At 35.4% G+C, this 72,089-nt stretch overlaps 1 protein-coding gene and 1 long non-coding RNA gene across 2 annotated transcripts; one reads left to right on the top strand and one right to left on the bottom strand.

The window, feature by feature from the left end:
* Positions 1 to 18,108: 18,108 nt before the first annotated feature.
* Positions 18,109 to 19,231, bottom strand: LOC128291849 (uncharacterized). The gene is made up of 2 exons (XR_008281785.1): positions 18,918 to 19,231; positions 18,109 to 18,457 (listed from the first exon to the last, which is right to left on the bottom strand). It is a non-coding gene; the product is annotated as an uncharacterized LOC128291849 (long non-coding RNA).
* A 23,621-nt stretch (positions 19,232 to 42,852) lies between these two features.
* LOC108458621 (uncharacterized) lies at positions 42,853 to 43,368 on the top strand. Its single transcript, XM_017758030.1, has one exon. It carries the CDS (start codon positions 42,853 to 42,855, stop codon positions 43,366 to 43,368), a length of 516 nt encoding a protein of 171 aa, XP_017613519.1.
* The last annotated feature ends 28,721 nt before the right edge of the window (positions 43,369 to 72,089 follow it).

The raw sequence follows: 72,089 nt of genomic DNA, 5'->3' as shown, positions 1-72,089 counted from the left end.
CGCTGGTTAAAAATTGGTTAATGACTTAACTAGGCTACTCTAATAGGATTAGAAACCTAGAGGCAAGTAATTTGGATAAATCATAAGATGATTAGAACAAGAGTTGTTCACCAAATTGTAGAAGTTACATATGATGTAATTAGCAAGTGTTGCTTACCTAAATAACCATAATCTTGAGAGTAAAGCCAAAGCTGACTTAAGAGGAGGTGAAATATGGATCCATAACCCACTAGAAATACTTTCAAGAAAGTCTTTCCGAAATTAATATATGAGGGTTATTAATTTTGAAATAAAATAGTGGGAACATCAAATAATAAAGTCCTTTTAATGATTGATGTAAACTTGGTAAATTTATTCACACGCATATTTTATTGTTATAGATATATTATGGCTGGAAACAATAATACACTCCCATTGCGATCAGTCCTTGAGAAGGACAAATTGAATGGTTTGAACTTTCTTGACTGGTTCTGTAACTTGAGGATTGTCCTCAAACAAGAACGGAAATTATATGTCATTGAACAACCACTTCCTAATGAACCACCCGCTAATGCTTGAGGGCTAATAGAGATGCTTACAAGAAACATCTCAATGACATGGTAGATGTTGGATGTCTTATGCTTGCTACTATGAATCCTGAGCTTTAGAAGCAATATGAAGACATGGTTGCTTATGATATGATCGAGCACCTGAAAGAACTTTATCAAGGGCAAGCACGGCAAGAGAGGTTCGATATCTCTAAGGCCCTATTCCAATGTAAGCTGGCTGAAGGAAGCCCAATAGGACCTCATGTCCTTAAGATGATTGGTTATATTGAAAGCCTGTCTAAGCTTGGGTTTCCATTGAGCCAAAAGTTGGCCACTGATGTTATTCTACAATCGTTTGCGGATAGCTACTGACCGATTTGTCTTGATTTCAATATGAATGAAATTGACAAGACTACGCCACGCTTGCTCAAGATATGTTGTGAAGCTACTGAAGGCAACATGAAAAAGGTTAGACCAAGCCCATACTGATGGTCCGTAACAACAAGGGTAAGGGAAAGGCCAAAGTTCAGACAAAGCCCAAGGGCAAAGGTAGGCCCAGTCCTGGAAAAGGATAGGCTACACTGAAACCTAAAGGTGGGGTGTCTAAGGAAGGAAACTATTTTCGTTATGGTGTGACTGGACATTGGAAGCGGAACTGCCCTGTCTATCTTGAGGAAATCAAGAAGGCCTGGAACGTCTGCTTCAGGTATTTATGTTATTGATATTAATTTATCAACTACTACTTCTTGGGTATTAGATACTGGTTGTGGTTCTCATATTTGTACTTCTGTACAGGGACTACAAAGGAGTAGGACTTTGGCTAGAGGAGATGTAGACCTGCGAGTTGGAAATGGAGCAAGAGTTACTGCATTAGCTGTGGGAACATATACTTTATGTTTGCCTATTGGACTTGATTTATGTTTAGAGGATTGTTATTTTGTGCCCAGTTTGACTAAAAACATTATTTCAATTTCTTGTTTAGACAAAATTGGTTTTGAGATAATTATTAAGAATATTTCTTGTTCCTTTTATCTCAATAATGTTTTCTATGGTTTGGCACAATTGATTAATGGCCTCTATATTTTAGATCAAATGAATCCCATTTACAACATAAATACTAAAAGATCTAAAATAAATGACTCAAATCAAACATATCTTGAGCATTGTCGTTTGGGCCACATAAGTGAGAAACGCATATCCAAAATCCATAAAGATGGTCTCTTGGATTCATTTGTTTTTTAACAATTTGAAGTATGTAAATCTTGCTTATTGGAAAAAATGACTAAATCTCCTTTTATTGGTAAAAGTGAACGAGCTAGTGATTTATTGGGCTTAATACATTTTGATGTATGTGGACGAATAAATACACAGGCCAGAGGTGGACTTCACTACTTCATTAATTTTACTGATGATTTCAGTAGATATGGGTATGTTTGTCTCATGCGCCATAAGTCTGAGGCCCTTGAAAAGTTCAAGGAATTCAAAAATGAAGTACAAAATCAACTAGGCAAAACTATCAACACACTTATATCTGATCGAGGTGGAGAGTATTTGAGCCTAGAGTTTGATGATCTTTTGAAGGAATGTGAGATTGTCTCACAACTTACTCCATCTGGTACTCCTCAATGGAATGGAGTTTCTGAGAGAAGAAATCAAACTCTGTTAGACATGGTTCGATCCATGATGAGTCATGCTGATCTACCGACTTGTTTTTGGGGACATGCACTTGAAACAGCTGCTTTCACACTAAATCATCTTCCATCTAAATAGGTTCAAAATATGCCATATGTGATGTGGACTGGGAAACATCCCAGTATGTCTTTTATGAAAATTTGGGGTTGCGAAGCTTATTTTAAATGTCAGACGTCTACTAAGCTTGAACCTAAATCTGAAAGGTGTATTTTTGTAGGGTATCCGAAAGAAACCAAAGGATATTATTTCTTTAATCCCACTGAGAACAAAATGTTTGTTGCTCGAACTAGCGTATTCCTAGAGAGAGAATTTGTTTCTAGAAAAGGAAGTGGGAGAAAGATTGAACTTGAAGAAATTCGAGAATCACAAGATACCACTGAAACAGAGATAGAACAATAGCAAATTCCACAAGAAATTGAGGAACAAGTAACTGCTGTAGAAACACAACCACCACGCAGATCTTTAAGAGAACGCCATACACCTGAGAGATATGGATTTCTCATTACAACGCATGGTAACGTTTTTCTTATAGATCAAGATGAGCCTAGAACTTATCAAGAAGCGGTGACAGACCCAGATTCTGATAAATGGCTTGAGGCCATGAGATCTGAGATGGATTCCATGTATGAAAACCAAGTATGGACTTTGATTGACCCGCCCGAAGGGGTTAAACCCATAGGGTGCAAATGGGTTTTCAAAAAGAAAACCGACATGGATGGTAATGTACAAACATACAAAGGGCGATTAGTCACTAAAGGTTTTTGACAAATTCATGGTGTTGACTATTATGAAACTTTTTCTCCTGTAGCTATGTTTAAATCCATTAGGATCTTGCTCGTGATAGCTGTATTTCATGATCATGAAATTTGGCAGATGGATGTCAAAACAGCTTTCCTTAATGGGAAACTTAAAGAGGTTGTGTACATGACACAACCTAAAGGTTTTGTCAATCCAAAGGATGCTAGAAAGATATGTAAGCTACAAAGCTCCATTTATGAATTAAAGTAAGCTTCTCGAAGTTGGATTCTTCGTTTTAACGATGCAATCAAAAAGTTTGGTTTTATCAAAAATGAAGATGAGCCATGTGTTTACAAGAAAGTTAGTGGGAGCATTATCACATTCTTGGTACTGTATATGGATGACATACTTATCACGGGAAATGACATACCTACCTTGCAGTCTATTAAGACTTGGTTAGGAAGTTGTTTTTCTATGAAGGACTTGGGCGAAGCCACTTACATATTAGGAGTCAAGATCTATAGAGATAGATCAAGACGACTACTAGGTCTAAGCCAAAGTACATACATAGATAAAGTATTGAAAAGGTTCAACATGGAAGAATCTAAGAGAGGATTCCTACCTATGAGACATGGTATTTCACTCTCGAAGGAAATGTGTCCTTCAACTCCACAAGAGAACGCATGAGTAAAATTCCATATGCTTCTGCTATTGGATCTATCATGTATGCTAGTTATCTACCCGTCTAGATGTCTCATATGCCTTAAGTATGATGATCAGGTACCAACTAGATCCCGGTGAAGGTCACTGGACCACAGTCAAGAATATCCTTAAGTACTTGAGATGAACTAAGGATACGTTCCTAATATATGGAGGTGTGGAAGAGTTAAGTGTAAAAGGTTACACTGATGCCAACTTTCAAACTGACAAGGATGATTCTCGATCGCAATCAAGTTTTGTGTTTTACCTTAATGGTGGTGCTGTGAGCTGGAAGAGTTCAAAGCAAAATCGATGTCGATTCTACAAATAGAGGTCGAGTATATTCTTGACAAGTGAGGCAAAGAAAGAAGCGGTTTGGATCAAAAATTTCATCACTGGACTAAGGTTTGTGCCTAGCATATTAGATGCTATAGAACTTCGATGTGATAACAATAGAGCCATTGCACAAGCTAAAGAACCCAGATCTCACCAGCAATCCAAACATATACTTAGGCGCTACCATCTTATCTGAGAGATTATCGATCAAGGGGATGTAGAGATATGCAGAGTACCTACAGATGATAACATTGCTGATCCCCTGACCAAGCCTCTGACATAGTAAAGCATGATCATCACACTAAGTCACTTGGTATTAGATATATGAATGATTGGTCTTAGTGTTAGTGGGAGATTGTAAGAGTATGCCCAAAGATCAATCATGAAATGGTTGTAATAACATACTTGATTTACAATGTTTATTAATATAAGGCATTGCCATTATTATTTCAGTTTCTTTTCTGTGTGTATAAATAAACTGTTTTATAATAATGTCCTGAGAGTAATATGATTATTCTTAAAAGGTCCTTAGTCAAGTATTATTTTTGACTAGGACAACAATAATGCATTAAGACTAACATGTAGTTGATTGATGATAAAGAGTTGTCAATGATATGGAGTGTCAAAATCAATGCATGAATATGTGTGTTAGAGAACAACATATTGGACTGACCCGCTATGAGTATGTTTCTTGGATTATTATGTAATTGTCGCAACATTACTCATAGTGATTAATATGTATATGATCCTCAGACTTGAGATCATCATTATCCCAACATCGTGAGTTGTATATTTTGATACAGTCAAACGTACACCATAACTAGTTGATTTATAAAGGTTGATGTTGGATATACCACAATCTATGTAGAGGGATATGGTTGGTCAATATAGGATAAGTCCCTCCTACATAATAGGAGTAATATCTTAGGCCACTTGATTGAGTGAGACTAGAAATGTATGGTCATGCTCAAATAAGTTGATATGAGATGTCATACTTATTTGTGTATCATAGTCTACTCAAGGTATCAAGAAACATGGGATGGACTATGCAAGTGTGACTATTCCATTACTTGTGTCCATTCCAGAAATAAAAGACTTAAGGATTAATGCATAAAAGATTAATCACAAAAGGTTATGTCAAATCATGACTTCTTGTAACTTAGGTAGCAATGATGCATTGCTAGATGCCACTAATTATTTGTAACATTAGAATCGTTCCAGTATTACTGCTAACGTTACAAGAACCTACAGGTTCACACCCTATTGTTGAAATGAACGGAATAAAACATAGTTGGTATTGTGTTTGGTTGTCACATGAATTAAATTAATTATAGAATTAATTTAATTGGGCAATCAAATATCGAACATATTATATGTACAAGGATGTTGTACACATAAGGAGAACATAATTCTATTAATATATGAATTTGGTTCAGTATATAAATTTAAATAAATATAGTTTATCAAATCTTTATTATAATTAATGTAATTATAATTTTCGGTTAAAACATTATTATATTTAATTATTTTAATTATGATTATTATGTTCGGATTAAAATTTAATTCGTTATATACATACCAATTATAAAGGGAGTTATATATGGAAAGAGAGAAAAACCCTAAAAAGTGAATATATATATATACAAACCCGAAGCTTTGCTATTAGGTCTAGCAGCCGTCAAGCAAAATATCTCTGAAAATAATTTTTGGGCATTTCTTTCGTTCATTGTCAACTGGGTGGATTGCGTAGAGGTCGGGATCATAAGGATTGCGGCTTGGATTCGAAATCAAAATAGTATTCTCATTGCTGAGGCTTCAGTGTCTACTCAGATTGAAATTTTGGTAATTTCGAAACTTCTTCACCCCGATTCGTTCCTTGCACATGGATCCATGGTTTGGATTGTCGGAATGTATATATATATTTTTCCGCTGTGCCATGGGGGTACTGGCGTTCCTACAGTGTCCTTCACACGGTTCTGTCTCTGCCCGTGTGGACAAAATAAGGCTATTTACCAAGCCATTTTGTCACCTTTACTTGCACCAACCTACACAACAACATGCAACACCAATCCAAGCATGTACATACAACCAAATTAGCCACAATAAAGATATCAATACATCATTTGCACATACTAAGATCTATCATTCATAAACATCACATACTTTCTTTTCTATTCATGCCAATTTCATCCTCATGATAAGCATCATCACATAAACATACCAATGGCCAATAAGATTAATATTAGCCAACTTCGAATGGCCATATACAAAATGAATCATTAACTATTGGCTAAACCAATATGACACATAACAAATGACCAAGTCCCTATACATGTCATACTCAAAATATTGAAGCCAAGTATACCCAAAGCAATCGTTTGATAGTATGAATTGAGCTTACTCATTAGCATTCTTACCAAGAGTTCATCTCATACCAAATTTCATACTCATGGGTTTTACATACATACATGTACCAACTCATAACATAGTCACATACTTTGTCATCTTTGACATACTTTTCAGATTACCCGTTAAACACTTGGAGTACTATTGGATACACGGAAAGTCTTGCACGTAAGTGCCATATACTTAGTCAATGCTACCTCATATCTTATAACACATAGGGCTCGCACACGAGCTAATCAAGGGCCTGCTCACACAAGCTGTCAGTCAAGATGTAGCTACACAGGCTCCTCACACAAGCTGTCAGGTATCCGCAACATATGTCGGACTACCTAGACACCGGTAGGACGTACATGACCAGCACCTGGATTCAAATAGATCACGTAACACATGGTTTCCTAGTGACATGTCACTAGTATCCTAAACTATTCCTAAGGTTTAACTGGGATTTTCTCATTTTCAAAACTTCATTGAATAGTTTCATAGAAACAATAGTACAATTTATGCAATATTAAGCATTAAATATGTAACAGTCTGGTTTAGACCTTAGTAGGAATAGTGGTTTTGGAATCACAAATTCAAGTCAAAAAATACTTTTATATTATTTTTTGTGCTTATTATATGTGAATTAGCATGTGTGAAAGTTTCGTATAAAAATTCGATCATATGTGTGCTTAATTTATGAAAAGGAATTAATCGCGTAAAATGTAAAAGTGGCCTTCTATTTGTTAAAGTGCTTATTCGATATGACTTCTTAATTTTGAGACCCTTATAATGTTAATAGACCTTTGGAAGAGTAAATGGACCATTATAGCCATTTATTTTATGTTTATAAATGAAATTCATTAAGGATATAATAGTAATTAGTATAATTATTATGTATGAAAGATAACAAAATCAAAAAATTGGCTTCATTATCATATCGTTGGCCGAATATTAAGAAAGAAAAGAAAGCTTCCCTGGTGTTTTAGGGTTCGGCTACTTCCAAGTTCGATTAAAGGTTCGTTTTTGTTCAGTTTTTAATAATTTCTTTGTTTCTGTAATCGTTGCTCTATATACTATCAAGCCCATGTCTCAATTTTTGATTTTGTTAAAGGTTTTAAGTTATGCCATTGATGAAACTATGAGCTTTACGAAGTTTGATGTTAGTAAATGAAAGATATTGGGTAGATTACTAAGTTTTGTCTTTGAATTTTTAATTAAATTGAGTAATTTGGGCTAAATTGTGAAAATGATATTTTGAGGGACTAAAATGTGAAATAAATGAAATATATCAGCTTATATGAAGTGTAGGAATATTTGGCCAAGCATTGATTGAACTGAATTATGAATATTTTGTGATTTTGTGAAATTTGGACTAAATTGCGAAAAATATGAAATGTCAGCGGCAAAAGTGTAATTAGCCCATTTATGTGTGTTTAGATGAATTTGATTAAATATATGATTAAATAAGTTGAATTTGTATTGAATTAGATCAAGAAATGAGAAAATTAGATTTGGATCGGGGAAAGTTGAAAATTATCGAATAATCGTTCTGGTCCGTTCGTGTTAGCACGAGGTAAGTTCAAAAGTAAATAAACGTCGTTAAATCCGATTGTATATATATTAATAGTGTCGAATTGAATTATTACTTATGTATATTATATGTTGAATTGAATTAAGCATGGGAGCAATATTCATGACCTTGAATCAATCGAGTTATGATGTTCGAAAGCCCCGTACGAACCTTACGAATAGTTAGGATACATATGTCATGACATAGGATTCCGATATGTGTTATTGTGTAAGACCGCATCTGGGACGTTGGCATCAATTTGTGATTTACGTGTTAGAACATGTCTGAGACATTGGCATCATATATGATTTCGTGTAAGACTCTATCTGGGACAGTGGCATCGATATTTGATTACATGTAAAACCATGTCTAGGACGTTGGCATTGTACGAGCTTATGAGCTATCTGAGTATCCTTATTGATTTCGAAAGGTTCAACGGGCATTTTGAGAAATAAATGAGTATATGAATGTGCATCCAAATCAGGTATGTTACGATGTATATGAAATTAAGCAATGAAAGTGAGTATGATTATGATAAGTTGATATATGATCTATGTGAAAATGAGATGTGAATACTAGCTAGTGAACTATGATTAAACGAATTATATGAAAAATGTGGTATTCTAATTGTGTTTTTCCATATATGATTCAAGTACATGTGATTTTTATATGAAATTCTGATATGAAAAGTGAGTATGATTCAAATGACGATATGTGAAATATATGATAATGAACAATATGTTATATATGCTCGTTATACGAAATTGTGGTCTTATGTTTTGAACATGAGAATTATGGAAAAATGGAACATAGTTTGGATGTGTGATTTGTTATGGTTATTCGGGTTTTGAACTGCATATAAAGAAATTGATATATTTCTATGCATGAAATGTAATAAATGACCATGTTTCGGTTGGTTATGTAATGAAATTGTGCAAGCTTAATTTATATGAATGATCTAATGGTCGTTGTTTGAAATTAAAATGATGTTTTATATGTTCACCGATAAATAAGCCTAATGAAGTTATTTAATGTGGTGATGTTGGAATATATAAGATAAGTGATTGAATATGTGTATGAATTTAAGTAAATTTGGCTTATTCAAGTTGAAATATATACATGATTTTGTGAAGATTTATTTGCTTATGGCTTACTAAGCTATCAAAGCTTATTCTGTGTGTTTTGCCTATGTTCATAGATTTTCAGAGATCTACTTGGGTTAGAAGTCGATGGAGATGTTATCACACTATCTGGTTATCATTTTGGTAAATAATGTTTTAAGATTTGGTTATGTGGCATGTATAGTCTATAGGTATGTGAATATGTTTTGAGATGTAAATATATGTTTTGCCAAGTGATATGGCTTGCTAATGGATGTGAATATGGTTTGGTTTTGTTATGGGTTATGTGGTAAGAAAATAGTATAATTTGATGCATATGAATGATTAAATGAAATGGTCAATTTGGTATGTGCTTAATTGTTAAATTTGGAATAAGCTTGGCATGAAGATGGATAAGAAATTGAGATGTTGGTAACATATGATTTAATATAACTTTGGCATATGATTTGATATGGTTTAGTATAGATTATAAGCTTGAATTTGGTTGATAATAATGTAACACCCCTCACTCGTATCCAACATCGGGATAGGGTTCAAGGCGTTAACGGACTTAAACATTCACAACAACACATAACATATTACCAACCATGCATGGCAAACAAGCATATGCACATCACCAATATCAAACATAACATAAATAGCTATATTTATAAGTCAGAATCATTAGCTCACTAAAGACCAATATATTTGGCCAAATTATAATAACACATGTTATAAAACTAGGTCTCTATACATGCCACTCACTTGATAATTCTAGCATATGTATTTATACTGTCAAGGTGTTGGATTGATAGTGTGATGCTGCCTCCGACAATCTCCAACCCTGAGCTAACCTGACAACACTAAAAGAAATGGAAAGGAGGGGGTAAGGTTTACGCTTAGTAAGCTCGCATGAAATAATAATAAGCAATTTACTAACATGCTTTCCATAGTAAAATTAACCCAATTGTACATTTACACATGTTTTGGTTAAGTTGCTTTCTTGAGTCACAGTCATTAAATCATTTATATCTAGAGTTATAGAACTCCAAATTAAGATCCATAAATTTTCCCAGAAACTAGACTCATATATATTTCCACCATAAAATTTTTAGAATTTTTAGTCCAGCCAATAATTACATTTTATTATTCAAATTCTCCCCTATTTCACTATTTGACAGCTTCAACCTTTCTTCACTAAAATTTATTTATCTCATAGTACGAGACTTGAATAATGTTTCTATTTGTTTTATTAAAATTATACTCACTAAATATTCTAAGCATATAAATTATAACCCATAATTAGTTTTATACAATTTTTAATGATTTTTACAAGTCAAAACAGGGGATCTCAAATTCATTTTGACACTGTCTCAAAACAATTAGAATATCACATAATCTACAATTCTTTCTCTCCTATTGTTTCCTTTATATGAAAATAGACTCATTAAGATTTAATTCCATAATTTATTTGAAATTTAGTTCAACTTACACATTTTTTGGTGAATTTTCAGATTCACACAACTGCTGCTGTCCAACACTGTTTTAGTACTAAAATTCACTCTTACATAATTTCACTTAATCCATTGTGTCTTATCGAAGTTCACTCAAATATCGAGCATATTGCTCAAAATTTTCTTAAACATATACCTGCACTTATTCATCATATAATCATGTTCACATGTATTTTTACTTAATCAATTTTCCTGTTGAACTCTTCGGAATAATAACTGATACTCAGTTGCCTGCACATATTTTCACACTTGTAGCCAAAGCTATCTGGTACGCATAGTAGCTTGCACTTAGTACTACACATGCGACCAATTATCCAGTACACGTAGTAGCCTGCACTTAGTACTACACACGTGACCTCACAATAGATCATTCATATTGTTTCTATTCCAAAGGCTCAACCGGGAAATTCCTCACTTTCCAACATGTTACAATTTATTCATAGTCCTTTTTCAATTTGCAATTTACAACAAATAATCATTCTATAGGAAGCCACATTTCATATGATAATAAGATATAATAAAATAAAAAGAATCGATAAATTATTTACGTACAAACCTACCTCAGATCTAGAAATGGCAATTTACCATTCTAGGCCATAACCTTGTATGTTCCCAATTTAAGCCCAAATCTCAATTTCCTTGATCTATAATATCACATTTAGCCTACTAATTAGTCACACTATTCATATTGGTCTAAAAATCATATTTTTACAAATTTTCATTTTGACCCCTAAACTTTTGCATATTTTCACTTTTGCCCCAAGGTTCAGAAATTAAACTTCTTCCTATTTTCTTATGTTTTATGACATGATGGTCATTTTTCCCTTCTATGGAAACATCAAATTCTCACTCTAACATGTACTTATGAACATTAGGTATTTTTACTGAATATACCGTTTTACTCGTTTTCACGTAAAATCACTTAGCAAAAGTTTTTTAACACAATTTCAAGCTTCATATTCTACCATTAAACATCAAAATACATTCATATCATTCATGGGTAAATTTTTAAACATAAATCCTAGCTCAAAATAATGGTAGAAATGAGCAGATCATGTTACCGGGATTTCAAAAATACATAGAACATTAAAAACGGAGCTCAAAATCACTTACTATTAAGCTTGGAAGCTTGGCCAAACCCTAACCATGGCTGCTTTTGGTACATTCTGCTGTAGCAAGAAGAAAGGGACACATTTGGAGTTTAAAATTTGTCTTTTAATTCATTTTACCCCTAAATGACCAAAATGCACTTTTTACTATTCTTTCAAATTTTACCCAATCAATGCCATTTTTGTCCAACAAGTTATACAATGGTTTAATTATCATTTAAGGACCTCCCATTTAAAATTTCATAACAATTTGGTACCTCTGACATGTAGAACTCAACTTTTGGACTTTTTACAATTTAGTCCTTTTTACTAAATTGAGTGCCCAAACGTCAAAATTTTCGAACGAAATTTTCACAAAATTATTTCGTGAAATCGTAGACCATAAAAATATAATAAAAATGAAATTTTCCTCATCGAATTTATGGTCCCGAAACCACTATTCCAACTAAGCCCAAAATCAGGATGTTACAAATAATATGGCATGAATGATGTAAGTTTTGGTATTGAAATTGGCTGAAATTATAGTGCAAATGTTCTTGGTTTGATGCTTGTAGGTTTGACCCAAATTGGGTGGCAAATTGGCATTTCAAATGGCCTACTTTGTCCACACGGGCAGAGACACGGGCGTGTGTCTCAGCTGTGTGTGACACACGGTCATGTTGCACGGCCATGTGTCCTTTGGGGTACCCTACGATTTTAAGTCAGTCTTGAGCACAGCCAAGGCACACGGGCGTGTGGCTAGCCGTGTGACCCAAGTCAGTTTCGACCACGACCAAGGCACATGGGCATGTCTTGTGGCTGTATTATTAAGTTAGTATGAATGCCCTGATTTGACACAGTCTAGACACACGGACGTGTTTAATGCTGTGTGAGGCACACGACCTGTTCATACGGGCGTGTGACCTCTGTAACTTAAAAAATTTATTTAAGTTTCGAAAATTTTTTTATGTGTTCAGTTTGGTCCCCAACCTTCTCCAAAGCATGTTTAAGGTTTCATAAACCTTCTAAAGGGACTATTTGTGTATGAATTGCTATGATATGATGATGTATGATTATGATTTTGTAATGTTCCGATATATCCGGTATACCTCTTAACCATAGTCCAGCGATGGATACGGGTTAAGGGTGTTACATTTGGTTGGTATCAGAGCTATGGTTTAGTCAGTTCTAGGACTACCATAGCGTATGTGAGTCTAGCTATACATACCACATTTAACCTAGGATAGTCTGATATCTCTCAACTCTAACGAAAATTGTTTTGATGAGACAGATAAGTTTTCCAACCGAGCTAATTCTGATAGTACGGAATGTGTACTCAAATGTTTGAATGGAAATATGTTGATTATGAGTTGAAACTCATAAGGTATGGGTCAAATTATATGACATGTCGTTATTGATAAATGTAGTACAATATTTCATGAGATTTTGTATGAAACTTGAATCTATTAATGAGAAAGGAAGTATATCTTTTTACTACTCTATTCGAACCTTGGGAAATCCATTTAACTTCGTCATTGACATCCTTTGCACTCTAAACCTATTGAATCGAAAGTAAATTGATTAATTATAAATGTTATAGAAAAATATTATTTTTCTTCAATGAAAGCTTTAGTTGCATATCGTTTGCCCTAACCATTCATGAAAAGATTCTGTGAATAACTTATGAATCTCTCGATGTTGTAATCTTCGAGAGCGTGAATGAGATATCAAGACTTGTTTTTCTCACTAAGTTAAAAAGTGGATTACTTGTTTAGAAGATAAACAAATTAAAAAAATGAATATTTATTAAATTCTAAAACTTACTTGCATAATGGTTTAATTGAATCGTGGTGAAAAAAAACATATCAATGTACTTGTACCCAAGATCTATCATCTAAGTGTGCAATTTCAACTTTATTAATTAGTTCTCCATAACTTTGAAATAGATAAGTTTCGGCTAAGTTATGATTGCGAGCCCAATATTTCTACTTGATCTATTTACTCTTGTTTCAACATCTTCTAAATATCTAAAGTAGAAAGTAATACACTCCTCTGCCAAATAACATTCAGCAATTGATCCTTTTAGATAACGTTTATTACGATAATAAGACTTCAATTTGCATAGGAACCTAAACACGATATACAACATTATCAAAAGTTGTAACTAAAGGTATATTCATGAATAAATGAAAACTTTACAAATAAATTTGCACCTCTCTATAGGATACATCTACCGATAGAAAATTAGTCCACCAAGTTTTGCTTCATGAGGGAGATGGATTAGCAAGTGCACCATAATAGTGAAGAACGACTTCTCCAAATTGCATAAAGTCAAGGTAGATTGATCTTGTACTTTCTCAAGTTCTTTAACAATCAAAACTTTTCCACAAAAAGGTTTCATTATATTGGATAGTTCAATTATACAAGACGTCACCTTTTTTGACATACAACACCGTAAAGTGACTGGCAGTAAATCTTGCATCAAGATATGATAATCATGTGATTTTAAGGAATACAGTCTTCGATCTTTAAGACTCACACATCGAGATATATTTGATGCATACGTATCTGGGACCTTTATATCCTTCAAAATCGTGCAAAACACTTCTTTTTCTTTATTCAGCATTGCAAAAATAGAAGGTGACAACCGAGATTTTCTACTTGAAAGTAATTAGGGATGAAGATCACGTCGAATTCTCAAGTCAACTAGATCAAGTCGACTCTAAAGATCGGCATTCAGAATTGTTCCAATGATGTTCTTGCAAACATTCTTTTCAATATGCACGACATCAAGATTGTGTAACAAAATGTGATGCTCCCAATAAGGCAATTAAAAAAATACTTATTTTTTTCCACAAGTCTGCCTCATTAGGATCATCTTTTTCATCAGATTCATCATCAATCTATCAGTCAACATCACTAACATATGCCTCTCTCGGTCTTCTCTTTGTTTGTGTGTTAGGTGGTTGATTCATCTTCCCATAACTGAAATTGATATCATTTAACATGAACAAGATTTTAGATCCAATGGTCTGCTCAGGAGCTTCTCTAAACTCTTTAATACAATAAAATAGAGTCTTTTGAAATCTAAATCTATGATTTCCATCTAACCACTAATGATGCCCCATATAAGAGAACTTCTTCTCATTATATAACCACTTCGAACCTGTTTACACCGCACAAAAAGGACAAGCATAACGTCATTTGGTACTCTAACTAGATAAATTTGCATAAGCCAGTAAATCATTTATAGTCCACAACAAAGCTACTTGTAAATAAAGGTTCTCCTTTCTCAAGACATCATATGTTTCAACACTCGCCCATAACTGTTTGAACTCTTCAATAAGTGGTTGTATATAAATGTTAATATCATTCTGGGACCTTTCTCTCCAGGGATAATCATAGATAAGATAAAAGAATATTGCTTCATGCAAATCCACTAAGGCAAATTGTAAGAAACAAGCAGTACAGGCCAAGTACTGTACGAAGTACTCATGATTTTAAAAGGATTAAATCCATCAGATGCTAGCCCAAGCCTCACATTCTGAGGATCACTTACAAATCTTGGAAATTTATTGTTAAATGATTTCCAAGCTAAAAAATTTGCAGGATGCCTTAATAATCCATCATCGGTTTGTTGATCATGATGCCAACTCATAGACTCGATTGTCTTTGACAACATAAAAAGCCTTTAAAGATTTGGTATTAGTGGAAAATATAGTAAAATTTTTATTGGCTTCTTTCTTGACTGTGCCTTACCTTCATCCTCATTCACATTTTTTGTATTCCTATTCATCCAACGAGATTTGGTACAAACATGACAAGACTGTTGGTTTTTTCAATCACCCTAATACAATATTCAGTCATTTGGGCAACTATGAATTTTGTCGTACCCAAGGCCTAAATCTTTTATAAGTTTCTTCATATCTTTTCATAAATGATGGATTTTTGCAAACGGAAACATATCTCTCAAATACTCTAACAGCAGTGTCAAAGAGTTTCCAGTCCACCCTCCCAAACATTTTAAGTGAAAAGACGAATGCAGAAGGACAATTTTGAAAATTTTGATCCCTCATAAAGTTCTTCATTCATTTCATTAAGTAACTTGTAGAACTTTTTCGCTTCTCCATTTGGCTCTTCATCAGGTAGACTTCTTCCCATTTCGGTAAAAGGATTTCCACCAATATCACAATCATCGGATGCAATAAATTCAGGTGGAAACAATTGCAAACCATGACTGTGCATATTAAATGCATCCCACAACATACCTTCCATGTCATCTTCTCTAATAGACTAATGGTAAACATTATGAGAAAAAAACCAGATTAATCATTGAAGAGGTTCTATGAGGTGTACACTCTCCATGGAAAATCTATTTTTTATACCCTGAATAAAGCCATAATAATTAGATTACAACTTCACAAACTCGAGAAAAGAATCATATTCTCTTGGCTTGCATTTTGAAATGCAAAATTTAAAAAAGTTTGTACTCTATTTCGATAGCCGTTGCTTACCGTTGACAAATTCCTCCAACTCTTATCCATTTCGTAGTTCTTAAAGTCTAAAGTTGACAATAAATTATGGTTACATATGTATTCTAAATTGATTTAAATCATGTCATTGTACTAAAATAGATAATACATATCAAGTATCAAGTATCTAATGAGTGTAAACTAATTCGAGTAAGTTGTTTGTAACACCCCTCGCCCGCATCCGACGCCGGGACGGGGTTCGAGGTGCTACCTGACTTTTACTAACACTTCCATACTAAACAGGGCCATGAAATCTCAAATAATTAAAAACTTTTCTTTTCACATGCAATTTGTCCCTTATGCGAGCTTATGAGGCCCAATACATGCATTCAGGTGTTCGGGACCCAATCGAGAACTCATGAAAAACTTAGAAAAATCTCTTGCGTTAAGGCTTCACACGCCCATGTGCTCAGGCCGTGTGGCAGAAATAGTCTAATTATCAAGCCTTTTGTCACTCTCACACCACATGCATAGATACATACTTATCCAATAACATACAACGTGGCATAAATGAGCTCTTAAACATCTACAAACATGATATGCTCAAGTTATTTTCTTATGTAATAAATATTATAGAATTTGCCCATATCATTACCACATACTAGACATAACTATCATTACATCACAAACCATTCATGAAGCATTATTAACTATTTACCAATCACTTAATCCTGCATTAGTTACTAGCTCATCAATGAATCTCAATTCAATCTCTAGGCATACATGTTGTAAGCCACATCACAAGAAATAATAACATAAATGCATAAGAATAATCATATGGGCCCATAACATCATTAGCGACATAGGCCAATTTACATGACTAATACTACCTTAATAACAAGCCAATGCCTTTGGCTAAATCATAATATTACATACTCACATTAAAACCCTATACATGCCATAGACTCAATCACTTGAGTTTACTTACTCCGATAACGTTAACTCGATAGGGTGATAATATCTCGACGACCTCCAACCCGAGCTAACCTGGAACTCTAGAAAACATGGGAAAGAAGGGGTAAGCCGCTTAGTAAGTTCATATGAAAACAATAAGCAACTCATTAACTTGTTTTATCAATGTTTACAACATATTTTCAAGTTCACTACAAGCTGTCTTTCTGAGCAACGGTCACTAAATTATTTATATCTGGAGCTACGAAACTCCGAATTAAGTTCCATTAATTTTCCTGAAACTAGACTTATTTTATTTTTTCCATAAAATTTCCAGAATTTTTGGTTAAGCCAAATAGTACAGTTTATTAGTTAAAGTCTCCCTGTTTCAGGGTATGACCACTTTGACCCTGTACACTACAAACCGAATTTCTCCTGTAAAAATTCCAACGACCATGCCGTTTATTCCCCATAAAATAGACTCAATAAGGAATCCATTCATGTAAGGTATAACTCTTAATAATTTTTTACAATTTTGGTGAATTTCTAAAGTTAGAACAGGGATCTCGAATTCATTCAGACCCTGTTTCACAAGAATTCAAATATCAAACAATATGGAATTCGTTTTCTTCCTCTGTTTCTTTCATGTGAAAATAGACTCATTAAGCTTTAATCCCATATTTTATTCTGCCTCTAACTCATTTTCCACTATTTTTAGTGTATTTTCAAAGTTACACTACTGCAGTAACTCAAATCTGTCAAGGCTAAATTACTCATTCATGATCATTGTTCATAATATTAATACAACACCATTTTATCCATCATGGTAAGAATACATATTATGCATCATAGATCATCACATATCAAGGCATTCTCATAGGATTAGTATACATACTTGCACAACTCGTAACATAACTCGAGTGCATACTTACCAATGACTTACCTCATTGAGACCATCATTAACTCTTTCCTTGGATTGCCCGTTGAACACTTGGAATACTAATTAGATACTCGAAAAGCCTTTGCACATAAGTGCTTCAATTGTAGCTAAAGCTACCTCATATCTCATGACATTTCAATGCTCACTCTCGAGCTAGTCATCTAGACTCATAATTCCTAGTGACATGTCACTCGTATCCTATTCTATTCCTAAGGTTCAAACGGGATTTTTCCTCGTCTATTAAGGCTTTGTCTTATCATATTTCTATTAATTACATACACATTAATATCTGTACAATTCATGTAATGATAACATTTAAATACATGTATAGCATGGTATTGTTTACATCTGAACTTACCTCGATACCACAAATGTGAAAAGGACATACTCGTCCATAAATCGATTTCTTTCCGTTCTAGGTCCAAGTCTCAATTTTCATCATCTATAACATCACATTTAGCCTACCAATCAGTCACAATATTCATATGGGTCTAAAATCATATTTTACAAATTTTCATTTTGACCCTAAACTTTTGCATATTTGCACTTTTGCCCCAATGCTCGTAAATTAATTTTATTCAATTTCTATAAGGTTTAAGACATGCTGAACATTTTCTCTTCTATGGCAACTCCAAATTTTCACTAATTCACACACTTATGACCAATTTGTAACTTTCACAATTTAACCCTTTTGACATTTTTACCGAAATTCATTGAATAAAACTCATATTTAACACATCAAACATTCATTATCCACTATAAATCATCAAAGCACAACCATATCATGAATGGGTAAATTTTTAAACTCTAATTTCTCTTCAATCAATTGGTAGAAATAGAAAATTTAAGCTTCGGGGATCTCAAAAATACGAAAATCATTAAAAACGGGACAAAAACCATACCTATATAAGCCATAAAAGCTTGGCCGAATGGAGCTCATCCATGGCTGCTATTTTCTGTTCTTTCCCACGGTTGAAGAAGAAAGAATGAAAAAAAAAATGATAGCTTTTATCATTTGTCTTATTAGATTATTTTAATTAATTTACAAAATTACCCTTTTTATTTCAACCAAATTTCAAAAATACCAAACAAATATCCATTCACTAACTTATTAAAGGAATAATTGTCACATAAGGACTTTCAATTTAAAACTCATAACAATTAGGCACCTCATATATAAAGAACTCAACTTTTGCACTTTTTACAATTTAGTCCTTTTGACTAAATTGAGTGCTCAAACGTCAAAATTTTGAATAAAATTTTTACAAAATATTTTCATAAATTTATAGACTATAAAAATATAATAAAATAAATTTTTTTTTTCTTCGTCGGGTTTGTGGTCCCGAAACCACTGTTCCGACTAGACCCAAAATCGGGCTATTACATTGTTTATTTATAAGTATAATTAAGTGTAGGGAAAAACAATAGTGTTGCCCAAATTTTTGTGATTTTTATATATTTTGATCCAAAGTTTTATGTAAGTTATGATATGATATATATTTATGTATTATGTAAGTTATGTAAGTTATGTTGCAACACCCTAACTTATTTATTTTTGTTTCTATAAATATTTGACATAAATGGGTAACTACTTTAGTGGTTAAGTATTCTAGGTGAGTGTATGAGGTCTTGGGTTCAAGTCCCACTTCTGCCAAATTTTGTTATTTTTGATCCAAGCCCTACCTTTGTAGAGTGGGCTTCTATTAAATTACTTCCAGATCCATATCTGAATGAAACTGCTGGTTCGAGTGGTAAGGGAGTTAGTGTGCTAGAGGTCCTTTGTTCGAATCTCTACACGAGCATGAATATTAATATTTTTGCTCAGTTCACTTGTAGAGTCTCTGTAACAGCCCGATTTTAGGCTTAGTCAGAACAATAGTTTCGAAACCACTAACTCGAGGTCGACAAAATTATTTTTAATATTATTTTATGTGTGATGGCATGTTTATAAAGGTGCATGAAAAAAATTTGGTAGTTTAATTTTAGCGTTTGTGAGATTAATTGCAAAAAAAGGACTAAATCGCGTAAAGTCCAAAAGTCCTATTTTGATAGCTAAGGGTGTCAAATAGCTAGAGAACCTAATTTAGAGGTCTTTAAAAGGCAATTAGACCCTTTAAGAGGCATGACCGGCCATAGGAGACAAAGATGGTCAACAAGTCAAAGTTTGGTGGGTTTGGTGACTATATTGACTAAAATAAAATAAAACAAAGAGAGAATTATATCATATTTTCTCTCATCTTCTTCCCACAGAAAATATTAGCCATAAGAGGGGTCTTGAAGCTTGAAAAATTTCAGCCACTTAGTCTCTCTACAAGTAAGTGATCTTGATGGTTTTTCTTGATGATTTTTTTACTTTTAGAACCCTTGTAGCATGAGCTTTCAAATAAGGGGACTATTTTGCAAAATGGTTGAAAGTATAAGGTTTTACCATGAGAGTGTTCATGTTGTTTTCTAAAATTTTATGGAAAAATATGAGTTATGGTTGTGTAACAAACAACTTTTGTGAAGTAGTTTTCATAGAAACCCTAACTAGGGACCATTTTGCATAAGTTAAAAATTTTGGGTTGCTATAATAGTAAAAAGTGCTCGGTTAGGCTTAAGATATGAAGAGGTTCGATAAAAATTGATTTTTGGACCTAGGGGTAAAGTGGTCATTTTGCCCAATTTTTAAATGGTTGAGTACCTAGATCAATAAAATGATTAAATGTGTGAATTTTCATCATTATAGATCAAGAATTACAAAATCCGGGCCTAGACCGGGGAAAAAGCAAAACAAGTAGACTAAGCCTAACTAGTCGTCTACATTTTGTAATTCGAGTAAGTTGTATGTGAATAATACAACTATATTGTTATTATATGTGTTTGAATTGATATAGCATAAATTGCTTGTTTGTGGAAATGATTATGTATAATGAATATTGAGATAGTAGAACTTTCATTTGAACCTTAGGAAATAAATTGAATATTCATACCATGACATTCGGGTTATTTGTGTACTAGTGTAAGACATGTCTAGGACATGCATCGGCCACATTATGAGAGCCAGTGTAAGACCATGTTTGAGACATGGCATTGGAATTGAGACGAGAGCTAGTGTAAGACATGCATCGGCCTCGAGATGTAAGCTAGTGTAAGACCATGTTTGGGACATGGTATCGATACGTATAGATGTGTCAGTGTAAGACTATGTCTGGGACATGGCATCGGTACGGATATACGAGAGCTAGTGTAAGACCATGTCTGGTACATGGCGTTGGCCTTGATTTCAAAAGTCAGTGTAAGACGATGTCTGGGATATGTCATCAGCATTATACCCTATGTTTGATGCTTAATGAATATTTGATAGCATTCCAAATGGTTCAACGGTGAGAGTTACAGTTTAAGTTAAAGGAGAAAAGTATAACCATGTTGTAAGTGGTACAGGTACCTGTTTGAAATGTATAAGATGTGAGCTCAATATATGCTATGTGAATTGTATTGGATAGTGATGAGTAAGTTGTGCTTATGCCTACTTTTGTATTATGAACATGATGACGAATGGTAAAGTTGTTGTTATATTATTTGCATGCAACTTACTAAGCTTTATGCTTACTCCTTCTCCTTTCCATTTTCTTTTAGTGCCGCCTAATTAGCTTGAGGATCATCGAACGTCGGAGGCATCGATCACATTATCAACCAAAACACTTGGTATAGTTAGATCTTTTATTTTGATTATGACATGTATTGGACCCTGACTTTTGAGTTGTGTGTCATTGTTAATTGGCCAAATGTGTTGGCTTACTTTAGCATTTGATTCATTTTGTATAAGGCTATGGAAAATGGCTAATATTGAAAGTTGTTGTATGAATGCAAGCTAGTCTTTCATGAATGCAAAATTGTTGGAATGGTTGAATATATGTAATGCATATAGGTCTTAACTATGGTTGTTTGGTTTTGAAATCATATTAAGATAAACTTTGATATGTCGATTGATGTTAGATTGTGTTTCAGGGTGGCAAACGCTTGGTAGATAGCCTTACATTGTCCACACGAATAGACACATAGGCGTGTGTCTAGGCCGTGTGTAACACACGGTCAGCCCCATGGGCATGTTGTTCGGCCGTGTGTCCCTTGTACATAAAATTTGCAAGTCAGAATGCATGGTAGTAAAAACACGGACAAAGACATAGCCGTGTGTCCCAGCCGTGTATATGACACGGCCTCTGGCCTGAGCATATGCCTTGGCTATGTGCCCCTTACTGGATGCTAACGTCAGAAATAGAATGTCAAGTTTTTTAGACATGGGCTAGGATACGGGAGTGTCATGGCTATGTGAGGGACACAGACATGTGTCAGGCCATGCGAAAACCCCTATAGGTTCGAATTTAGAATTTAAATCACACGGGTATTATCCATGGGCGTGTCCCTAGATGCTTAGGTCGTGTGTGTCACACGGGCCATCAGCCAGGCTATGTTATAATGACCAGACGGGCCTGTTACCCTTCTATACAGGCGTGTGCCCTGTTTCAAGCATTATTTTTCTAAAGTTAGTTAGAGGGCCCATGTTGGTCCCGAAAGGTTTCCAATAGATGTTTGGGGCCTCATAGGTCCATATTAAGGAGCTTAAAAAAATTTTGAAAGATTTTTAAATTTGATCAAGTCTTGGTGACTCAAAAACGTTTGAATGCATATGTTTAAGTTTAGTAAAGCCTCATATTCCATCCCGGCATACGGCATGGGTGTGGGGTGTTACAGTCTCTATTGAACTAAAAGTTTGAGAAGGTTATCAGTTAGTGGATTAGTGGGAGAAAATCAAGAGATATGTAGCATATCTTTGTTTTTTTTTTCAAAATTTCCAACTAGTTTCTCTTTATTCCAAAAATATCTGACGTTAGTTCTCTGCTTCTCTGCCATTTTCCTTTTTCCTATTCTCCCATTCAGTTTTAGTTCCTTTTTGTCGATCATCACACTTTTGTTCTCATTATTTTTGTTTTCGTCGCACGATTTTGATAAGTAAGGCTTTGTTATTGTGTAATCTGTGTCTTTCCAAAACACTGATTGGGGTTATACTGTTGTTTTGGCAGTAGCCAATCAAGATGATCGTGACTCTACTCTTGTGAAATCGTAGTCAATCATTCGCAGTGTTGGGGTAAGTGATGAACGCTTGTTTTGAGCTATTGTTAGTTTTGAGTTTTCGGTTTAATCATGTTTTAAGGTTGATTTTGACCATTGGTATGTCGACTCTTAGATTCTAGAGGGCTCATGGTTGTTGTAGCATCTAAAATAAACCAGGTGTGTTCCCAAAACTTAAAAATCTGAGTTTCGTTGAAAGTCAAAAATGGCCACTGTCGACGCCACATAGGCGTGTGGTTGGCCGTGTGTGAGACACGGTCGTATGGTCAACAAATGCATTGTTGTGCGCATGACATGTAACACCCCAAACCCGGCCCAGATGTTATGGCCAAATCCGACGTGTCACATTAAAGTTAAAAATCCACGTTTCATTTTAGTGTTTTAAAAACTGTCTTTTGTTAAGTTAACAAAGTGAATGGAAGTTGTACACCAGGTAGGTATCCGAAACAGAGGAGGTGAGCCATGAAGGCTGCTTAAGTACCAAGCTCTTCGATTGGATCCAATCCTAGACATGCCCACAACCATTGCCACACTTTGATATAATGAGTTTGAAATTCATTTGGGTGGATATCCTTGATAACCGATTAATCGTGTCGTTATGTTAATTTGAAAACGAGTATCATCTTGAAAACGCGCCCTAAGTCTAACCCATTTTATTTATTATCAGAAAAATTTAGAGTTATTGAAAATAAAATAATCCTAGAAAAAAAATAGTTAAAATGGCCTTATTACAACCCGAAAATAAACAATATTTAAGATAAACTAAAGAAAATCGGTTACTTATTTTAAAGTCAAAAACGATCACCGAGGCCACTTTGAATCCCTTCCGGCTCCAAGTCTCCATATCAAGGCTCACCTGCAAGGTTAAGGAAGAGGGGTGAGTTTGAAAACTCAGTGTGCAACAAGCCCTTTCAGAGCCCAAACCAAGATCGATATCTTGGGCCTAAGCCCAAATTCGATCTCAATAAATCTTGGGCGAAGCCTTTCGCTTCTGATTCATTGGGTCAAGCCTTTTCATAATTCACATCACTGGCCGAAGCCTTTACTGTATATGGCATGGCCTATAGGCCCATTTTAATATCATATATAACATCAAAGAATGTATGCAAGCCGATTTGGGGAGACTACTCAACCCACCGTCCGCTACTCTCTACCCGTAGCAACCAACACACCAGGTGGGGAATGATTCAACCCACCCAACCAACACACCACTGGCAGCATAGCTGCTTTATCATATAACTGAAGGCCTAGCCTCTTTAAATAACTGGGGCAAAGCACTTTTTCACTTCCTCCATTCATATAAAACCCAACCCATGCATATATGAATATAACATGTGCATATCATACGTATCATGTGCATATCATGTCAAATCATGTATATTAAAATCTCATGCATCAAAGTCATAATTAAACCCTAGGGGTATAATGGTCATTTTTACCTAGGGGCAAAACAGTCGATTTTCATATTATAAGGGTAATTTCATAATTTTACCAAATATCAGGGTTTTCTATGTTCATTAACAATTATCAATAGCTCCAAGTGTTTAAACAATTATTTTAACGCACTTTATCAAATTCGGGCTTTTGGGCCCAAAACCCCTAATGGGCCCTATGAATGCCGATTTAGCCCTTTAAGCCCTCATAATCCAAATTTTTCATCAGATCTACTCGTTCAACAAGCAATATATCCAAGTTCCATTTTCTATCAAATTTACCCAAATGGGCCCGGAAGCCCATTGGGCCCAATTTTAGCCCATTGAGGCCCAACTTACCAACGTGCACAGAATTACACTCTTATCCAAACACCGATTGTATCGCTTCAATCGTATCTAAAACCACATGCAAACTCTCAAGTTCCCGAAATGCCGAAATTTAGGCATTTCGGCTTTTCAGCGAATATTAGTCTAAGATCTTACGGGGGTTATTACACACCTGTTTTGTGACGTTCACCAACGAAGTCTCCCACGGCAACCTACAATTATCCATCATCATTCTTAGTCTACAGTTCATGCTAGTCAAACCCAAATCTTACCTTACCAAAGTCGGCCAAAGACCCCTAATGGCCATAGTTCACTTACCTTCACAGGGTCTGACAATATGATCCAAGCTTATTCAAATCGATACCCCACACCATGCTGCTCCTCCAAAGTATCTACCCCACTATACAAACCATAAGAAAATCAAATGAAAAATCCCAATAAGGCCTACATCTCAAATTGACAACCTCCCTAAACTATAGGGGTTTCGGCTTTTGTCAACAGTTATGCTACTGAATCAATTTAGAGTACGAATACTTACCACCGTCTCCCTTTAAACCAATTAAATCTTAGCAGATGAAAGAATTGGCCACCAAAAAGTGAGGGGAAAAGAAGGTTGCTGGTCTACAATGGAATCGGCACCACCAAACTTCATAGGTTTCGGCTTTTGTGGGTTTTCGGCAAAAGTAATGATGGGAAAGGGAGTAGTAGATGGAAAGAAAAGAATAGTGAACTGGTTTTGGAGAAGAAAAGAAGGAAAGCTAATTGAGAATGGTGATTTCGGTTTAGAGAAGGAAAAGGAAGGAAAAAGGAATCACTCTCTGAAGTTTACTCAAGGAAAACGACACAAGCTAAGTCTCTAATGACGAAATACTAACCTAATACCCCTCTGTCGAAATTCCCTCTCTAATCCCCTCTATTCGGCCAACTCTATCCCTCTCTCAAATCCCTAAAATCTCTCCCCTTATCACTCCTTAATCCATGCATTTGACTGATTCAAACTCCCTCCAACAGAGTTCCATTCGGCTTCCAACTTCTGCATGCAAAAGGCATAAAAATAACATCACATTTACCATCACAGAGAATCGAACCCAGTTTCCCCCAACCACTTACACGCCACCTTTTAAGCTCCTCAATGGCGTCACTTAGCCACTTCGCTAGGGGCTCCTTTGTATTACATTTTACCCTCAACTTTTAATAAAGCCATCTACCCAAAGCCCCTAACTCCTTAAGTCCAAAGTTCAAAAATTCTTCTAGGTTTTGGTTATCACATGGGCCTTCCATAAGCCCATTTACATAATCCAACTATGAATTTCACTACCAATATACCAAATTTTAAAAACTTTACCAAAATCTCGAGAATCACAAAAAACCCGAAAATCAGGATATTACAACTCTACCCTCCTTAAAGAATTTTCGACCTTGAAATTTACCTGATCCAAACAGTTGACGGTACTGTTGACTCATCGCCTCTCCGTCTCCCAAGTAGCTTCTTCTTTGCCATGGTTCCTCCATAGTACCTTCACCAATAAGACTGACTTCCTTCTCAACACCTTGACGTCATGATCTAGTATCTGCACAGGTTCTTCTTTAAAGGTCAAATCCGACTGTACTTCAATTTCTGCAACTGGCACGATATGAGTTGGGTCAGAACGATATCGCCTTAGCATGGAAACATGAAAAATACCGTGAATACAATCCAGCTCTGGAGGTAACTCTAGCTTATAAGCTACCGACCCTATCCGCTTAATAATTCGATAAGGGCCAATGAACCGTGGACTCAACTTGCCATTCTTACCAAACCTCAAAATCTTCTTCCAATGCGATACCTTCAAAAAGACCCTGTCCCCTACAGCATATTCAATAACCTTACGCTTTAGATCAACATAAGACTTTTGTTGATCCGTTACCTCCTTTAACCAATTCCGAATCACCTTAACCTTGTCTTCAGTATCTGCTACCAACTCTAGACCAAGTACTTGCCTTTCCCCCAACTCTGCCCAACAAGTAGGCGAAGGACACCTTTGCCCATATAGTGCCTCGTAAGGAACCATCTGGATACTTGCTTGGTAACTGTTGTTATACGCGAACTCCGCTAATGGCAAGTAATTCTCCCAAATGCCCCTAAATTCGATAACACAACCCCTCAACATATCTTCTAGAATCTGAATGACCCTCTCTGACTGCCCATCCGACTGAAGGTGAAAAGCCGTACTAAAATCCAATCGCGTTCCCAACACCTCGTGCAACTTCTGCCAAAACCGAGATATAAACCTTGGGTCTCGGTCAAAGATTATTGATACTGGCACTCCATGCAACCGCACTATCTCTGCCACATACAACTTGGCCAATTTCTGAAGTGAGTAATCGGTTCGGACAAGTATGAAATGGGCAGATTTCGTCAGCCTATCCACAATTACCCAAACTGAGTCCTTCTTGGAAGGTGTCAATGGCAAACCACTTACAAAATCCATAATTATCCTTTCCCACTTCCAAAGTGGTATCTTTACTGCCTGTAACAATCCTGAAGGCAGTTGATGCTCGGCCTTTACTTGTTGACACGTCAAACATTTCCCCACAAATTTGGCCACTTCCCGTTTAAGCCCAGGCCACCAATATAGCTCCCGCAAGTCTTGATACAACTTACTCCCTCTTGGATGCATAGCACAAGGTCCACTATATGCCTCCCTTAAAATCATCAATCTCAAGTCAGAGTCCTTCGGCACACAAATTCTTCCTCGAAAACAAAGAACCCCAACATTATTAAATCCAAAGTCTGGATTCTCCCCCTACTCAGCTTGCTGAAACCGAGAAACCAACGACTCATCCTTCTACTGTTGCTTCTTAATCTTCTCCACCCAAGTCAGTCTCACTTGTAATTCTGCCAATAAGCTTCCATCGTCATACAAGCTTAAACGAGCAAACATTGCCTTCAACTCCGCCACAGTCCTTTGACTTAACGCATCAGACACGACATTTGCCTTACTCGGATGGTACTCAATCGAATAGTCATAGTCCTTTAACAATTCTATCCACCTTCGTTGTCTAAGATTCAGCTCCTTTTGAGTCAGCAAGTACTTAAGACTCTTGTGATCCGTATAGATAATGCATCTCTCCCCACACAAGTAGTGCCTCCATATCTTAAGCGGAAAAATCACCGCTGCCAACTCCAAGTCATGAGTAGGATAGTTTACCTCATGAGGCTTAAGCTGTCGAGAAGCATAAGCGACCACTTTACCCTTCGGTATTAACACGCAGCCCAAACCTATATGTGACGTGTCACTGTAAACAGTGAAATCTTTACCAGACTCTGGCTGAATCAACACTGGCGCTTCTGTCAGAACCTTCTTTAACTTTTCAAATTCCTCTTGCTGCTTACTTGTCCAAACAAACGGTGCGCCCTTCCTTATAAGTTTTGTTAACGGTGCTGCCAACACAGAAAATCCCTCCACAAATCTTCGATAATAACCTGCCAACCCCAGAAAACTCCAGATTTCTGTTACTGACCTCGGTGGCTCCCACTCCAGAATCGCCTCAATTTTCTGAGGGTCTACCTTGATCCCCTAAGAAAGTTACTTCATTCAGCCAAAACTCACACTAACTAAACTTTGCATAAAGTTGCTTTTCCCTTAGCACTTGCAGTACAATAAGAAGATGTTCATCATGCTTCTCTTCTGTTTCCGAGTACACTAAGATATCATCGATAAAAATGACTACGAATTGATCCCAGTATGGTTGAAACACCCAATTCATTAAATCCATGAATGCTGCCGGTGCATTAGTCAAACCAAAGGGCATAACCAGAAACTCGTAATGACCATATCGATTCCTGAATGTCGTCTTATGAATATCCACTTCTTTGACTCTCAACTGATGATATCCTGACCGAAGGTTGATCTTAGAAAATATCGAGGCTCCTCTCAGTTGGTCGAACAGATCGTCGATTCTTGGCAAAGGATACTTGTTCTTGATCGTTAGTTTGTTCAATTACCGATAGTCAATGCACATCTGCATGGTCCCGTCTTTCTTCTTTACAAACAACACCGGTGCGTCCCACGGAGAAACACTTGGTCTTATAAACCCTCTATCCAACAGTTCCTGAAGCTGGGCTTTCAGTTCCACCAACTCCTTTGGTGCCATCCTATAAGGTGCAATGGACACTAAAGCTGTCCCAGGTAACAAGTTGATTCTGAACTCGACTTCTTTGTTCGGAGTTAGTCAAGGAAGTTCCTCTGGAAATATATCTTGAAATTATTTGATGGTCCTAACCGACTCCACAATTATCCCTTCGGGTTCAGCTTGACTCACAAATGCTAAGAACGCCTCACAACCTTTCCGAATCAACTTCTCAGCCCTTAAAGCCGAGACAACATTGGATAAATAGTTCCTTCACTCCCCTATGACCAATATCTCCTCATCCTTGGCAGTTCTTAGCATCATTCTTTAGCAGCACAATCCAACATCGCCCTATGCTTAGATAGTCAGTCCATTCCCAAAATAAGGTCAAAATCCCCAAATGGTAGCTCCATCAAATCTCCTACAAATATCTTATCTTGTGTCTCCAAAGGCACCGCCCTAAAGAGTTTATCTATCTTAACCGAGTGTCCTAAAGGGCTTATCACCGATACCCACTCACAGTCTCCTTAGGAAGCACACCCAATGCCCTAGATACATCACAAGCAACATACGAGTGAGTGGAACCCACATCAATCAAAATAGTGTAAGGCATGCTATGAATGAAAAACGTACCGGTTATAACACCAGGAGCGTCCCCCTCCTCACGATGCCATGCAGCATAAACCAATGCCGACTGTCGAGCTTCAGCATGCCCAGCACCCCTGCCAGGTGCCCCACGTCCACGTCCATTACCATTACCACCCCTACCTTGCCCACGGCCTCTCTGTGGTGATGGTCCTCCTCGCTGCGGTTGGACACCTCTTTACTCCGCAGCTAGATCCTGAGCTGCTCTCCGAGGACACTCTCTGAACTGATGTTCCTTTGACCCACATAAAAAACAAGCTCTAGTTCGTCTCCAGCACTCCCCCATATGTACTCTGCCACAGTCTCTGCAAGCCTGCGGTCTAAAAGTATTCATCGGAACTGTTCGAACCGGTTCTTCCATTCTAGTTCATTTAGCATTCCTATTTGCAACACCTGTTTCCAGAATCCCTCCTAAATCTGGGTCGATCCTTCTCACGATTCTGTCGTTCAGTTCATTTCACTTCCTCGGCTATCTTAACCTTCTCTACCAACGCAGCGAAGTCGTGCTCCCTCTGTGGAGCTATCAGCACCCTAAGCTCATCGTGGAGGCCATCCTCAAATCGAACACTGCGCTCATATTCAGTCACAACTATCCCACTAGCGTATCGACTCAGCCTCAAGAATTCCGCCTCATACTCCGCAACAGTCTTATTACCCTGAGCCAGATTCAAGAATTCCTTTCGACGGGAATCTACATAACTAGCTCCAACATACCTCCCCTTAAAAGTAGTCTTGAACAGTTTCCAGGTTACTCGTTCACTCGGGGTACTCTCCCTTACAGTGATCCACCACCGATATGCCTCGTCTCACAGCAATGACGGCCCCTTTCAGCTTTTGCTCTACAGAGCAATCTAGGTCGTCCATAATCTGCTCCGTCACCTCCAGCCAATATTCAGCCACATTTGGGGCTACTCCGGATATGCCCCTAAAAACCTCTACTCCGTTAGCCCGAAGTCGCTCAGAGATGGATCCCCTATTTACTGTCCCAGTGCTAGCTCCAGCAACCCTTTCTAAAACCCTTAACATTGCTTGGGACAAAGCATCATCCCCCGCAGCCCGATCATATGACCCCGTCTCAGTTGCATTTGGCACGAATGCCTCCTCAGCTGGCCTATGCCCTGAGGATGAAGATTCAGCTTGCACACTTCCGCGACCACGTTCGCGGCCTCGTCCACGAGTTCCTCTTGTACTCATATCGAATTATCTGATTACGAATTTTATGACATTAGTTTAATGTTCAATTGTTCATTACGAGATGTCTTATAGAAATTTAGCAGTTTAAGGATTATTTTCGCAATGTCGTAGCCTAACTACAGTCTCATTCCTATCGTTTTACAGTTCTACCCTATCTAAAGTATCATAGTAGGGTCTCAGTTCTATCTAGAGCATTATATCAATAGTACAGAACAAAAAAGAGAGTAAACTTACAAACTTGCTACCGGGGGTTCAGTGTGTCACTTCTTTCTCCAACCCATTTAAAACAAAAACCATGCATTTGTTCACAGAAAATATAAATTCTTAAATTTTGATTTAAAACAACTTTGTTTTGAAACACTTGATTTTAAACCCGTTTAGAAACCCACAAACGAGTTGTTGCAACCTGGCTCTGATACCACTAAATTTAACACCCCAAACCTGGCCCAGACATTATGGCCAAATCTGACGTGTCACATTGAAGTTAAAAATCCACGTTTTGTTTGTGTTTTAAAAACCGTCTTTTGTTAAGTTAACAAAGTGAATGGAAGCTGTACACTAGGTAGGTATCCGAAACAGAGGAGGTGAGCCATGAAGGCTGCTTAAGTACCAAGCTCTTCGATTGGATCCAATCCTAGACATGCCCACAACCATTACCACACTTTGATATAATGAGTTTGAAATTCATTTGAGTGGATATATTTGATAACCGATTAATCGTGTCGTTACGTTAATTTGAAAACGAGTATCATTCTGAAAACGCGCCCTAAGTCTAGTCCACTTTATTTATTATCAGAAAAATTTAGAGTAATTGAAAATAAAATAATCCTAGAAAAATAAAACAGTTAAAATGGCCTTATTACAACCCAAAAATAAATAGTATTTAAGATAAACTAAAGAAAACCGGTTACTTATTTTAAAGTCCAAAAACGATCACCGAGGCCACTCTGAATCCTTTTCTGCTCTAAGTCCCCATATCCAGGCTCACCTGCAAGGTTAAGGAAGGGGGGTGAGTTTGAAAACTCAGTGTGCAACAAGCCCCTTTCAGAGCCCAAACCAAGATCAGCATATTGGGCCTAAGCCCAAATTCAGTCTCACTAAATCGGGTCAAGCCTTTCGTTTACCGATTCATCGGGTGAAGCCTTTTCATAATTCACATCATCGGGTCAAGCCTTTATCAGATACTGGCATGGCCTATAGGCCCATTTTAATATCATATGTAACATCAAAGAATGTATGCAAGCCCATTTGGGGAGACTACTCAACCCACCATCCGCTACTCTCCACCCGTACCAACCAACACACCATGTGGGGAATGATTCAACCCACCCAACCAACACACCACTGGCAGCATAGCTGCTTTATCATATAACTGAAGGCCTAGCCTCTTTAAATAACTGGGGCAAAACCCTTTTCGGTAAACTAGGGCAAAGGGATTTTTCACTTCCTCCATTCATATAAAACCCATCCCATGCATATATGAATATAACATGTGCATATCATACGTATCATGTGCATATCATGTCAAATCATGTATATCAAAATCTCATGCATCAAATTCATAATTAAAACCTAGGGGTATAATGGTCATTTTTACCTAGGGGCAAATAGTCATTTTTCATATTATAAGGGTAATTTCGTAATTTTACCAAATACCAGGGTTTTTTTTGTTCATTAACAATTATCAATAACTCTAAGTGTTTAAACAATGATTTTAACGCACTTTATCAAATTTGGGCTTTTGGGCCCAAAACCCCTAATGGGCCCTATGAATGCCGATTTAGCCCCACAAGCCCTCATAATCCAAATTTTTCATCAGATCTACTCGTTCAACAAGCAATATATCCAAGTTCCATTTTCTATCAAATTTACCCAAATGGGCCCGGAAGCCCATTAGGCCCAATTTCAGCCCATTGAGGCCCAACATACCAATGTGCACAGAATTACGCTCTTACCTATTCCATCAATTGTATAGCTTCAATCGTATCTAAAACCACATGCAAACTCTCAAGTTCCCGAAATGCCAAAATTTAGGCATTTTGGCTTTTCAGCGAATATTAGTTTAAGATCTTACGGGGGTTATTACACACCTATTTTGTGACGTTCACCAACGAAGTCTCCCACGGCAACCTACAATTATCCATCATCATTCTTAGTCTACAGTTCATGCTAATCAAACCCAAATCTTACCTTACCAAAATCGGCCAAAGACCCCTAATGGCCATAGTTTACTTACCTTCACAGGGTCTGACAATATGATCCAAGCTTATTCCAATCGATACCCCACGCCTTGCTGCTCCTTCAAAGTATCTAGCCCACTATACAAACCAGAAGAAAATCAAATGAAAAACCCCAATAAGGCCTACATCTCAAATCGACAACCTCCCTAAACTATAGGGGTTTCGTCTTTTGTCAATAGTTATGCTACTGAAACAATTTAGAGTACAAATACTTACCACCGTCTCCCTTTTTGAACCGATTAAAGCTTAGCAGATGAAATAATTGGCCACTAAAAAGTGAGGGGAAAAGAAGGTTGCTGGTCTACAATGGAATCGGCACCACCAAACTTCACAGGTTTCGGCTTTTGTGGTTTTTCGGCAAAAGTAATGTTGGGAAATGGAGTAGTAGATGGAAAGAAAAGAATAGTGAACTGGTTTTGGAGAAGAAAAGAAGGAAAGCTAATGGAGAATGGTGATTTCGGTTTAGAGAAGGAAAAGAAAGGAAAAAGCAATCACTCTCTGAAGTTTACTCAAGGAAAATGGCATAACCTAAGTCCCTAATGCCGAAATACTAGCCTAATACCCCTCTGCCAAAATCCCCTCTCTAATCCCCTCTATTCGGCCAACTTTATCCCTCTCTCAAATCCCTAAAATCTCTCCCCTTATCACTCCTTAATCCACGCATTTGACTGATTCAAACTCCCTCCAACAGAGTTCCATTCGGCTTCAAACTTCTGTCTGTTCAAGGCATAAAAATAATATCACATTTGCCATCACAAAGAATCGAACCAAGTTTCCCCCAACCACTTACGCCCACCTTTTAAGCTCTTCAGTGGCGTCACTTAGCCACTTCGCTAGGGGCTTCTTTGTGTTACATTTTACCCTCAACTTTTAATAAAGCCATCTACCCAAAGCCCCTAACTCCTTCAGTCCAAAGTTCAAAAATTCTTCTGCGTTTTGGTTATGACGTAGGCCTTCTATAAGCCCATTTACATAATCAAACTATGAATTTCACTACCAATATACCAAATTTTAAAAACTTTACCAAAATCTCGAGAATCACAAAAAACTCAAAAATCAGGATATTACATGACATGACCGTATGATGGTTGGAGTGTGGCCGTGTGAGCCACACGAACTAGGCCAAGTTGGACGTATGGGCCCAACATGGGCAAGCCACATAGGCATGTGAGCCTATATTTCTAAAATTTTCCCTAGGGTTGCACGAGTCGTTCCAGTCAACTGTGGGCCTACCGTAGGGTCAGTGAGGCTAACCAAACCCTAAAACTGTAGATCTAATAGTTTGATATTCTGTTCTGTATACAATAATGCTATGCATGTCTGATTATTCTATTATCTGTACATAAGCATGTTAAGCATGTCTAGTATGTTATTCTGCATATGATTGTGGGGTGGGATTTGTATATGAGAAGGAAGTATTCTGTACGATGATCCTTGCTTATATTTTGGTAGCTTGGCTACACATTATCTGACGTGTCGTATTGGCACGATATGGTGTGTAGGGAAGGTAGGTGTTTTTAACCCCACATGGTGTGATAGGATGGTCAGAGTTGGTGTGTAGAGGACAAGGGTAGGATTCTATGTTTTTGATCTATATATCTGATTCTGTGTACTGTATCTGAAAAGACAATGAGCCTGAGTCGTATCTGTATGTTTGCCTGCTTATTTTTGTTGGGTTACACACTGAGTTTATGAAAACTCACATCTGTTTGTCTGTTATGCCCAGGTAATCCCTAGACTTAGGCGAATTGGTGCGGCGAAGACTCAACCGTGAGCACTCGACCGTAAACTATGTAAATTTATTAACTTATGGTTTTATTTACTATTTTGGTTTTATTCTGAGAGCTTGTAATCTCTGGGATCCTTACGACCTTATGGTTTTTAACTGGTGATTTTTGGTTTGTTAATAATTTGTATGCCTTGATAAATTATTTTATGAATTCGACGATTTTTACGCAAAAAAGGTTCTTTCTAAAAATAGAAATCGGGATTCTAAAATTTATCACATTTATTAAACTTCCGCTGTAGTAAGTGTTTGGTAAACAAATTAATTAATTAAACATTTTTAGTAATCATGACCAGCACGAGGTATCAAAATTGAATGATTTATCAAGTCAATACTGTTTTCAAAACCCATTCCTTGTGACATCACCAAATTCAGCCATAATTTCTAGACCGAGTTTGGGGTGTTACATTTAGTGGTATCAGAGACAGGTTGCAAAACTCAGGCTGTGAATTTTGGGTTCTAGAATCGTGATTTAAAAAGAATTGGTTTTCAAATAATTTGGATAATTTGAGAAAGTATGTGGTACATCGAGTCTCCAGCGCCGATCCTGTAAGTATCTCTGTACTTAGATAGAACTGTTCTGAAAACATTGTACTTAGTACATTCTAAAACTGTACTGAAATAGTTAGAGACTAAAACTTCTGAAAACATCTTTGAACTTCTTATAATTTATGCATAAAATATCTGTTACTCAACACTAGAACTGATGCATAAAACTTTATAATGTAGATAAATTTAAATTATACAATGAGCACTCGTGGAACTCGTAGACATTGTATTTGTGGCCGTGGTAGAGGCCGTAGGGGAGCTCGAGCTGAGCCTTACTCTCCGGGCAGTATGCCAAACTTAGATACAAGTGAGACACCTGTTTCGCGTACTACTGAGACTGGGTCTCAAAGCCATTCGGCTGGGGACGACGCACTATCCCAAGCGATGCTGAGGATATTAGAGAGGGTCATCGGATCCCATTCTAGATCTGGGGGCCGTGGGTCGGTAACGAAACGACTCTGGTCGAATGCTGCATAGTTATGTAGGTGTGTCACTGGAGTCGCCCCTACAGTGGTCGAGTATTGGTTGGAGGCCATTGAGAGGATTATGAATGATTTAGACTGTACTCCCGAACAGAAACTAAAGGGTGTAGTCTCTTCACTTCACGACGAGGTATATCAGTGGTGGTTAACGGATGATGAGGGTACTCAGCCTGATCGTGTGAATTGGGATTTCTTTAAGACCATCTTTTAGAGTAAGTATGTGAGGACGAGCTATATGGATGCTCGTAGGTGTGAGTTCATGAATTTTACGCAAGGTAATAGATCTGTGGCCGAGTATGAGGCCAAATTTCTAAGGCTGAGCCACTACGCTCGAGGCATGGTGGCGTCTGAGTATGAGAGGTGCGTCCAGTTTGAGGATGGCTTGAGGGATAACTTGAGGGTACTGATTGCTCCACAGAGGAAGCAGGAGTTCGCAGTGCTGGTAGAGAAGGACAAGATTACCGAGGATGTTAAGTGCGTGGAGTAGAAAAATAGAGACCGAGAGAGGGGTAAGAATAAGAGGGATTCAGAGCCTTCTAGTTCTGTTCAGAGGCCTAAAAAAAGGCCAGACCTAATGGGCCTGTTAAACCTGTTGCTCCTACTAGGATTTAGTTGTGTGAAGATTGTGGTAGGCACCATCTGGGCGAGTGCTGGAGGAGGATTGAGGCATGTTTGAGGTGTCGATCTTTGAAGCACCGCATTAGAGAGTGTCCAAAGTGAGCAGATCAGATGCAAGCCTCGGGACCAGGTTCTGTACAATCTTAAAGAGGAGTTCAGCAGCCACCTAAAGGTGGTGGTCACGCTAGGCTTGGTAATGGTATGTGTCGTGGGTAGAGAGCACAGGGTAGAGCTACTAGTTAGATTGAGTCGAGGCAGCCTACATTAGTTTATGTTGTTCGACATCGAGAAGACAGAGATGCTCCTGATGTTATCACCGGTACGTTCTTTATTTTTGATATACCTTACAGTACTTTGATAGACACAGGTTCAACACATTCCTATGTATCTAGTTCTATTTTTGAAAACTTGGGGATATCTATTGAAAGTACTTTTAGTGAGGTTACTTATTGATTCTGTTGGGGCAGTCTATTCGGGTTAATAAGCTTTATAGGGATGTTTCATTAGTGGTTCAAGGATTTGTTTTTCTGGAGAATTTGATGGAGCATTTGTTTGGGGAATTTGACTTAATTCTGGAAATGGACTGGTTGGTTGAGCACCGTGTTAGCTTGGATTACGCATCTAAGAGGGTTATTCTGAGGACTGAGGATGATAAAGAAGTGGTTATGCTCGGTGAGCATCGAGATTATTTATCCAATGTGATCTGCGCTCTTGTGGCTGAGAAACTGGTTCAGAAAGGGTGTGAGGCGTATTTGGCTTACGTCAGTGTTTCTGCTTCTAGGGACTCTACTATCGGGGATATTAAAACTGTGGGGGATTTTTTAGATGTCTTTTTTGAGGAGTTATTAAGATTACCTCCGAATTGAGAAGTTGAGTTTGAGATTGAGCTGATACCAAGAACAGCTCCGGTGTGCATTGTTCCTTACCGTATGGCATCGAAGGTGTGAAATCCCTAATTTGACCCTAGTCGAAAAGTGGTTTCGGGACCACAAAACCGAGTCATAAAAATAATTAACCGTAATATTTTACGTTTATTTTATGTGAATATGAATGTGTAAAAGTTTCATACTTTAATTTTATCAGTATATGTGAAATTTATTAGTAGGGACTTATGTGAGAAAATTGTGAAATGTTTAGACAAATGTAAAAGTGATCTAATAGTGCATGATGATAAAAAAAATGTACTTGCATGTCTAATTAACCAATTAGAGATAGTGGCCGGCCATGCTAATGACTAACACATATTATATGCATTTTTTTTAGTTTGTTTACTTACATTTTAATATACAAAATGAATTATTGAATAAGGAAATAAGTGAAAATTTGGGTGAAGAAAACAAAGCTCATCTTTGTTCTTCTTTGCCGAATTGAAAAGAAGAGAAAGGGGGGAGACTTTCGGTCATTTTGAAGGAGAAGAAGGTTAGTGAATGGTGTTAGATTTTTTTTGAAATTTAAGCTTGTTTTAGGTTAATCATCTTGTTTCTTACTTAGCCCATGCCAAAAAAATTAAAATCTTGATGGATGTAGGGCACATTCGGTTATGGTTAATAAGAAAATAATTTGATTGTAGCCTTTAAGCTTTGATGAAGAATTTGTTGTTGCAAGAAGTTGAGCTTATTGATAGTAAATTTTTAATGCTCATATGTGTAATAGTCGAACATGTAGTTGTTTAATGTTTTGAACGAGTGCTGTTTAGGTGTTCTAAATTGTCTAAATTAGATGTTTAATCATCTAAGGGTTTGGCATTGTGCATTCTTGCTAAGAGTTTGATTTGAAATCATAAGATTTTGTTGACTTGTGTTTAATGGCATTCGGTCAAGGTCTATGGGTGTTTGGTAATCCGGTTTAAATGCATAGGTGCTAAATACTTTGTATTTGAAACTTTGATGTATAAGTAGAAGTTAATTAAGATGATATTGAGTAAATTCTTAGCTTAGTTGTGTTAAGTATTCGGCAATATTTATAATAATGTATATGAGAGTGTATATATATACATGTTGTGCATAACTTGAGTAATCGACTAAAATATATTTATATGTATGTTAATGCCTTATGTATACGCCTTGTGTCATAGAGACATTCGAATATAAATATGTATTAAAGTTACATATATAATTGTTTAATGTGACTTATCAAGTACACAAATTTGAAAACGAAATGATAATAGACTTAAGTGGTCAATTGATTCAAATGAATTGGTTTTAAAATGTATATGGATGCCGTATGACTATGTTTGATTGGGAAGTAAATTTGTTTGATTTAGCTCAAGAGCTTAGAGGATCAAAGTTGGATAGGGGAAAGGAAAAAGTAATCGAATAGCCTTTGAAATCGTTCGACAACATCTGAGGTAAGTTTTTAGCATATAAGTTTAGTTATAATGAAGAATGATATGGAATAGGGTAAAGATGGGACTATGAATTGGCGTAATTACCTATAGTAAAATGATAAGGAATAAGTTACTTCTATGAGCCTTAGCCGATTGGTTATTAGAAAAGTAATATTTAAATTATGATTTGTATGTGATAATAAGAAGTACTTATATATGATGATATGTTTTAAACTCAAATGGTAGTTTCTTAAGTGTTTGGACTTGGAAATTTAAGAGCAAATTGTAATAATCTGCTTAGGACAGCAGCAGTAGTGTGATTTTTGAAAATCACCATAAATTGTTGGAGTGGAATTAGAGACTGAATAAAATATGTAATCAAAAATCGATGAGTCTAGTTTTTTATAAAATAAACAATGCAAGAAAAGGAATTTCCTATAGAGAGATATTTAAAGTTGTGTGTGACAGTGTCGAATGAATCAAATCCCTGTTCTGTTTTTAGAAAATCATTATAAATAGTAAAAAATTGTTATAAGATAAAATTTATATTCTTAGACTCCTTAATGAGTCTAGTTTCAAATGAAATAAATAAGAACATATTTTGAAATTTTTACAATGAGAAATTTGATTCGTAGTGAAGAGTGGTCAGTATAGTCGATCAGTGAAATAGGGGAAATTTTACGAAAATTCTGGTTTTGATTGGCCAAACCAAAAATCCTGAAAATTTTATGGATAGAATATATATGAGTCTATTTTTGGGGAAAATTTACGTCACTTCATTTGGAGTTCCGTAGCTCTAGTTACAAATAATTTAATGATTGTTGCTCAAGAAAACAGCTTGTAGTGAATCTGTGATTTTGTTGTAAACATTGATGAAACTAGTTGAGTTGCTTATAAGCTATTGCTGAATTGATGTACAAGATAAATATATAGGTGGTGAGGCCAAAATGGCTAAAATTTAAATGTGTGTAAGTTATCCGAATGGCTATTTTATAAACGTAAGCAACGTATATGTAATATGTGTTGATAGTTTTATAAATTGAAGGTGTAGTGACTTATATGTTGTTTAGCCAAATGGTTGTCATGAGAATAATGTAAGTCATGTGTGTACTTTCTTATTTAGTTGGAAGTTTATTGATAGGGATATATATATGTATTAAAGTCGAATGATATTATGACATGAAGATAAGGTACACACTATATGCTTATATTCGAATGAGGTTAATGAATTACAATGGTGATAGTTCGTGTGAAATGTGGTAACATGTGATTAAATATACATGGAATTTGGAAAGTATTCGGGTTAAGACTCGCTGACTACGTAATGTGGCCTAATGGCTCTCGTGAAATGAGACTAGCTATATTGAGATACGAATAAGTTCGAATGAAGTGATACCTTATTAATGTGTTTCCGTGTTGGAAAAATCGAAGGTATGTGAATTGATGTGTATACAACTTTGTGAATTAACTATGATGATATATCCGGGCTTAAAGTCCCGCAGGCTTGGTACTGGTAACTGGATTCGGATTTTTTTTTTTAAACCTAACAGGCTATGGCTAAGTGTCTTGAATTATTTCAAACCGAAGACCATTTGTATATCGTTAAGATAAGGATTTAATTAGTTTCATAAAAAATTATTAATTTGAGTTGTATTCGGCAGGATGTGGAAATACAAGGTATGGATTGCGTTTGGTCATTTATGTATATGTGATAAGGAATACATTTAGTCCTTTATATACGTATACGAAACTTTAAAACTTGTCATAATTTGATTATTTGAAATATTAATGTGAATATGAACTAAAGAACTAAACTCCTAAATACATATATAGACATTTGTGTATGTGCACGAAATGAGTGCATATGATTAAATGGTTAGAGGTATTGAAAGATTTAATTGGTAATTGGTAACTATGGAAATGGTAAGTGTACAAAGGTTAAGTATATGGTAAGTGATACTTACTTGCTATGTGAACTCGATTTCGTTTGTATTACAAATGTACTTTGGGAATCACTTATGAGATGGTTATAAGTTATATTCAACGAGTATTGACTCTATCAAATTGTTTATGTAATGTGAAACATGAATATGTGTTTCCAAATATGAAAATCGAATGTGATTATAGTGTTATGTTTTAGTTCGACTGATTAAACTAAAAATAGCATTGATGTTTTTTTTTTATGCGAAGGGTATATACTCTTAAATTTGGATGAAATAGATGAATTACTTGTGCATACATAGGGTTTAATCTATTTGACCGAATGGTGATATATCTTGACATTTCAAAACGTGATTTGTGTAAGGTCTAATCTTAAGTGACTTAGTAATAAATCAACAATTACGGATGTTCAGCACATTAAGTTGGCCAGGTATGTATTATGTACTTGTGTAGGCTTATTAAGCCCATCGAGACGTCACTTGGATTTTGTGTAAGTTATAAATGTATTTAATCCAGCAAAGTTAATTGTTTTCCATAAGACTTACTAAGCCTTGAAAGCTTACTCTGTTGTTACGTTTCTTTGTTTTATAGATTATCAAATTTGGCCTTTGCTCGGGGATCGTCAACAACTCGTCATACTATCACTATCCACTGTTTGGTACTGCTATGTTTAGGATTATTTTATGGCATGTATAGAATAGACTAGTAGCGGAATAATACTCTAGTTAATGTATATAAGCCATGCGAAAATGGCATCCTTTGAATGTGTACTTATAGAAGTTTAATTTTATCCCTAGCTGTATTTAGCATTTATCTAAATGAATGATCTTTATTTCAAGAAAAAGTTTAAAATTTTACTGTTCTAACATGAGTTACAAGTCCAGTAATACCCTTTTTCTATTCCGACAACGGTTACGGGATAGGGGTGTTACAGAAGGAGCTTGCGAATCTTAAGGCTCAACTTCAAAAGCTTTTGGATCGTGGTTTCATTCACCCTAGTGTGTCTCTATAGGGGGCACCTGTTCTGTTTGTGAAGAAAAAGGATGGCACCATGAGAATGTGCATTGATTATTAATAGTTGAATAAACTGACTGTGAAAAGCAAGTATCCACTTCTGAGGGTTGACAATTTATTTAATCAGTTTCAAAGGGCTTCTGTGTTTTCGAAGATTGATCTCCGTTCTGGGTATCACCAGTTCAGATTTAAGGAGGTGGATGTTCATAAGACTGCATTTGGAACTCGTTATAGACATTACAAGTTTCTAGTTATGCTTTTTAGTCTGACAAATGCTCTGGTTGCATTCATGGATCTGTGAACTGAGTCTTTCAACCATATCTAGATCAGTTCGTTGTGGTGTTCATTGATGATATTCTGTTTTACTCTAAGACTGAGGATGAACATGATGAGCATCTTAGAGTAGTGTTTCAGATACTCAGGGAAAAATAGCTCTACGCTAAGTTGAACAAGTGCGAGTTTTGGCTGCATGAGGTAACTTTTCTGAGGCATGTGGTTTCTGCTGAGGGGATCCGAGTTGATCCTAGAAAGATTAAGGCAGTGGTTGATTGGAAATAGCCTAAGAACGTATCTGAGATTTACAATTTCCTAGGTTTGGCGGGTTATTATTGGCAGTTTGTTGAGGGGTTCTCCCTGATTGCAGCTCCGTTGACTAAGCTTTTACATAAAGGAGTTCCTTTTGTCTAGACTGATGCACAAAAATTGAGCTTTGAGAAGCTCAAATCTGTTTTGACTCAAGCTCCTATTCTGATACAGCCTAAATCTGGAAAAGAGTTTATGGTATACAGTGATGCATCGCATGTGAGTTTGGGATGTGTACTGATGCAAGATGAAAAAGTTGTGGCTTTTACGTCCCGTCAGCTTAAGACACATGAAGGGAATTATCTGACGCATGATCTTGAATTGGCTGCGGTAGTTTTTGCATTGAAAATCTAGAGGCATTATCTATATGGTGAGAGGTGTATCATCTACACCGATCACAAGAGTTTCAAGTACCTCCTTACCCAAAAAGAGTTGAATCTTAGGCAGGGGTGATGGATTGAGCTGCTTAAAGATTATGACTTCACGATATAGTATCATCCTAGTAAGGCCAATGTGGTGGGCGATAACAGATTTGAGAGTGATGTTCACTCTACTTAGTCTGTTTGATGATGGTAACCTATTAGCCGAGTTGCAGGTTAAGCTGACTTGGATTGATCAGATTCGAGAGAAGCAGTTAAGGGATGAGTCTTTGGGTCTGTGGTTTTGTCAGATTGAGAGTGGCAGTACTTCAAATTTTGGATTGAACAATAATGGTGTTCTGTGTTTTCAAGGTCGGATCTGTACGCCAAATGACCCTGATTTGAGGCAGTCGATTCTGAGGGAGGCGTATAGTAGCCCTTATGCTATGCATCCCAATGGTAATAAGATGTACCAGGATCTCCGTGAATTGTACTGGTGGTCAGGTTTAAAGCATGAGGTTACAAATTTCTTTGCTTGTTGTTTGATGTACCAGCAAGTTAAGGCTGAGCAAAGTTGCCTTCGAGTTTGTTACAGCCAGTTAAGATTCCTTTATGGAAATGGGAATGAGTGATGATGGACTTCGATAGTGGGTTGCCCTTAACACCCACTAAGAAGGATTCTACTTGGGTCATCATGGATTGATTGACCAAGTCTGCTCATTTTATTTCAGTTCGGACGGACTTTTCTCTACAGAAGTTGGTGAAGCTCTATATCTCTGAGATTGTAAGACTACATGGGGTTCCTGTGTCGACTATTTCTGATAGAGATCCTTGCTTCACTTCTCGATTTTGGAAGAAGTTACATGAGGCTCTGGGTTTGAGATTGGACTTCAGTACTACGTTCCATCCTCAGACTGATGGCCAGTCTGAGAAGGTGATTCAGATATTGGAGGATATGCTTTGAAGCTGTGTGATAGATTTTTGAGGTAGTTGGGAAGATTGTCTACCGCTAGTTGAGTTCTCCTACAATAACAGTTTCCAGTCTAGTGTCCAAATGGCACCTTATGAGGCTCTGTATGGTTATAAGTGTCGTACTCCACTATGTTGGACTGAGTTGGGTGAACGTCGGGTTTTGGGTCCTGAGTTGGTTTTTGAGACCGAGGATAAAGTTAAACTAATTCGAAATCATTTGAAAGTGGCTTCTGATAGACAGAAATCTTATGTAGATCTAAAGAGACGTGATATTGAGTACTCTGTGAGGGACTCTGTTTTTCTTAAGGTTTCTCTATGAAAGAAGGTTCTGAGATTCAGTCGTAAGGGCAAGTTAAGCCGTAGGTTTATAGAACCGTATCAGATTCTAAAGCGTGTGGGACCGATCGCTTATCAATTGGAGCTACCTCTAGAGTTGGATTGTATCCACGATGTGTTTCACGTTTTGATGTTGAAGCAGTATCAGTCTAATCCATCTTATGTTGTCTCTATTGAAAAGATCGAGGATAGATCGAATTTTACTTTTGAAGAGGAGCCAATTTAGATTCTAGAGCGAGATGTTAAGATTCTGAGGAGGAAGTTTATTCCTTTAGTGAAGGTTCTGTAGTAGAATCATGGTACTGAGGAGGCCATATGGGAACTTGAGGAATCGATATGTCAGCATTATGCTTATTTATTTTGGTTAGGTAAATTTCGATGTTTAAATTTCTTTTAAAGGGTAGAGTTGTAATGCCCTAACTTATTTATTTCTGTTTTTGGAAATATTTAACATAAATGGGTATCTGTTTTAGTGGTTAAGTGTTCTGGGTGAGTGTATGAGGTATTGGGTTCAAGTCTCACTTCTGCCAAATTTTGTTATTTTTTATCCAAGCCCTACCTTTGTGGAGTGGGTTTATATTAAATTGCTTGCAAATTCATATCAAAATGAGGCTGCTGGTTCGAGTGACAAGGGAGTTAGTTTGTTGGAGGTCCTTTGATCAAACCACTGCACGAGTGTGAATGTTAATATTTTAGCTCAGTTTACTTGTAGAGACTCAGTCGAACTAAAAGTCTGAGGAGGTTATCAGTTAGTGGATTAGTAGGAGAAAATCAAGGGATGTGTATCATTTTATTTTTCAAAATTTCCAACTAGTTTCTCTTTCTTCCAAAAACAACTGACGTTAGTTCTCTATTTCTCTTCTGTTTTTATTTTTCCTAGTCTCCCATTCGATTTTGTTTCCTTTTTATCGACCATCACACCTTTGTTCTCGTTATTTCTGTTTTCGTCATACAATTTTGGTAAGTGAGGCTTTATTATTCTGTAATGTTCTTTCTAAAATGCTGATTGGGGTTATATTGTTGTTTTGGCAACAGCGAATCGAGAAAACCGTGACTCTACTCTTGCAGAATCATAGTCAATCATTTGGAGTGGTGGGGTAAGCGATGAACACTTGTTTTGAGCTATTGTTGGTTTTGAGTTTTTAGTTTAATCGTGTTTTAAGGATGATTTTGAGCATTGGTATATCGACTCTTAGGTTCTGGAGAGCTCGTGGTTGCTATAGCGTATAAAATGCACCAGGTGTGTTTTTAAAATGAAAAAATCTGAGTTTCAGCGAAAGCTGAAAATGGCCACTATTGACGCCACACGGTCGAGTGGCTGGCCATACGGATGACACAGCTGTGTGAAGGCCAAAACGTGGCCGTGTGAGGCATACAGGATAGGCCAAGTTGGGCGTGTGGGCCAACATAGGCATTCCACACAGGCGTGTGGGTTTTTAGGCCAGGCCATGTAGGCCACATGGGCAAGGCCAATCTGGGCATGTGGGCCCACATATTTCTAAAGTTTCCCCTAGGGTCGCACAGGTCATTCCATCGACTGTGGGCCTACTGTAAGGTCAATAAGGGCTAACCAAACCCTAAAACTGTAGATCTGATAGTCTGATATTCTGTTCTGTGTATGATAATGCTATGAATGTCTAATTATTTTGATATCTATACATAAGCATGTTGAGCATGTCTAGTATGTTATTCTGTATATGTTTCTGTATATAATTGTGGGGTGAGATTTGTATATGAGAAGGAAGTATTTTGTACTACGATCATTTCTTATATTCTGGCAGCTTGGCTGCACATTATCTGACATATGTCGTATTGGCATGATATGGTGTGTAAGGATGGGTGAGTGTTTTTAACCCCACATAGTTTGATGGGATGGTTGGAGTTGGTGCGTAGAGGATGGGGTAGGATTTTGTGTTTCTAATCTGTATATCTAATTCTGTGTATTGTATCTGAAAAGGCCATGAGCCTGACTCTGTATCTATATGTTTGCATGCTTATTTCTGTTGGGTTACACATTGAGTTGACGAAAACTCACATCCGTTTGTTTGTTCTGTCCAGGTAATCCCCAGACTTAGGCGGATCGAAGCGGCAGAGACTCAGCAGTGACCACTCAACCGTCAATTGTGTAAAGTTATTAATTTATGGTTATATTTACGATTTTGATTTTATTCTGATAGTTTGTAATATCTGAGACTCTCTGGACTTTATGGTTTTTAACTGTTGATTTTTGGTTTGTTAATAATTTGCATGCCTTGATAAATTATTTTATGAAATCGACGGTTTTTAAGCAAAAGAGGTTCTTTCTAAAAATACAAATCGGGTTTCTAAAATTTATCACATTTATTAAACTTCCGCTGTAGTAAGTGTTTGGTAAACAAATTAATTAAATAAACATTTTCAGTATAATCATGACGAACACATGGTATTAGAATTGAATGATTTATCAAGCCAACACTGTTTTCAAAACTCATTCCATGTGACATCACCAGATTCGGTCATAATGTTTAGGCCGGGTTTGGGGTGTTTCACATCACCAGATTCGGTCATAACGTCTAGGCCAGGTTTGGGGTGTTACATATGTAATTTATGATATGATATATATTAATGTATTATATAAGTTATGTAAGTTATGATCCAAAGTTTTTTTTTATTCTTTAAATGTTTATGTAAGTTATGATAATCATAAACTTTAATTATTTATGTAAGTTATGATTATCATCTTTAAATTTTAACTCTTTAATTATACTCTTTTAATTTTTTAATTTGTGTTTTTTATCACCTTTATGTTTACTATACTTAAAAAGACAAAAATTAACAAATTAATAATTATATGTTAATAAAGTTAATATTTGTTAATTTTTCATCTATTTTGAGTTAATATTTAAATTAAATTTCCATGAACTTTTTAACTTTATACTATACATTAAAATCGATCAATTTATTTTTATGATAAGATTTATGAAAAATATTAAAATAATTTTAACATTAAGATAAATATTATTTTCCTTTAAAATATTTATTTTAATTAAATAATATTTATTTCTATGATAAATATTATATTATGTTTTATTTTGAAATTTGAACTTGAAACTATATACTTTTAAGGATAAATAAAAATATTATTTAAATTAAATTTTCTATGAAAATTTTAACTTTAAAACTAAATATAAAAATAATAAATTTAAATTTAGAATTCAAAATAATAAATTAATAACATAATTAAAATCCAAAAGATAGAACTCAAGTTATCTTAAATTTTAAAATAAAATAAAATTTAAAATTAAAACTAAAATAAATAATAAAATTGAATTAAATATGAAGATATCAATAAAATAACATATTATAATGAAGTTACTTAAATGAAATAAGGACTTAAATCACAACCATGTAAAATATAATATTTGAATATCCATTCCCATGTGAAATATCAACATTGATTATTTAAATTGATTATTCTTTTTTATTAAAGATATTAAAGATTTGTTATTTCTTTTGTTTACTTCTTTTCATTTTGTTTATTTTGTCAATACTAAAGTTAACCGTATTTAAACAATACGTGATAAGTGCAAAACAAATTATAATGTTTTTGAAATACATATATAATAAAATTAAATAAAAAAGCATAATTGAAGAAGCGGTTTTACTTTATATAACAAAATAAATGGTTCCACTTAATATCAAAACTCAATAAGTTGAACTAAATTAACCTCTTTAAAATTAAAAATTGAACAAATGTCTTTACTTAATATCAAATTTCAATAAATCAAACTAAATTAAGCTTCTAAAATGTATAACTAGATAAACGGTTTCTCTTAATATCAAAACTTAATAAATTGAACTAAATTAACCTTTTAAAACACATAATTAAATAAACGATTTTACTTGATAATTAATCAAACCAAACTAACCAAATTTATTTAATTACTATCAATTTTAGGGCAACTAATGCTAAAAGCTAATTATTGAGTTAAATTAATCATTAAAATGTAAGAATTAATTTGAATGTCACAAAATATGAACAATAATAAACATGAAAATTTATAGACTAAAATGGAAACAAAAATACCCTTTTAAATTGATTGCAAAAAAGGAATAAATATTCAACCAAACTTTCCTAATAATCAACACCATTGAACATTAGGAAACCAAAACCGATTTAATACCTAAGGAGTAAAAGAGATCACATACATACTCCACGAGCATATAGGTTAAACATTTAGGCAAACAATTTGCAAATAACATATGAGAATGACGGCTTTAAATATAGGACGATGAAGGCTTTAACAGTTTGCAAGTAGCATATCCAGAGAAAGACAATAGCATGCTCCATTCTCAACTCCATTTATAACTAAACAGCCTATTGAAATTCAACTCCATTCTCAAAGTATCTACCAGATAAAATGTAGGGTATTTAGCATATCGCAATATTTCTAAGCATCAAATATCAAGCGAAGAGAAAGCAGCAATTTTAAATATAAGGGTGAATTTCACTACTATTATGTAACATCCTTGCTTAGGGCCTAGTTGGAATAGTGGTTTTGAGACCACAAGTATGAAGTAGAAATAATTATTTTATGATTGTTATAAGATCTAGGATGTGAATGTATGCTTGTGTGAAAATTTCATGAAGAAATTCTATGCCTAAGATGCCCAATTTATTTTTAGGGACTAAATTGAGTAAGTTGCAAAACTTGAATTCTAGAAGCTTTTAGCATGAAATTGAGTTGGATTATTAATTAGAGGCTCTTAATTAGTAATTTGACCAAGTTCTAAAACTTTGGACAAAAATGCGCATGCATGGATAAAAAAATCAAAGTTTAGTAAAAAGGGCATTTTGGTCATTTGGTTAATTAAAGAATAAGAAGGGAAAATAAGTCAAAAATTGTGTCCATCTTCCTCCCCCTTAGTCGAAATTCTCAAGGAGCCATAGCTAGGGTTTTTCTTCAACTTTCAAGACTGATTGTAAGTATGTTCTAGCCCCATTTTTAATGTTGTTTATGTTTTTGAGGTCCTTAAAGCATGATTTAGCTATTTCTACCATCATTTTGAGCTAGGGTTCATGTTTGAAACTTGACCCATATGTGAAATGCTTATATTTTGATGATTAATAGAGGAATATCAAAGTTTGGTGTGTGTTTAGCGTCTTTTACCAAGTAGTTTTGCATAGAAAAACCTAAAAAGGACCTTCTTGTAAAAATGGTAAATTAGGTGGTTAAAAATCTGATTTGATGGAAAATGTGGGATGGTATAAGTATAATATATGTTCGGCTAAGCTTGAGTAACCAAGAAAATGCATGCATTTCATTTTACGAGCCTAGGGACCAAAGTGTTAAAATGTACAAAGTTAGAGGTAAAAAGGAATTTTTCCATAGAGTGAATTTTCGGGCTGAAATTGATGAATGCGATAGATTAATAATTTAAATTATTTATATAGACTCAGAAATACCAATCTCGAAAGTAGACAGTGGAAAATAAAAGGTTTTGGAATAGTCAGAATTCAAATCTAAAACATCATCCAGGTAAGTTCGTGTAACATAATTGAATATGTAATTATGTTGATTTTGATTGTTGTGTGGAACTGAATGTGTAATGTAAGAATATTGAATTATGTGAAATTATTCATAAGTTAAGAATTAATTAAAAAGGGATTGTAATCCGCTTGAATTTTTGTATTTCGATGGATAGGTTATGTCTTATATGAAATTGAATCCTACATGTGTTGCAGAAAGGATTTATCCCGAATGGGTAATCCTGAAATGAGCCTATCGAGCATATGCTTCAATTGGGATTTAGCCTGGACTGGTAATCCTAATTGATGGATTTAGCCTGGACTGGTAATCCAGATATGACTCTATATGGAATTATTTGTCATATAAAGGATTTAGCATGGACTGATAATCCGACAAAGCCCTTAGAGTATATAGTACAGCTAGAATTTAGACTAGACTGGTAATTCTACTAGAGGATATGTGGCTCGAGAATGAACCAAAAAGGTACTACTAGATATGAATTGATGGATGAAATGTCCATCGAGAATTTAGTAATTCAATGGATAATATATATATATATATATAAGACATGAGAAACATGAAGTGGAACGTGTACTTGATATGATGAGCTCATCTGTGCACCTTGGATTATTTGTAACTAACTTATTGATTGAGTGCATGTGTTTAGGGAAAATTTATCTATAATTGATGGATAGTATGACTTATTGAGATCATGTGTTTAAAATGACTGGTAAGTTTGCTTTTCGTTATACGAACCTACAAAGCATGTAATGCTTACCCCGTTTCATTTTCCCTGTCTTATAGTGCTTGCGGACTCGTGAAGGTTGGAGGATGGTTGGAGCTTTGATCACACTATCAACAATCTCGTTTTGGATATAAAAGAAATATTCATTTTGATATAATGGCATGTATAGGGTAACTTACCTTTTTGTCATATGTGTCATTTAATTTTGCAAAGTGTGGTGGCTTTTGATGATGGATAAATTCATTTTGTATGTGGCCATGAGATGTGGCTCATATTTCTTGTTGGGTTGTAACCCTTATTAATCATGTATGCATGCAATGTGTTCATGTTGATGTGGTTGCTTGTGAATGATGGATGTAAAGTATGGCATGTTTATTTGGTGAATGATCCATGATCAATGAGTATGGCCATAACAATGTTATAAATGTATAAAATTGGAAAAAAAAAAAAGGATATAAGAACCTAGAGGTTATGAATTGGTATGAAAAGATTAAGAGATGCATGTAAAAATTGAGATAGTGCATGGAGGCATTAGGGGCATAATTTAATCATGGATATGGATATTAGAGTAATTAAATGCCATTATTGCATGCTGAGAACATGAATAAGTGAGTGAGTCTTTAAGGGTGGCAAAAAGGTTTGGAAAATAGCCTAGAATTTGTTCACATGGGTAGACACACAGGCATGTGTCTAGGTCATGTGTGACACACGGTCTGCCCCATAGGCGTGTTGTTTGGCCATGTGTCCCCTACACCCTAGGTATGTAAAACAGAATGCCCAATAGTAAACACACGGGCAGAGACACGGCCGTGTGTCTCAGCCGTGTGAAAGACACAGCCTTAGGACATGGGCGTGTTGTCAGGCCGTGTGAAGTCTACTTTTAGTTTTTGGAATTTAATTCGCCTCACGGCCTAAGCACACGGGTGTGTGACTTGGTCGTGTGACCTTAGTTACTTGATGATGTCATAGTCAGAGAGTTACACGAGCTGAGGACACAGGCATGTCCCAAGCCACATGAGCATGTGTGATCACACGGCCTACACACACAGACGTGTGACTCCTCAAAACATGAAAAATTTTCTAAGTTATCCTAAAATCCTGAAAGTTCTCAGTTTAGTCCCGAACCACTCCCAAAGTATGTTTTGGGCCTCGTAGGCCCTCATAAGGGACAATTTACATGTGATTGAAAAGTTTTAAAGTTGAATGAAATATTATGATTCGAATTCATATGTTGTTTACGTTTATGTCAGATAACGCCTCGAACCTTGTGCCGACGTCCGATACGAGTAAGGGGTGTTACATATTACCTTTACAAACTTTGGCCTACTTAATTCAATTTGACCAAAAAAGAGAAAGAAATAGATAATTTGGAGCTCAATAACTGCCCAACAAAACCGTACTCTATATCAAGAACTTACTGATGTAAAAACTCAACTATACTAGCCTTAGTCAACAAGGGAAAATGATTGTCTACATTGATATGGACTAAACACCATTGTAAAGCACATATTTATACATGGGAAGTCCCTAATAACTTAAAAAGCATATCCGAGTTTCGGTAGGTAAAAATTTTAGCACACAATGGTCACCATCAATATATCAACCAAAATCTCAAAATCATCTAACACAAACAAAATCATTACTTTGATTAATATAGGTCAAGAACAAACAATAGTTATCTATGAACAAATATCAGAACCAAAGAAAAATGATGGATCAAAAGCCAAGATTTCTACCGTAAAGTTTAGTGTAGGTATAAGGCAAACCAGAAGAAGAAGAATAACTAAATTTAATAATTTTTAATCAATGTTCAATAGTTTAAAGTCTTTATTCTAAGGATCTAGGCACAACATCTTATGACTCACAATTTAAGTAAAAAATTGCATGCAAGTATTGTACTTAAAAGTGTTCATGAGCAAGGTGACTTAGCTTGTTATGAGTTGGAATCGACTTTATTTTTTTCAACTTTATAATGGCCTGACCTAACCTAATTTTGTTGTAAAAAATTAGATAGGATAGATGCAAGCTTATGAGCACCTCCAATTGCACTCTAACCACAATCTTACACAACACAAAAAGAAAGCGTAAAATGAAAGACTTGGTCAATAGTAGCATTTATAATTAAGACCACAACTTAATAAAAACAGATTCAACGTAACAATATAATAAATTATAAAAATAGTATTGCATAAAACAATTACATCACATTAGCATAGGCCTTTTTCAATCAAATCATGCCACCTTATTGCATTTCTAAAAAAAGCTAATTATTTATTAATTTAATCATTAATGAATAGTTGAATTAATTTTTATCATTTAATTATCACATGTAATGTATAACATGATATTTTTTTAGTTTTTCAAGATATTTATTAAAGTGAACCAATAGAATGATATATTAATTTACTTCACAATATCTTGCATTTTTAGATGCATAAGAAGGACTCTAAGATTTTGATCTATCAAAAGGAAACTACTACGATTATCTTTCAATGTAAACTTGAGATTCTTTTATTTTAATTATGAAATGCATAAATTTAATAGAAAAAGATAAGATAAGAAAAGATGAAATTATACCTGTTAACTTGTTATTGGTAAGAGAAAATGTTTGGAAAGAAGTCAATTTTTCAATAACGGAAAGAATTTCACCTAAAACATATAATTAAATTAATCAAAATTTACAAATAAATAATTCAAAAATTGCAAACAGCAGCACAAACTTAAAAAAGGGAGAGCAAGCTAATTTTTTCCATAAAGTTGGGTTAATATTTTGATTGTAAGGAAAAGGTACAAGACAAATCATGTTTAAGCCAAAAAGTTGGTATAATACATCCATTGGCAAGATAACGATCTATGGTTGTTTAAGTCAAGAGTATTATATTAAGAAATTAAAAAATTGTACACTAATTAAAAATATATAACAATTGAAAGTAGAAAATCATATTTATATGTTAAGTTGTTATTAGAAAAATCAATGAATTTAAGAGAAGTTGTCTTTGTAATATTTATTGGAATTTCACGTGAAATATATAATTAAATTCATAGCTTACTGGTACAACTCATGTACTGTGTTTATCTCTTATTCAATAATAGGAACTATGGCTGAGCAAAGATTAACTAAACAAATAAATAATAAGGCAAAGATTCAGATTTTCAGATTTTTTTCTCTGAAATCTTAGATTTATGATCTTTGACTTATCTTTAGTTTGTTTATTGTTCAACACCTTCTTCACTAATACTTATCATCATCTTTCTTGTTAACTCAATTCTAAGTTTTGAAATATATAAAACAAATAAGATATATGGATACTATTTGTGCTACATGTTTGTATATATAGACATATCTTTTGAAAATTTTACCACACAATTGTAACCATTAATATATCATCTAAAATCTCAAAATCATCAAACATATAAAATTATTACTTCAATAAAATAACTACTTGACCATTTTTTAAAGGTATGATTATGTAACATAATATATACGAGTTTTGGTAGGGATAGGATTTTGTCAAATGAAATAATAAAAATAATTATTAAATGAAATAAAAAAATTGGGTTAATAGAGACAAAATTAGAAAATAAAGGACTTCTAAATGCAAGAACAAATGAGATGAGAAATGAAATAAAACTTGCTTATCATTAATAAAACTTACTTATCATTCATTTTTCCCATCAAAATCAGAAATTAAATAAAACGCTCGACTTATTTTTTTAATTTTTCTTAAGAAACAAACGGAAAAAACTTACCGATTGGTTGCGGCAGAGGAGTGTCGATAGCGATGCAGCAGAAGGGACAATTGGCGATGATGCAACAGATTGTTGGGGAATGATTTGGGGATTTTGATTTGGGGAATAAATTTAAGGATTTGTAGAAAATTTTTAAGGAAAAAATAAAGGATTTTGGGGATATGAGTTGGGGATAAAACTGAGCAAAGCAAAACGGCATCGTTTCATTTAAAATAAAATGATACTTTGCGGCCTTTTTCTCATAACGTAGCTAATGCTTGAACTTTTGCAGCGTTTTTCTCATAACACCACTAATGCTTGACTTTTTGTGGCGTTTTTCTCAGAAACACCACTACTGCTTTACCTATTGTAGCGTTTTTCTGTTAGCTCCACTAATGTATAATATTTGAGACGTTTTTCGTCCAAACGTCACTAAAAACGCCGCTAAAACCTTAAATTCCTGTAGTGTTAATGTTGTGGTAAGACTGACGAATAAAATACTATGGTAAACTAAGGTAAGTATGCAATGATAATTCAAAGGAATGATGTTGTATGTGATAGATGGAATTGATGAATAATTGGAAATGTTATGTCAAAAGTGAAAGCAGAAATGTAATGGTAATAACGAGAGTGTTTATCCAGATAGAATGTAAACAAAGAAATAAACAACTAAATATGTTGAGGCAAAGTTACTATGACAAAGAATAAGGATAGAGTGATGTTGATTCAGATGGTCAAGATTATCCAGAATTGACCTTTATTGTTAATAATGTCCTGACAAAATCGTATCTACCTTACTGCACAGAAGAGGTCTAAAATGGTCTTCCTCTTGCGAGAGCAAAACCTCAAGTTACCTTGCCATTTTCTATAGGCTTTTTATATATCTTGCATGGGTTCCTTCTGTATGATCATGACTCTATGTCTAGAGCTGACTACAAGTGTCTATCGAATACTTGCTCATTTCATTTAATTTTAATCCAACCAACCCAACCCATTTGGAATTAGAATTAGTTTATAAGTATGCGAATAGTCTTCTATGTCTAGAGATCATTTGCATTTTAATTAAGTAATAAGAACAATCAAATGAAATAGTAAAGTAAATTAGATATATATTGCATCCATAAAAATAGTTTAAGGTTTCATAGAAAGTCATCCCAACCCTATGAGATCAGCTCATGGGTTGGGAATTCCAAACCAACATATTATCCGACATTGTGTTCAAGTACTTCAATTCAATCTTTCAAATAAACACTAATGGAAATAATGGACGAACTTTTGGAAACAGCTTTCGCTTGCCTAGTCCACACTTCGACAGCACAACGTCTTGTGATGGCTACAAAGGACTGCCTTTGACTTCCTTTCCTTTGTGCAGCCAAACCCTTATTCATGCCTAAAGATCTCTCCCACTTTTTTTCTTCCATTTTTGAGGTTCCCTTCTTCGGCTTTTATAGATAGATTAGGCTAAGGTCGGCTATGTAACATCCTGAAATAGGGCCTAGTAGGAATAGTGGTTTTGGGACCACAAATATGACTTTAAAATAATTATTTCATGATGTTATGAGGTTTAGGATATGAAAATAAGCATGTGTTACAATTTCATGAAGAAATTTTAAGTATAAGGTGTCCAATTGGAAAGTAGGGACCAAATTGAATAAATTACAAAACTTGGGTTCTAGAAGCAATTTGCATGAAATTGCTTTGAATTATAAATTAGAAGATCTTAAATAGCAATTTTCCCAATTTCTAAGTTTTTGGACAAAAATGGGCATGCATAGAAAAATTTGGGAGTTTTGTAAGGAAGGGCATTTTGGTCATTTGGTAATAAACTTAATAAAAAGGGAAAAAGAAAGCCAAAATCAGCCATCTTCTTCCCCATAGCTGCTGAAATTCCTAGAGCTCCATAAGCTAGGGTTTTTAACATTTCAAGCTCAATAGTAAGTGCTCCCTAGCCCCGTTTTTAATGTTCTTTGTAAATTAGATATCCTCGTAACATGCTCTACCCATTTCTACCCATATCTCAAGCTAGGGTTCATGTTTGGAAATTTACCCATGTATAAGATGCTTGTGTTTTAATGACTTATGGAGGAATATTAGAGTTTAAAGGATGGTAAACAACTTTTACTAGGTAGATTTTCATAGAAATGTCCTAAAGGACCATTTTGTAAAAAGTATAAAATATGTGGTAAAAATGTGAAATAGAAGAAAATATGGGCTGGTATGAGCTTAGGATACATTTGGCTAGGCATAGGTAACCAAGGAATTTCATGCATTCCATTATACGAGCCTAGGGACTAATTTGTAAAAATGTGAAATATTAGGCATTTTGCCCGGGGCAAAATTTAGGTCCGAAATGAATAGTATGAGGTATTAATAATTTATTTTTATTGATATAGACCTTGAGGAACTAATTTCGGAGGTCAACTGTGGGAAACGAAAGGTTTCGGAATAACCGAAATACGAAACTGGAGCAATTACCAGGTAAGTTCGTGTAACTCGAAGTAAACTTTAAATATACTTGAAAATGTATATTCTTAAATGTATGTTAATTTAGATATTAATTGCATGAATATACATGAAATATGGTAGTGTAAAAAGAAAAAAATGACAATTGTCCCGGTTAAATGAAAAAGGGAGATTCGATGGGTAAATTCTTGTTTACATGACATGAGATCCTGCATGTGTTACAGAAAGGGATTTAGCTTGAACGAGTAATCTGATGATCTCAGTATAGTAAGGATTCATCTCGGACGGGTGTTCCTTAAGCGATCAAACCTCCCGATGAATATATGTGCATTATGGACTTAGCCCCGATGGGTAACATGATTAAGGACTGAAATTAGCCTGGACTGGCATTTTAGATCCAAACGTTTTGGTGTAATTGTCGTTGTAAGGGATTTAGCCTGGAATGGTAATCCTGACAATACTCCTTGAATTTATGTTATGAGGGATTTAACTTGGATTGGTAATCCCACCGTAAGAGTGAGGTTCACAAGAGTGTATATTTAAAATGGTCACTAGCATGACTTGACGGTAAATGGGATACCCATCGAGATTTTTGAGAAATTCAATGGGACTGTAATAAGACATGAGAATGGAAATATTTGAATTGATGAGCTCACCAAGATTAATGCTATATTGCTTGAGAGGGAACTAACTTGATGATTTAGTGTATGTGATAGGGAATTTATACTATGCATGTTTGGCATGAATATCTTTTATGGTTGTATGCAAAATAATCAGTAAGTTTACTTTCCTGTTATCTGAAGTTACTAAGCATGTTAATACTTACACCTTTTCCTTTCCCTATTTTACAGAGCTCGTGGACTTGTAAAGATCGGAAGACGATTGGAGTATTGTCAACACTATTAGTTTATCTTGCTTTGGTATATAGATACTTTTACTTTGTTACAATGGCATGTATAGGTTTTGGTTATTTTGTTATATGTGTCATTGGTTAGCCAATGTAAGGGCTTGAATGATATACCTATTTATTTTGTATATGGCTATAAGACATGGCTCACTTTGATGAAGGTTGTAACCTACTAATTGTGCATGTTGGTGTTTAAATGTTCATTAGACGGATAAATATGGTATATCATGAATGGACATGTGGAATGTGGCCAAATCACTTGGAGATGGCTAGGTCATAACTGGCAATGAGTTATAAAATGAGCCGAGTCTAAATGTGTTTGATGATATGGTAATCCTTAATACAAAAAGGATAATTTAGCATGTACTAAACCGATGAAATGAGGTTAAAGTGCAATGAGTTATGCTAAGGTTGCATAAGAGTATAATTAAGCCATGTTAAATACCTTTGAAATCTTTAAGTGTGTATGGATGTTAGAGGGTGACCAAAGGCTTGGAAAATAACCTTAAAAAGGTCCACACGGGTAGACACATGGGCATGTGTCTAGGCCGTGTGTGACACACGGTCAGCCCCCATGAGTGTGATGTCTGGCCGTGTGTCCCCTGCACTTAAAATTTTAGGTCAGTTTGCATGGTAGTAAACACACGGGAAGAGACACGGCCGTGTGTCTTAACTGTGTGGAGGACACGGCCTAGCACGCGGGCGTGTGCCTTGGCCATGTGCCTCAAAATGAATGATGATGTCATAAATAGCATGTCTGGGTTTTTCGACACGGGCAACCACAAGGGTGTGTCTAAGCCGTGTGAGGGACACGAGCCAAAGACATGGGCGTGTTCTCGGCTATGTGAAAACCCCTGTAGGTTTGAAATGGAAAATAAATTTAATTAATTCCACATGGGTAAAGGATACAGGCGTGTCCTAAGCACATGTGCATTGCCTCCACACGGGCATGTAAGGCTTAAACCTAGAAATTTTCCTAAGATTTTCTTAAGCTCTCGGTTTAGTCCTAGACCATTCTTAATGCGTGTTTTGGGTCTCGTAGGCCCATAATAGGGACACTATGAATGTGTTTGATTGGTTTTAATTTGGAATGAAATTTTATAGCCCGTGATTTTCCAAAAATGTCATGTTTGTGTACGATAATGCCCCGTACCTTACCCCAGTCTGAAGTACGGGTAAGGGGTGTTATAGGCTAACAGCTTGTGATTATCTTCTCCTCTTTGAGGGAGATTTATCTGGTACAATTTTGAATTTGAACTGGGACTGTTGTGCAAAAAATGTTGACTTGGTCTTCCCGGCATTACCACGGCATCCGTGCTGGCAAACTGTCTGCACTTTTGCCTTGAAAAAACTTCACTCCTTTATTTCCTCATTCTAAAATTTGTTCCTTCCATACCAACACACAAAAAACTCCACCACAAACGGTTAAAAACAGCTAATTCCAACAAATCTAAGTCCTAATGCAATATTAAAATTGCTAACTAAAATGTCCTAAATGCAACGAAATGTACTTAAGTACAAGCAATTAGCTTGGTCTAAAGGCATGAAATATAACTCTTTTGAAGAGTTATCACACCCCTAAACCTGAGTTATTACTTGTCCTCAAGCAAAATACACCTGAATGCATGAATGCACCCATTTTTCCTTTGCAAAAAAAAAAAAAAACTTTCTTGGACTACCTAGCTATCCGCAAAACAATTTATACCTCTATTCTCAGCAATATTCTCTTTTCCTAAAATTGATTTGAATTTTAAAGGTTTTTTCAGCAAATATAGTGCAAAAATTTCTCCCTAAAAACAAAATTTCCTAAGTACACATGTATTCTTTCTTTCGTCCTATAACAGATATCTTTTTATTCACTTAGTTCATTTGTTACCTAAATAGAAGCCATTTGATTTAAGCTCATATATTATTCACATTTCCTTATATTTATTCTCTTTTTTTTTCCTTTTTTTCTTATTATCATTATTATTATTAATGGAAACCATATTAAGGGATTTAGTCATGTCACAAAAATGTTTTTGACTTGACAATAACGATGGAGCATACAACGAATTGCCGAGTACCTTATCATGTCACAATTTAAACCAAAAGTCACTCATGAAGCTATGACCTTTAATTAAAAAGATGGATGGAGCAAATAACTACCTCTTTAGCTGCTTAGTCCTTTGCTATAGTGAAATGCCCCTAAAATTATATCACACGCTCTTACTTAGACCCTGTAACATCTCGAAATAGGGCCTAAATGGAATAGTGGTTGCGAAACCACAAATTTGAGATAGAAAAGTTTATTTTGACTAATTTTTATGATTTACCGAGTGATTAGATGCATGTGTTAGAGTATTGATAAGAAATTTTATAGATTGCATTTTTAATTTGCCTATTAGGGCTTATTTGCAGAAGTTGCTGTAATAGGCCGATTTAAGGTCTAAACAGAACGATGGTTTTAGAACCACGAATTCAAAGTCAAAAAATTTATTCCAATTAATTTTTAAGGTTTATTTATTGATTAAAATATTATGTAAAAATATCGTTAAGTAATTTTACTGATAAAGTGCTTAATTGGACTTTTAGGACTAAATTGCAAAAGTTGCAAAATAGGTGTTCTAATTCATAAGTACTTGATTGAAATGAGGGTTTAAAGAGGAGGTCCTTAAATGGTAATTAAACCATTATATTTCGTTTGGACAAAAATGGGCATGAATAGGACAAAATTTTAAAGAAAGGCCTTAAGGGCATTTTAGTCATTTGGTAATTAAAAGAAATAAAAAGGGAAAATAAAGCCAAAATTGACTCATCTTTTTCATGGAGGCCGAAATTAGCATGGGGGAAGCCATGCTAAGCTTGCCAAGCTCAATAGTAAGTCCGCTCTAGCCCCGTTTTTCAAGTTCTTTATGATTTTAGAATCCCGGTAACTTGATTAAGCTTATTCTAGCAATAATTTAAGCTAGGGTTCATATTTGGAAAAATAATCATAGGTGAAATGTGTTTATTTTGATGTTTTATGGTAGAATATAAAGGCTGAAATTATGTTAAACAACTTTTGCTAAGCGGTTTTAAGCAAAAATGAGTAAAATGGCTTAATTAGTAAAAGTTATTATTGTTCATAACTATGTGGTAGAGTGAGAATTTGATGTTTCCATAGAAGAGAAAAATGATCATCATGTCATAAAACATAATAATAAGGGATGAAGTTTAATTCCCAAGCCTAGGGGCAAAAGTGTAAATATGCAAAAGTTTAGGGGTAAAATTGTAATTTTACCAAAGTTTGAGTGAAGGACTATTTTGAATAGTACATTAATTAAATAAGTAAAATATGATGTTTTAGATCCCGAAAAATGAGATTTGAATCTAGAATGGGAGAAAAATCAAAAATCAGGAAAGTTGGTAAAATGGCCGTTTTAGTATCGAGGTAAGTTCATATGTATAATAAGCATTAATATATGCATGTTTCAATGTAAAATTGATATATTTACTATGATTGCTGAGGTGTTGAAAGTAAGTATAATTATAATGATTTAAATGTTCAACATTAATTCGACATGGAAATGAGAAAGTATGTAAGTTTGTATATAAATAATACATTATCTTTACTATGTTTTTGTATTTCAGCATATTTTATGTATTGTAGCTGATTTTTGAATCATAATTGACTATTAGAAGTATGGAATCAAGTATTAGAAAGAGAGAGAAATCCCGGTTGAACCTTCGGAAAGATTGGATGATACAGATGGTATGTGGCTAGGTCACATGTATGGTGCTGAGTGCACATCATGTGTACAAGAAAGCTACGAGACATTATGATGTAGCTAGGTCACATGGGTGATACTATGTGTACACCATGTAAACAAGAGAGCTACGGGATATATGTAGCTAGGTCGCATGCGTGGTTCCAAGTGAAGGACACCATGTAGACAAGTAAGTTACGAGATAAACTGGCTAGGTCACATGGGTGGTACTAAGTGTTCACCATGTGTACAAGAGAGCCAAAATTATGTGTACAATCGAGCTAGGTCACATGATTGATGCTAAGTGAAGGCCACTATGTGTACTAGAGAGCTTCGATTTTAAAGGTGGGCTGTGTGCGATACCATCGCGTATCTGTTATTATTCTGAAGCGTTCAACTGGGAAATTGATTAAATGAAATTGTGTATGACTTTGTGATGATAAGTGTAAGTATATACGTGTGTAAATTATGAGCAATATGCTCGATATGTGATTGGAAATTGGAAAGATTGTTATGGGAAAGTGATGAATACAATTGAAGTGTGAAAGATCAAAATTGACAATACAACTATTCTGGATAGTTGCAGTGACGTGAATCTAATAATTTACCAAAAATATTAGAAATTGAATCAGAGACTGAATGAGATATCAAATTAGAGCTTAATGAGTCTATTTTCATATAACAGAAACAGAGCAAGCAAAGGAATTCTATATTATGAGATATTTAAGTTTTTGAGAGACTGGTTCAGAATGACTACGTGATCCCTTGTTATGACTTGGAAAAATCATTAAAAATTGTAAAAAAATAATTAGGGGATATAATTTATATTTTTTAAATCCTTAATGAGTCTAGTTTCAAATTAAATAAATGAGAATACCCTTTTAATTCTGTATGAGGAGAAAATTGATTCGTAGTGAAGAGTGGTCAGAACAGTTGAGTAGTGAAACAGAGGTAACTTCAATGAATAAAATGTACTAATTGGATAGACAAAAAATTTTGAAAATTTTATGGTAAGAATATATGTGAATCTAGTTTCAAGAAAAATTAACGGTTTGTAATTTAGAGTTCTGTAGCTCCAGAAATAAATAATTTAGTTGCTGGTACTCTGTTAGATAGCTTATTTTGAACCTGTTTATGATTGTAATAGTGAAAGTATGTGTGTTTGTGATGGTAATATTTCGGGAACATATTGTGACTTTGTTTAAAGTATGATAATGTATTGTTTATTAATATTTACATACTTATTTACTAAGCTATAATGCTTACTCCCTTCCTTTCCTTTTTCCTATAGTGTCATGAGATGTTAGCTCGAGTTGGAGGTCACGGAGGTTAAATCACACTATCAAACTATTGATCGATATATAAAGGTTTTAAAGTATTTTAAGTCTTTGGCATGTATGGAGACTCGTTTAATTGTTATTAAGTTGCTAGGAATTGGCTCAAAATACTGACCTATGTTATTTGAAGGTCTCTATTGTATAAAGTCATTTAATGTAGATAGTCTTGATTATGTTATTAATTATGAATCAGATTTTATATGATGATTAGTGATTAAGTCCGGTAATGCCTCGTACCCTGCTCCGGTGTCAAACACAGGTAAGGGGTGTTACAGACCCTCCTTTCTAATCAACAACATGATGGAGCAAACAAAGTGATGTTGACCTGCTTAGCAACTCTAAGCATTGGAGTGCTTATTTAATCAAAATGTCGTAGCAATTTAACTAATGTTTGGTTTCAAAAATCCCTAAGGGCATTAAAAGATACTTACTATATTTCGAAAAACCAAAAAGCAGAGTATAGGACATCCTATTTTTAGAAATTAATTTCCAAGCTAACTTATATTCATATTCAAGATTCACCATTCAACTAGATATAACATCTCAACACAACATTAGATATATGAATAACAAAGAGCCTATATACATGCCACACCCCAAAATAAAAATACCAAAAGCTACCAAATGATTGGATAGTGTGAGCCTTCAGTTTATCCGTCCGGTCAATCCGCAACTTTGATAACTACAAAAGAACACATATAAAACTAGTAAGCTTAGGAAGATTAGGAAGCTTAGGAAGTTCATAACTTAAACCATCAAACTCAACTTTCTTTAATTGATATCAAAGTATAAAGAGATAAATTTACAATTCCTGATAATTCACATTATTTCTTATTCACATAATAGCATAAATCATGATAATCATCTTCTCAAATAACCCAACCATTCCATAACATCTTTTCATCAATATAAATCTGCTCATATATATATAAACAAGTAATTCATTGAACCCTTGATGCTTTCTAATACCTTGAATATGCATTAACATTCAAAACCACAAATTAACCATATTTTCCATTAGCATTTATCCTGATGAACTAAGTGACTCGACTCGGATACACAAGTAACTACACCACACTAGAAGCATCATAGATGTATAACAAGGGCACCGAAGTGCGTACAGAGGCACGAATGTGAAAACAAAGGCACCAAAGTGCAAATTCCTTACAAGCGCGCATGCTAACCCTATTGGCATGCCAATTATATCCTACACGATTGCTATGTTCAACCAAGCAATACACATAAATCCATTACTTTAATACATTCTCACCATACAGAAGCACTTCATCATTTCCGTACATATACTATATTCTTAATATGTTCTTATATATATAAATATACAACTCCAAACTAAAAAACTATCGTTCCCTTTCAATTTTATATGAATAACTAATGGAATTTCTCATACATTCAATAACTAATTAGAAACAAATAGTATATTCACAAGCCTTTTATTTTATATAATAAATCATTATGAACTTACCTACGATTCAATTCTGGTTAACATGCATGGACTATTCCGTAATTGTATCCTTTCCTTGATTATTGTCTTTTTTGCTCGGTTCTTGATCTATATAATAATTAAATTCAATCTATTAAAATTCACATTCAATTTAATGCATAAGAGCCTTAACTTTTCATTAAATTACACATTTTCCTAAACTTTTACATTCTTCACAATTTAGTCCCTAAACCTAAAAATCCAAAATTAACAAAACTTTGTAACAAAACATAGTAATCAAAATTTTCTCTACTATATTCAACCTTCATTTATTCTAATTTCACAAAATACTCTATCAATTTTAATATTTAATCAACTTAACCCTTTACTCAAAAGTTAACAAAAATTACTTTATAACTAATTTTAATCATCAACTAAAACTTCCATTTCATCACTTAACATCCAAAATAATAAGGATTCACCAATGGTGAAATCCATAATTCTTATTATTTTCAAAAAAGAAGACATGGGTTAGCTAGACCTAGTTGCAACGATCACAAAAACATAAAAATTACAAGAAATTGAATTGAAACAAGCTTACATGCTAGAGGAATGTAGTAACTGAACTTAGAGCTCCAAAAATGGTGGCTTCTCCCTTTAATTTTTGATGGAAGAACATGAAAAAGATGATAGCCATATTTTGTATTTTATTTTTCTTTAATCTAACTATATAATTATAAAGTTTACCCTTAGTTATAACCTTATAATTTTAACAATTTAAAGGCCCATAACCATCCATCTTTCAACCTTATGGACTATTTATTTCATAACTCCTCTTATATTTAGTAATTAAACTATCAAGTCAATACAATTCAATAATTACTAAGTTCTGTGTCTTCGACAATTTAGTCCTTTTATTAAATTAACTAACTAAACATTGAAATTTCTTCACCAAAACTTAATACGACTCTAACGTAACTCCATGGTCATTAATTAAATAATAAAAACAACCTCTCATATCAGAATTATGGTTTCGAAACCACAATTTTTGACACCACTAAAAAATAGGATATTACAAGTATGGCCTCTTTTCTGTGAAAATTTAGCTTGGTCCATTGGAGATGGTGAAAATATTTGTCGATGGAAAGATTCTTAGATCCCTGGTGTTGGTCCTTTAAGTTCGCAAATCCCCTCCTATGCTAATCTTGACATAGATTGCACTTTAAAGGAATTGGTTATATCTGATAGCACTTGGAATTTGGATTTGTTTAGTATATGATTGTCTGATGATGTGATTAACCGTATTGTTAGCGTCCCCCCTCTTCATCCTAAGTCGGGATTAGATAAGGTGATTTGGGCTCGTTCAACTTTAGGCTTTTTTTCAGTACGTAATGCTTACTAGTCTTTAAAAGATGGTACTTGGAATTTCAGAGAGGAATTTTGGAAGAATACATGGAAGTATCAAGGTCCAAAAAGAGTGAGATCCTTTCTTTGGTTGGCATCTAAGCAAAGACTTCTAACGAGTTCAAAGCATATATGGAAAGGGATTGGATATAGCAGTTCTTGTTCTAAATACGGACATGGAATTAAGGATATTATTCAAGTAACATCCCGAATTAGGGCCTAGTCGGAACATTGGTTTTGAGACCACAAATCTGAGATAGAAATAATGATTTTATTATTACTATGAGGTCCATGATATGTATGCATGCTTGTGTGAAAGTTTAATAAAGAAATTCTATGCATACCACCCTTATTTTGAAGTAGGGTTTATGTATGAAAATTTACCCATGTGTGACATGCATGTATTTTGATGATTTATGGAGGAATATGAGATTTTAATGTGTGATAAACATATTTCATGAGATGATTTTTCATGAAAACCACTAAAAATGACTAAATTGAAAAATGTGTAAAATAACTGATAAAAATCTGATTTTTGATGAAAAATGGGCTGTTATGAGTACAAGGAAAATTCGACTAGAAAAATATGATTTAGGTCTTGACTGAGGTAAGAATAAAGTTTTCGAGGAATAGGCTCGTTTATCATCATTTTGTACCGAGGAAAGTACATGTGTAAATAATGTGACAATATAGTATGTTTTGATGTATTGATATTATGTGGAAAATATTTTTTTATTATTATGTATTTTATGAATAATGATGATGTTGTAAGTACGAATGATATAATAGTCTTTATCCATGACATCATGAGCAAGTGTAATTAATACATTATGTATACGTGAGAAAAATTCCCGTTTGAACCTTAGGAATAGTTTAGGATACAAGTGACATGTCACTGGGAATTTAGAAATCCGAACTCATTGAGTTAGTCTAGGTTCATGATACATATGTGGCATCTGAACTCATTGAGTTGGTCTGAGTTCATGATGACTGTGATACATGTAATTGGGTTCCGGGCACTAGTCTTGTGCGTGTTCTATCGGTGGCTAGGTAGTCCTGAGTGCATTATATACCTGACAGCTTGTGTGAGCAGCCCGTGTAGTTACACCTTGACTAATAGCTTATGTAAATAGGCCCGTGAGTAGCTCTATTAGGAGCATTACATGTTATGAGGTAGCTTTGGCACTTATGTACAAGTTTTTCATGTATCCAATAGTATTCTGAGTGTTAAACCGGTAATACAATGGATGAGGTGATGAAAGTCCTAATGAGGGCATGTTAAAGAAGGTATGATCATATGATATACTACAGGTAAGTACAAGTATGTACGATAAACTCATGAGAAATGCCTTGATAAAGGATGAATTGTGATGAGAAAGTATATATATATGAACACTTGATAAATAAGTCAAAATACTTGAATGATGAATAATCTTTATGGTTATGTTATTATGTCTTTGCATGATAATTGCTTACTATCATTGCACAATATTTGCATGTGGACTTACTAAGCTTTAATGATTAACCCCATTCCTTTCCATCCTTTATAGTTCCGCCAAGGTAGCTTGGGGATCAGAAGCTATCGGAATATTCAATCACACTATCAAAAGAATATTGGGTATAGTGAATTTGATAACTTGAGTATGGCATGTATAGGGGACTTGGTTATTTTGTGATATGTGTCATGCATATTTGGCCAAGTTGTAAAGGCCTCTAATATTGATGATTCATTTTGTAATGGTCGTGTGACATGGCTTATATGTGATTTTTGGGTTTTAATCTAATTATACATGCATGCATGTGCTAATGTCTTGATGATGTGATATGTTATTGCTTGGTGAATGTATGGTGAAGTACGGATTAGATGCTAGAAGATAAGAAATGACTTAATGGCTTAAGATGATCATATTCATGAATATGTATTATGGAATTTGGATAAAAAATTTGGTTATGCATGAAATTGGTGTGAAATTCCTCTAAATGGTGTGACTAATTGCATGTGCTTTAGGATTATATTTTGAAGGTATGAAAATGCCATGGCATTGGATATTAAGTGTTTAAATATATTATGTTGCATGCTATGAAACATGTTTGAGTATGTGGATGAGTGAGGGTGGCAATTGGCTTAGAAAATAACCTCTAAATTATCCACACGAGCATGTGTCTAGGCCGTGTGTGACACAGGGTCCACCCCCATGGGCGTGTTGCATAGTCGTGTGTCCCCTGCACCCTAGTTTTGCAAGTCAATAAGCCTAGTAGTAAACACACGGGCTAAGACATGGGCGTGTGTCTTGGCTGTGTGAGAAACACAGCCTACCCATATGGGCGTGTTCTCTGGCTGTGTGAAGTCTGCACCATTTTATGAAAAATTCATTTATTTTTAATGTACCACATGGTCTGGACACACGGGCGTGTGATACGGCTGTATGACCTTATTTTGATGATGACATCATAGTCAGAGAGTTACACTGGTTGAGGACACGGGCATGTCTCAAGCCACACGGGCGTGTGTGACCACACGGCCTACCCCACAGGCGTGTAACTCTCCAAAACAAGAAAATTGTTAAGTTGCCCAAAGTTTTTCGAAAGTTCTTAGTTTAGTCCTGAACCACCCCCGATGTACGTTTTGGGGCTCAGAGGCCCATGTAAAGGACGAATTGCGTACATATGAATGAAATTGATTTGAGCAAAAATTTTATAATCCGATTTTTCATGAATGTTTCAGTATAAGTCTGGTAATGCCTCGTTCCCTGTCCCGGCGTCGGACACGGGTAAAGGATGTTACATTTAGTGGTATCAAAGCTACGGTTTAGTCAGTTCTCGGACTACGTAGCATGTGTTTGAGTCTAGCTATACATGGCATACATATATTATGATAGTGTGACGACTCTTGACAATTTTAAAATGTGTTTTCATATAGCAAATGGATCCTGAGAGAGAAGTGGCGGATGACGTAAAAGGTAACGCACCTGCTCCCGCTGAAGGAACAGTGCCATCTGATAGTAGACCTGAGACTGTTAGTAGAGGAGAAGGACGCAGAGAAGTCTTTCTCCACATGATGAGTGTCTAGTACACGAATTTCGTTCGAACGAACCCAAACGCTCAACCTCCCCCACCTCCTCCAAATCCTCAACCCGCACCCACGAGGCCTTAATGTATAGATTTTATAAGATTCTCTAGATGTAACACCCCGAACCCGAGACCATCGCCGGTGTCGGACACGAGGGGTTAGCAAGCCAAGTTCACTTGTTTTGCCCATCCATTGGACATTTCCAGTCAGGCTGGAAAAACTGCGTCACTGTCGCCTTAAACATCATATCTCGAGTTTCAAAACTCGGAAACTGGTTTTGTAAATTTTCCCTAAATTTAGACTCATATATCCATCCATGGATTTATTTCTAGAATTTTTGGTCGGGCCAATTGGTACAGTTTATTAGTTAAAGTCACCCATGTTACAGGGATCGACTGCTCTGACCTTTGCGCGGTATAACTTGAATATCTCTCTGTACAGGGCTTTAATGCTGGTGTCGTTTGTTTGTAATGAAACTAGACTCAAAATGGAATCTGTACATATAAGGTATGTCTCCTAATTATTTCTGGATAATTTATAGTAAATTTTTAAAGTTGCGACAGGGAACCCAGAAACCGTTCTGGCCCTGTCTCACAATAGCTTTAATATCTCTTAACATGTAACTCCTATGACCATTTCGTTTCTTCCATATGAAAATAGACTCATCAATGTTCATTTACATAGCTGATTCACTATTTAATACCATTCCTACAAATTTTGGTGATTTTTCACATTCACATTACTGCAGCTGGCAGCATCAGGTAGGTCTTACCTATTTTGTAGTCTCCATGAACCAACTAGTCTTGCCTTACATAGGTCCACATATGATCATTTTAACCATGCCAATGGCTGATCATGTGACCAACATTCCCATTTCCAATTCATAGTCACATCATGACACCATATATATATATACAAACCGCAAATAGTTTAAGTTGATACTTCACTATTACGAGCCATTTTCGCATGGCCGTACACATATACATCATAACATATTTAAACCAACAAGGGTTAGTCCTATACATGCCATTTCAAGTTCAACCAAGAATTTATACCAAAATGGGGGCTTGATAGTGTGGATGACTTCGACTTCAACGATCCCGAATCCGATTGCTATCGAGCGAAATCTAGAAAACCGAGAGCCAAAGCGGCGGAGTAAGCATTTTATGCTTAGTAAGTCTCAAGGAATATAATCAACTCTAATTACAGCAATACATTCACATAGTTAAATGCATCATTTCATTAATGCACATTCACATAATCATACTTACTTCACCATCCCAACTCTTATGTTCATACACAAATAACGGCTTCATTAAGGCCGATAACTCGTTCCATCATAGGAGCGGATATTCACACGCTCTTACTCCTAGCGCGCAAAGCACACACCGCACTTACCTTGTCATTGGGAAATTTCACAAGTGCATTAGCTGAAATTTTCTAGCAAGCTTATAATTTTCAAATCACATACCTTCGAGTTTAACCGGATGTCGCTACTCAATCAATCGCCGGACATAGCCGGTTCGGTAACCCGCACCAAGGCCTACGGACTTAACCCGGATATCACGATTTGCACAAATGCCTTCGGTCTTAGCCGGATAGAATGACTCGCACGAATGCCTTGGTCTTAGCCCGGATGTAGCCACTAGCACAATTGCCTTGGTCTTAACCGGTTATAATTTCCAGCATAATTGTCTTGGGCTTAGCAGGATATCAATCAATTTCTCGTGCACACATACATCAATAATCATTGGACATACATATTTATTTTCGTTACTAAGGCTCAAACACAATTATAATCACTAACATAATCGCCGGGACTTAGCCCGGGTATCATTCGAATACTCATACACACATAAATCAATAATCAATACATCCATATTTCATTCCACATAATTCAAGTAAGGTCACTTCTTGAGGACTTACCTCGGATGTTGTCGAACGGCTTTTACGGCTATTCGATCACTTTTTCCTTCCCCTTGTCCAATTGTGGCCCTCTTAGCTCTTGAGCTAATTCAAACAAATTCAATTTATCAAAACCTCATTGTGCTAGCTTATGGCCGAATATGACAAGGAATTTAAATGGTCATATGGCTACCCTTTAGCTTGAATACACAATGGTCATGCACATTTTATACTACATCAAGCAATTCAATACAATTTATTCGAGCATCAAGGAAAAGCTAAGGCCTTCAATAGGCTACCCAAGGCCGAATATACTTGTCCATGTTGAGGCCAATTATGCACTTAATACCACACAAAAACAGCATGCATTTTACTAGTTAATGCTTTGCATATTGTAGCTCAAAACTTACAATATAGCATCAAGCACTCATATGTGTGCTAGGTAGAATGTGCTTACAATTTCACAATTATTCTTCAACATCTTCTTCTTTAAACAAACTTATTCATCACTTCCTTCATAACCAAAACATCATGTGCAAACATATATATACATATATGAGCATGGCGAATTTCAAGGTGTCCATAGCCATCCAAAACACAAATTTTAACTAACATGCAAGAAGCATGAACCATGCTCATGAATGCATCATGGTCGAATATGACAATCATGCTCCTTTTCAACTTCAATCATGATAAAACAAAAGAAAGCTCAAAATCTTACTCAAGAGTAGACAATCCATCATTGCATGCATCATCATCAAGCTTCACACTTAGCATGCAATGGCTTTATCACCATAACAACTTTGGCCAAATACCATTTCCATGGCTTAACAAAGATTTGAGCCATGGCTAACATGCACATCAAGTTAGCAACCAAAACATGCATGAAACTCCTAACACAACCTCATACATACCTTAATCTTGATGCAAACTTAGCCAAATCTCCTTCTAGATCTCTTCCAAACCAAGCATGAAGCAAAATCCTCCTTCTTCCTTAGTTTTGGCTCAAAGAAAGGATGAACAAAATTTTTTCTTTCCTTCTCTACAACTCACGGCAATGGGGGGATTACCACACTCACACACATTTTTTTTCATTTTTTATCACCCATACACCTTTGTTTATTATTTCACCCTAATGCACCAACAAAACATGTTTCATGACATGTTTAGCCCATCCTCCTTGTCATGGCGGCCACCACCTATAAAAGGGGAATTTGACATGCAAGTCCATTATTTTGCATGCATGCTTTAATTAGTCATCACACATTTCCTATCATACTTTCAAAGTTTATTACTAAGTCCTTTCTTGTGGAATTCACCCTTATAACACTAAATCAATCATCATAAAATGTCATACATGAGCACACACATATTATAGGCATCAAATTAAATTTTTAATTATTTTTATGCCTCGGTTTTGTGGTCCCGAGACCACCTTCCGACTAGGGTCAATTTTGGGCTGTCACAACTCTCCCCACTTAAGAAATTTTCGTCCCGAAAATCTTACCGTAAATAGGTTTGGATATCGCTCTTTCATAGAGTTCTCGGTCTCCCAAGTAGCTTCTTCTATCCCATGCTTGAGCCATAACACTTTTACTAGCGGAACCCGCTTGTTTCACAACTCTTTCACTTCTCGTGATAGGATACGAATCGGTTCTTCCTCATAACTCATATTAGCTTGAATTTCAATTTCTGATGGACTAATCACGTGCGATGGATCGGATCTATAGCGTCGAAGCATCGAAACGTGAAAGACATCGTGAACCTTTTCGAGTTCGGGGCAAAATCAAACGATATGCCTTGGAT

This window comes from Gossypium arboreum, chromosome 4 (genome assembly GCF_025698485.1).
Source record: "Gossypium arboreum isolate Shixiya-1 chromosome 4, ASM2569848v2, whole genome shotgun sequence".
Classification (NCBI taxonomy): Eukaryota; Viridiplantae; Streptophyta; class Magnoliopsida; order Malvales; family Malvaceae; genus Gossypium; species Gossypium arboreum.
Note: the sequence above shows the minus strand (reverse complement) of the source record. Positions and strands in the feature narration are given on the sequence as shown.

Bases quoted from the DNA above. Each gene is read 5' to 3' on its own strand.
- LOC108458621 (XM_017758030.1), top strand. From the start codon at position 42,853: ATGACTTCACGATATAGTATCATCCTAGTAAGGCCAATGTGGTGGGCG.